At 45.3% G+C, this 70,468-nt stretch overlaps 6 protein-coding genes and 1 pseudogene across 10 annotated transcripts; 6 read left to right on the forward strand and 1 right to left on the reverse strand.

Moving 5' to 3' along the window:
• Nucleotides 1–10,871: 10,871 nt before the first annotated feature.
• LOC125513423 lies at nt 10,872–12,352 on the forward strand. Its single transcript, XM_048678544.1, has one exon. The coding sequence runs from the start codon at nt 10,994–10,996 to the stop codon at nt 12,167–12,169; it is 1,176 nt and encodes a 391-aa protein (XP_048534501.1). The 5' UTR covers nt 10,872–10,993; the 3' UTR covers nt 12,170–12,352.
• An 11,966-nt stretch (nt 12,353–24,318) lies between these two features.
• On the forward strand, nt 24,319–26,486 carry LOC125517331 (transcription termination factor MTEF18, mitochondrial-like). Its single transcript, XM_048682528.1, has one exon. The coding sequence runs from the start codon at nt 24,403–24,405 to the stop codon at nt 25,561–25,563; it is 1,161 nt and encodes a 386-aa protein (XP_048538485.1). The 5' UTR covers nt 24,319–24,402; the 3' UTR covers nt 25,564–26,486.
• A 4,577-nt stretch (nt 26,487–31,063) lies between these two features.
• LOC125514647 (cytosolic sulfotransferase 13-like) lies at nt 31,064–32,403 on the forward strand. The gene has a single exon (XM_048679986.1). The coding sequence runs from the start codon at nt 31,122–31,124 to the stop codon at nt 32,172–32,174; it is 1,053 nt and encodes a 350-aa protein (XP_048535943.1). The 5' UTR covers nt 31,064–31,121; the 3' UTR covers nt 32,175–32,403.
• Nucleotides 32,404–33,839: 1,436 nt separating this feature from the next.
• On the forward strand, nt 33,840–41,146 carry LOC125512614. Of its 5 annotated transcripts, none has more exons than XM_048677717.1 (3): nt 33,840–35,059; nt 36,574–37,255; nt 40,788–41,146. In XM_048677717.1, exons 1-2 carry the CDS (start codon nt 33,919–33,921, stop codon nt 36,576–36,578), a joined length of 1,146 nt encoding a protein of 381 aa, XP_048533674.1. In that variant the 5' UTR covers nt 33,840–33,918; the 3' UTR covers nt 36,579–37,255; nt 40,788–41,146. The 5 variants fall into 5 exon arrangements, with proteins under 5 accessions (XP_048533674.1, XP_048533672.1, XP_048533673.1 ...); XM_048677715.1 differs by having other exon boundaries at nt 33,841–36,701; nt 37,188–37,255; XM_048677716.1 differs by having other exon boundaries at nt 33,841–36,701; nt 37,188–37,255; nt 40,791–41,146.
• Nucleotides 37,262–40,793, reverse strand: LOC125512615 (annotated as a pseudogene).
• Nucleotides 41,147–43,147: 2,001 nt separating the features above from the next.
• Nucleotides 43,148–45,955, forward strand: LOC125516384 (uncharacterized ATP-dependent helicase YprA-like). Its single transcript, XM_048681852.1, has 2 exons — nt 43,148–43,783; nt 43,934–45,955. Exons 1-2 carry the CDS (start codon nt 43,148–43,150, stop codon nt 45,953–45,955), a joined length of 2,658 nt encoding a protein of 885 aa, XP_048537809.1.
• Nucleotides 45,956–69,266: 23,311 nt separating this feature from the next.
• Nucleotides 69,267–70,468, forward strand: LOC125515476 (disease resistance protein RGA5-like; the record flags this gene model as incomplete). The annotated part of the gene is given in 2 exon segments (XM_048680948.1): nt 69,267–70,303; nt 70,430–70,468. Coding segments are annotated over 2 exon segments (827 nt in total), but the record flags the coding sequence as incomplete, so codon positions are not given.

Below are 70,468 nucleotides of genomic sequence, written 5' to 3' on the forward strand. Positions count from 1 at the left end.
CGTGATTCTCCGGTAGAAACTTCGGGGCACTCTTTGAGGTTCTATGTGTTGGTTGAATAGATGAATCTGAGATTGTGTGATGCATATCGTATAATCATACCCACGGATACTTGAGGTGACATTAGGGTTTTGGTTGATTTGTGTCTTAAGGTGTTATTCTAGTAGGAACTCTAGGGCCGTTCGTGATACTTATAGGTGTCGGGTTTCGTAGTAATTTCAAAAAATTTCCTACGCATACGCAAGATCATGTGATGCATAGCAACGAGAGGGGAGAGTGTTGTCTACGTACCCACGCAGACCGACTGCGGAAGCGTTGACGCAACGTAGAGGAAGTAGTCGTACGTCTTCCCGATCCGACCGATGAAGCACCAAAACTACGGCACCTCCGAGTTCGAGCACACGTTCAGCTCGATGACGATCCCCGGACTCCGATCCAGCAAAGTGTCGGGGAAGAGTTCCGTCAGCACGACGGCGTGGTGACGATCTTGATGTACTACAGCAGCAGGGCTTCGCCTAAACTCCGCTACAGTATTATCGAGGATTATGGTGGCTGGGGGCACCGCACACGGCTAAGGAATAGATCACGTGGATCAACTTGTGTGTTCTAGGGTGCCCCCCTACCCCCGTATATAAAGGAGCCAAGGGGGAGGGGGCTGTCGGCCAGGAGGAGGGCGCAGGAGGAGTCCTACTCCTTCCGGGAGTAGGACTCCCCCCCAATCCTAGTTGGACTAGGATTCCCCGAGGGGGAAAGAGAGAGAAGGGGGCTGGCCACCTCTCCTAGTCCTAATAGGACTAGGGGAGGGGGGAGGCGTGCGGCCACCTTGGGCTGCCCCTTTCTCCTTTCCACTAAAGCCCATGAAGGCCCATATGGCTCCCAGGGGGTTCCGGTAACCTCCCGGTACTCCGGTAAAATCCCGATTTCACCCGGAACACTTCCGATGTCCAAATATAGGCTTCCAATATATCAATCTTTATGTCTCGACCATTTCGAGACTCCTCGTCATGTACGTGATCACATCCGGGACTCCGAACAACCTTCGGTACATCAAAATGCATAAACTCATAATATAACTGTCATCGTAACCTTAAGCGTGCGGACCCTACGGGTTCGAGAACAATGTAGACATGACCGAGACACGTCTCCGGTCAATAACCAATAGCGGGACCTGGATGCCCATATTGGCTCCTACATATTCTACGAAGATCTTTATCGGTCAGACCGCATAACAACATACGTCGTTCCCTTTGTCATCGGTATGTTACTTGCCCGAGATTCGATCGTTGGTATCCAATACCTAGTTCAATCTCGTTACCGGCAAGTCTCTTTACTCGTTCCGTAATACATCATCTCGCAACTGACTCATTAGTTGCAATGCTTACAAGGCTTATGTGATGTGCATTACCGAGAGGGCCCAGAGATACCTCTCCGACAATCGGAGTGACAAAACCTAATCTCGAAATACGCCAACCCAACATGTACCTTTGGAGACACCTGTAGTACTCCTTTATAATCACCCAGTTACGTTGTGACGTTTGGTAGTACCCAAAGTGTTCCTCCGGTAAACGGGAGTTGCATTATCTCATAGTTATAGGAACATGTATAAGTCATGAAGAAAGCAATAGCTACATACTAAACGATCGGGTGCTAAGCTAATGGAATGGGTCATGTCAATCAGATCATTCACTTAATGATGTGATCCCGTTAATAAAATAACAACTCATTGTTCATGGTCAGGAAACATAACCATCTTTGATTAACGAGCTAGTCAAGTAGAGGCATACTAGTGACACTTTGTTTGTCTATGTATTCACACATGTATTATGTTTCCGGTTAATACAATTCTAGCATGAATAATAAACATTTATCATGATTATAAGGAAACAAATAATAACTTTATTATTGCCTCTAGGGCATATTTCCTTCAGTCTCCCACTTGCACTAGAGTCAATAATCTAGATTACACCATAATGATTCTAACACCCATGGAGCCTTGGTGCTGATCATGTTTTGCTCGTGGAAGAGGCTTAGTCAATGGGTCTGCAACATTCAGATCCGTATGTATCTTGCAAATCTCTATGTCTCCCACCTGGACTAGATCCCGGATGGAATTGAAGCGTCTCTTGATGTGCTTGGTTCTCTTGTGAAATCTGGATTCCTTTGCCAAGGCAATTGCACCAGTATTGTCACAAAAGATTTTCATTGGACCCGATGCACTAGGTATAACACCTAGATCGGATATGAACTCCTTCATCCAGACTCCTTCGTTCGCTGCTTCCGAAGCAGCTATGTACTCTGCTTCACATGTGGATCCCGCTACGACGCTTTGTTTAGAACTGCACCAACTGACAGCTCCACCGTTTAATGTAAACACGTATCCGGTTTGCAATTTAGAATCGTCCGGATCAGTGTCAAAGCTTGCATCAATGTAACCATTTACGACGAGCTCTTTGTCACCTCCATATACGAGAAGCATATCCTTAGTCCTTTTTAGGTATTTCAGGATGTTCTTGACCGTTGTCCAGTGATCCACTCCTGGATTACTTTGGTACCTCCCTGCTAGACTTATAGCAAGGCACACATCAGGTCTGGTACACAGCATTGCATACATGATAGATCCTATCGCTGATGTATAGGGAACATCTTTCATATTCTCTCTATCTTCTGCAGTGGTCGGGCATTGAGTCTTACTCAATTTCACACCTTGTAACACAGGCAAGAATCCTTTCTTTGCTTGATCCATTTTGAACTTCTTCAAAATTTTGTCAAGGTATGTTGTTTGTGAAAGTCCAATTAAGCATTTTGATCTATCTCTATAGATCTTAATGCCTAATATGTAAGCAGCTTCACCGAGGTCTTTCATTGAAAAACTCTTATTCAAGTATCCCTTTATGCTATCCAGAAATTCTATATCATTTCCCATTAATAATATGTCATCCACATATAATATCAGAAATGCTACAGAGCTCCCACTCACTTTCTTGTAAATACAGGCTTCTCCAAAAGTCTGTATAAAACCAAATGCTTTGATCACACTATCAAAACGTTTATTCCAACTCCGAGAGGCTTGCACCAGTCCATAAATGGATCGCTGGAGCTTGCACACTTTGTTAGCTCCCTTTGGATCGACAAAACCTTCTGGTTGCATCATATACAACTCTTCTTCCAGAAATCCATTCAGGAATGCAGTTTTGACATCCATCTGCCAAATTTCATAATCATAAAATGCGGCAATTGCTAAAGCGATTCGGACAGACTTAAGCATCGCTACGGGTGAGAAGGTCTCATCGTAGTCAATCCCTTGAACTTGTCGGAAACCTTTTGCGACAAGTCGAGCTTTGTAGACAATAATATTACCGTCAGCGTCAGTCTTCTTCTTGAAGATCCATTTATTCTCAGTTGCTTGCCGATCATCGGGCAAGTCAACCAAAGTCCATACTTTGTTCTCATACATGGATCCCATCTCAGATTTCATGGCTTCAAGCCACTTTGCGGAATCTGGGCTCACCATCGCTTCTTCATAGTTCGTAGGTTCATCATGATCTAGTAGCATGACTTCCAGAACGGGATTACCGTACCACTCTGGTGCGGATCTTACTCTGGTTGATCTACGAGGTTCAGTAGTATCTTGTTCTGAAGTTTCATGATCATTATCATTAACTTCCTCACTAACTGGTGTAGGTGTCACAGAAACAGTTTTCTGTGATGTACTACTTTCCAATAAGGGAGCAGGTACAGTTACCTCGTCAAGTTCCACTTTCCTCCCACTCACTTCTTTCGAGAGAAACTCCTTCTCCAGAAAGTTTCCGAATTTAGCAACAAAAGTCTTGCCTTCGGATCTGTGATAGAAGGTGTATCCAATAGTTTCCTTTGGATATCCTATGAAGACACATTTCTCCGATTTGGGTTCGAGCTTATCAGGTTGAAGCTTTTTCACATAAGCATCGCAGCCCCAAACTTTCAGAAACGTCAACTTTGGTTTCTTGCCAAACCACAGTTCATAAGGCGTCGTCTCAATGGATTTTGATGGTGCCCTATTTAACGTGAATGCGGCCGTCTCTAGAGCGTATCCCCAAAACGATAGCGGTAAATCAGTAAGAGACATCATAGATCGCACCATATCTAGTAAAGTACGATTACGACGTTCGGACACACCATTACGCTGTGGTGTTCCGGGTGGCGTGAGTTGCGAAACTATTCCACAATTTTTCAAATGTACACCAAACTCGTAACTCAAATATTCTCCTCCACGATCAGATCGTAGAAACTTTATTTTCTTGCTATGATGATTTTCAACTTCACTCTGAACTTTGAACTTTTCAAATGTTTCAGACTTGTGTTTCATTAAGTAGATATACCCATATCTGCTTAAGTCATATGTGAAGGTGAGAAAATAACGATATCCGCCACGAGCCTCAATACTCATCGGACCACATACATCTGTATGTATGATTTCCAACAAATCTGTTGCTCTCTCCATAGTACCGGAGAACGGTGTTTTAGTCATCTTGCCCATGAGGCACGGTTCGCAAGTACCAAGTGATTCATAATCAAGTGGTTCCAAAAGTCCATCAGTATGGAGTTTCTTCATGCGCTTTACACCGATATGACCTAAACGGCAGTGCCACAAATAAGTTGCACTGTCATTATCAACTCTGCATCTTTTGGCTTCAACATTATGAATATGTGTGTTACTACTATCGATATTCAACAAGAATAGACCACTATTCAAGGGTGCATGACCATAAAAGATATTACTCATATAAATAGAACAACCATTATTCTCTGATTTAAATGAATAACCGTCTCGCATCAAACAAGATCCAGATATAATGTTCATGCTTAACGCTGGCACCAAATAACAATTATTTAGGTCTAATACTAATCCCGAAGGTAGATGTAGAGGTAGCGTGCCGACTGCGATCACATTGACTTTGGAACCTTTCCCACGCGCATCGTCACCTCGTCCTTAACCAATCTTCGCTTGATCCGTAGTCCCTGTTTCGAGTTGCAAATATTAGCAACAGAACCAGTATCAAATACCCAGGTGCTACTGCGAGCATTAGTAAGGTACACATCAATAACATGTATATCACATATACCTTTGTTCACCTTGCCATCCTTCTTATCCGCCAAATACTTGGGGCAGTTCCGCTTCCAATGACCAGTCTGCTTGCAATAGAAGCACTCAGTTTCAGGCTTAGGTCCAGGTTTGGGTTTCTTCTCTTGAGTAGCAACTTGCTTGCCGTTCTTTTTGAAGTTCCCCTTCTTCTTCCCTTTGCCCTTTTTCTTGAAACTAGTGGTCTTGTTGACCATCAACACTTGATGCTCCTTCTTGATTTCTACCTCCGCAGCTTTCAGCATCGCGAAGAGCTCGGGAATAGTCTTGTTCATCCCTTGCATATTATAGTTCATCACGAAGCTATTGTAGCTTGGTGGCAGTGATTGAAGAATTCTGTCAATGACGCAATCATCTGGAAGATTAACTCCCAATTGAATCAAGTGATCATTATACCCAGACATTTTGAGTATATGCTCACTGACAGAACTGTTCTCCTCCATCTTGCAGCTATAGAACTTATTGGAGACTTCATATCTCTCAATCCGGGCATTTGCTTGAAATATTAACTTCAACTCCTGGAACATCTCATATGCTCCATGACGTTCAAAACGTCGTTGAAGTCCCGATTCTAAGCCGTAAAGCATGGCACACTGAACTATCGAGTAGTCATCAGCTTTGCTCTGCCAGACGTTCATAACATCCGGCGTTGCTCCTGCAGCAGGCCTGGCACCCAACGGTGCTTCCAGGACGTAATTCTTCTGTGCAGCAATGAGGATAATCCTCAAGTTACGGACCCAGTCCGTGTAATTGCTACCATCATCTTTCAACTTTGCTTTCTCAAGGAACGCATTAAAATTCAACGGAACAACAGCACGAGCCATCTATCTACAATCAAACATAAACAAGCAAGATACTAATCAGGTACTAAGTTTCATGATAAATTTAAGTTCAGTTTAATCAAATTAATTAAAGAACTCCCACTTAGATAGACATCCCTCTAATCCTCTAAGTGATTACGTGATCCAAATCAACTAAACCATAACCGATCATCACGTGAGATGGAGTAGTTTTCAATGGTGAACATCGTTATGTTGATCATATCTACTATATGATTCACGCTCGACCTTTCGGTCTCCGTGTTCCGAGGCCATATCTGTATATGCTTGGCTCGTCAAGTATAACCTGAGTATTCTGCATGTGCAACTGTTTTGCACCCGTTGTATTTGAACGTAGAACCTATCACACCCGATCATCACGTGGTGTCTCAGCACGAAGAACTTTCGCAACGGTGCATACTCAGGGAGAACACTTCTTGATAATTTAGTGAGAGATCATCTTACAATGCTACCGTCAATCAAAGCAAGATAAGATGCATAAAAGGATAAACATCACATGCAATCAATATAAGTGATATGATATGGCCATCATCATCTTGTGCTTGTGATCTCCATCTCCGAAGCACCATCGTGATCACCATCGTCGCCGGCGCGACACCTTGATCTCCATCGTAGCATCGTTGTCGTCTCGCCAATCTTATGCTTCCACGACTATCACTACCGTTTAGTAATAAAGTAAAGCATTACATCGCGATTGCATTGCATACAATAAAACGACAACCATAAGGCTCCTGCCAGTTGCCGATAACTCGGTTACAAAACATGATCATCTCATACAATAAAATTCATCATCATGCCTTGACCATATCACATCACAACATGCCCTGAAAAAACAAGTTAGACGTCCTCTACTTTGTTGTTGCAAGTTTTACGTGGCTGCTACGGGCTTAAGCAAGAACCAATCTCACCTACGCATCAAAACCACAACGATAGTTTGTCAAATAGACTCTGTTTTAACCTTCGCAAGGACCGAGCGTAGCCATACTCGGTTCAACTAAAGTTGGAGAGACAGTCGCCCGCAAGCCACCTATGTGCAAAGCACGTCGGGGGAACCGGTCTCGCGTAAGCGTACGCGTAATGTTGGTCCGGGTCGTCTCGTCCAACAATGCCGCCGAACCAAAGTATGACATGCTGGTAGGCAGTATGACTTATATTGCCCACAACTCACTTGTGTTCTACTCGTGCATATAACATCAACATAAATAACCTAGGCTCGGATACCACTGTCGGGTTTCGTAGTAATTTCAAAAAATTTCCTACGCACACGCAAGATCATGTGATGCATAGCAACAAGAGGGGAGAGTGTTGTCTACGTACCCACGCAGACCGACTGCGGAAGCGTTGACGCAACGTAGAGGAAGTAGTCGTACGTCTTCCCGATCCGACCGATCAAGCATCGAAACTACGGCACCTCCGAGTTCGAGCAGCACACGTTCAGCTCTGATGACGATCCCGGACTCCGATCCAGCAAAGTTGTCGGGGAAGAGTTCCGTCAGCACGACGGCTGGTGACATCTTGATAGTACTACAGCAAGCAGGGCTCGCCTAAAACTCCGCTTACAGTATTATCGAGGATATGTGGCTGGGGCACGCACACGCTAAGGAATAGATCACGTGGATCAACTTGTGTGTTTCTGGGGTGCCTCTGCCTCAGTATATAAAGGAGCCAAGGGGGAGGGGGGCGCCGGCCAGGAGGAGGGCGCAGGAGGAGTCCTACTCCTTCCGGGAGTAGGACTCCCCCCCAATCCTAGTTGGACTAGGATTCCCCAAGGGGGAAAGAGGGAGAGGGGGGCCGGCCACCTTCTCCTAGTCCTAATAGGACTAGGGGAGGGGGAAGGTGCGCAGCCACCTTGGGCAGCCCCTTTCTCCTTTCCACTAAAGCCCATTAAGGCCCATATGGCTCCCGTGGGGTTCCGGTAACCTCCCGGTACTCCGATAAAATCCCGATTTCACCAGGAACACTTCCGATATCCAAACATAGGCTTCCAATATATTAATCTTTACATCTCGACCATTTTGAGACTCCTCGTCATGTCCGTGATCACATCCGGGACTCCGAACAACCTTCGGTACATCAAAATGCATAAACTCATAATATAACTGTCATCGTAACCTTAAGCGTGCGGACCCTACGGGTTCGAGAACAATGTAGACATGACCGAGACACGTCTCCGGTCAATAACCAATAGCGGGACCTGGATGCCGTATTGGCTCCTACATATTCTACGAAGATCTTTATCGGTCAGACCGCATAACAACATACGTTGTTCCCTTTGTCATCGGTATGTTACTTGCCCGAGATTCGATCGTCGGTATCCAATACCTAGTTCAATCTCGTTACCGGCAAGTCTCTCTTTACTCGTTCCGTAATACATCATCTCGCAACTGACTCATTAGTTGCAATGCTTGCAAGGCTTATGTGATGTGCATTACCGAGAGGGCCCAGAGATACCTCTCCGACAATCGGAGTGACAAAATCTAATCTCGAAATACCCCAACCCAACATGTACCTTTGGAGACACCTGTAGTACTCCTTTATAATCACCCAGTTACGTTGTGACGTTTGGTAGTACCCAAAGTGTTCCTCCGGTAAACGGGAGTTGCATAATCTCATAGTTATAGGAACATGTATAAGTCATGAAGAAAGCAATAGCTACATACTAAACGATCGGGTGCTAAGCTAATGGAATGGGTCATGTCAATCAGATCATTCGCTTAATGATGTGATCCCGTTAATCAAATAACAACTCATTGTTCATGGTCAGGAAACATAACCATCTTTGATTAACGAGCTACTCAAGTAGAGGCATACTAGTGACACTTTGTTTGTCTATGTATTCACACATGTATTATGTTTCCGGTTAATACAATTCTAGCATGAACAATAAATATTTATCATGATTATAAGGAAATAAATAATAACTTTATTATTGCCTCTAGGGCATATTTCCTTCAATAGGAATAGCCCAATGGATTGATTGGAAATAATAACTTTGAGGTGGTTTCGTACCCTACCATAATCTCTTCGTTTGTTCTCCTCTATTAGTGACTTTGGAGTGACTCTTTGTTGCATGTTGAGGGATAGTTATGTGATCCAATTATGTTATTATTGTTGAGAGAACTTGCGCTAGTGAAAGTATGAACCCTAGGCCTTGTTTCCTATCATTGCAATACCGTTTACGCTCACTTTTATCAATAGTTACCATGCTGTTTTTATATTTTCAGATTACAAAAACCTATATCTACCATCCATATTGCACTTGTATCACCATCTCTTCGCCGAACTAGTGCACCTATACAATTTACCATTGTATTGGGTGTGTTGGGGACACAAGAGACTCTTTGTTATTTGGTCGCAGGGTTGCTTGAGAGAGACCATCTTCATCCTACGCATCCCACGGATTGATAAACCTTAGGTCATCCACTTGAGGGAAATTTGCTACTGTCCTACAAACCTCTGCACTTGGAGGCCCAACAACGTCTACAAGAAGAAGGTTGCGTAGTAGACATCACTAATACTTGAGAATATTCTTTGGCTCCCCTTGTGTCGAATCAATAAATTTGGGTTGAATACTCTACCCTCGAAAACTGTTGCGATCCCCTATACTTGTGGGTTATCATTCCCCAACAGTAATGTTGGGGGAAAGCAGCAACGGGGCACCCCGAACACCGCAGCCAGTTGAGCAGCCCGCTCCAAGGAAATGTTGATAGGAACAAAAGTGCATTTCTCAAAGTTCAACTCAAGGCTAGTGTTTGCAGCAAAGCAGTCCAGGACTTCCTTGAGCCTAGCAACCTGACCGGGGTCAGCCTTGAGCAGGATCAATGTATCATCCGCGTATTGAAGAATGGGGCAGGGAAGGTTAGAGTACAGAGGGTGTTGAAGGCCACCCTCATTGGCAACCGCAAGGACCAAACGTTGCAGCACATCCACAACAAGGATGAAGAGATAGGGGGAGATTGGGTCCCCCTGTCGGAGCCCTTTCTTGCAAACGATCCATCTCCCAGGCACACCATTGAGCACGACTGCAGAGCGATTGGAAGAGTTCAGATCCTGCACCCACCGACGCAATCTGCCGGGGAACCCTTTAGCCTTGAGCACACGATCCAGCGCTTCCCACGAGATTGAGTCGAAGGCTTTCCTGAAATCCAACTTAAGTACAACAGTTGGTTGTTTCCGTTTGTGACAGCATTGGACTAGCTCCGCAGCCAAAACAAAATTTTCCGAGATGCATCGCCCCCGCAAGAAACCAGTCTGCTCGGGATGGACAAGGAAGGGGATGAGCGGTTGCAGGCGGGTCATCATCATGCGGGAAAGCATCTTTGGCGGGCAGTTTTGGAAAGAAATGGGGCGGAAGTTGGACGGAGAGGTGGGAGCAGACACCTTGGGAAGGAGAGCAATGTACGCCCTGTTGATCCCTGAGAGATCAGCCTTGTGAGCAAAGAAATCCGCAGCTAGGGCAAACAGATCCTCCGCAAATAGAGCCCAGACATGTTTAAAGAACACGGGGCCAAAACCATCGGGGCCGGGTGCAGTCCCCGCCCGCATCCCGAAGATGGATGCTTTGACCTCCTCCGGCGAAAAAGGGAGCACCAACCTTGCCGCTTGGAAGGAATCCAACCGCGCCTTGCCCATAAATGAGCAAACTATTCCATGAAACATATTTTTTGAAAATGATAAAATAATAATTTTGAAAACAGAGTTTCCATTAGATGCCAAGTTTGTCTCCACTTTTATAAGCAGCATCAGAGGAAAAAAGAGAGTACCGCACATTTGTTTATAGTGAAAATTCCAAAATGGAAATACATAAAAATAAAACAAAATATGCAACAAAATATATGATACGAAATAATTAAAAAAAATGTGTAACCATGAAAAGGGAAGAAAATGGATGATTCTTAGAACCCCGGTCCAGTAGAGCCCACGCACACAGAGAAAAAGAAGCCCATTCTGACCAACCCCCAACACGCAGAGGCGGAGCTGCAATTGCAATCCATCGGAGATCTATCCGCCGCCGCCGTCCCCGCCGCCGGCTGCGCCATGCTCCGACTCCGCCTCCGAGAGTGCGTCGTTTCCCGTCTCCTCTCTCCTTCCTCCACCTCTGGACCGGCCATCTCCTCTCTCCACCGGCTCCTCTCCGCATCGGCAGCCGCCGGCCCCATTTCTCCGAACCCCGGTGGATTCGCCGTCGAGGACTACCTCATCGACACCTGCGGCCTCACCCGGCCCCAAGCCCTCAAGGCCTCCACCAAGCTCTCCCATCTCAAATCCCCTGCCAAGCCCGATGCCGTCCTCGCCTTCCTCGCCGGCGTCGGCCTCTCCGGCGCCGACGTCGCCCCGGTTGTCGCCAAGGACCCGCAGCTCCTATGCGCCAAAGTGGACAAAACCCTGGCTCCGGTGGTCGATGGGCTCACCGGCCTCGGCCTGTCGCGTTCCGACATCGCCAGCCTCGTCTTGCTCGCCCACCACAACTTCCGCTGCAGATCCATCGTCTCCAAGATGCAGTACTATCTGCCCCTCTTCGGCTCCTGCCACAACCTACTCCGGATGCTCCAGCGCTCGTCCTACCTTCTCTCGTCGGACCTCGACAAGGTGGTCAGGCCCAATGTTGTGTTCCTGAGGGAGTGCGGGCTAGGTGATTGTGATATTGCCAAGCTGTGTATCCGGGAGCCGAGGATGCTCATCACCAACCCGGAGCGTGTTCGGGCGATGGTTGCATGTGCTGAAAAATTAGGTGTGCCCTGTGGCTCTGGGATGCTCAGGCAAGCGCTGCAGGCTGTCGCGTTTCTCAGCGAGGAGAAGATTGCCGCCAAAGTGGAGTATCTGAAGAATACATTCAGGTGGTCTGATGCCCAAGTGAGCATTGCTGTGTGTAAGTATCCGATTCTGCTGAGGAAGTCGAAGGAATCTCTGAAGCGTAGGTCCGAGTTCCTCTTCTCTGTGGTGAGGTTGGAACCCATGTACATTGCTGATCGATCGGTAATTCTCGGTCTTAGCCTGGAGGGGCGGATCAGGCCCCGTTACTATGTTGTAAAGTTTCTCAAGCAAAGTGGACTGCTAGACCGTGACTGGAGCTTCTGGAGTGCTGTCACGGTGACCGAGAAGGTATTCGTGGAGAAGTTCATATGCCCTCACAAGGAAGCTGCACCACACCTCGCCGAAGACTATGCAACTGCTTGCAAAGGGGAGGTGCCGACTAGTATCATATTTAGATGAACCAGGAACAGGCTATGAAAATAGGTTACTCCGTATGTCGCAACAAAGTTTCCACTTGGTAGAGTAAGCTGGCAATTCCTGCTTTGGTGTACTTTGGCTATATGGATATTTATGTCTTAAGTATGCCCGTTACATGCTACTTTGGTCATTGCTAACTCCTTCTGAAATTGGTAATTTGATTCCTGAACCCTGGTGTGCTGATGTTGTCTTTTCTTAGTGAAGATCTCTGAAAATGAGAAGTCCATGGATATATTTGTGTTTCTGACATCATTGGAAGATCGTGGAAACCAGAAAACAAAAGAAATGTATCAGTACTATGGTCTGCTTTCATGCCAAAGTTTATTCATGCATGTTCCATTTTCAGTTGATTATCTTTTAGATTCCATCATACTCCTATGATACTTTGTTTAATATTTAGATTATACTTATAAATAAACTTCTAATGGGTGTTTGTTTGTTTTTTGCTTTCTTTCCCATTTTTCCTAAAGATATATTGTCTTTGTTGCTAAATATCATAGTTGACCTTACTTTAGTTGAGAATTTTCAAATCGGTAATGGCAACCCTGGTGTGCTTTTGGAAGGAAACTTGCTTGGAGCTCTGGCAGCACATGCGACCTAAAAAAGTGCATGCCCCACTGCTAATAATAATCCTGGGAGTGACCAAAACTGTTGCTATTCTGCTATTTTGGCATTGCATTTCTGATTCATATGCTACAGTATTACGGAGTAGCAACGTTTCCGATAGCATGCAGCCTTGAAACATCTTTTATGAATTCTGGAATTGGATGCACACGCGTGGACAAGAGGCATAATTAAAGGAGACGTCCTAACTTTCTTTTCCTAAACCTCATGATCAAAATAGACAAGAACTTTCTGTTCTTAGAAACACAAAACTGAATTTATATACTGGGCCCGCATGATTGTTTTCCCTCGGCAAGGTCACCACAGCTGTTGATGTCTTTTGGGGTGATTATCAAAATCCAATGATTTGCTTTAAAACTTAGCATCTTCTTTTGCTGTAAGATAGGAGTACTATCCAATAAGTAGTAGCGACATTAAGAATCGACGCTATCCTGTCTTAACACCATTATGGAGAAAACAAGGGGTGCAGCTTAGTCGGGCTTACTGTTCAGATGCCCATGAGTTCTCATCTTTTGGTTTTTTTTTTCTATGAGGTGAACCATTTTTTTTTCACGAATACGCAAAGCTTGCGTATCATTGCATTGTTAGAAGGAATAGAATGAGTACAGAGGGGGTACATCACATGACACGAACGCAGGCAGGCGTGAACATGGTGCCTAGAGCAGGGAGACAAAGGATGCTCGGCCCGAACAAGGATAGAACACAGCTAGACCTACCAAGCCTGAACCAAAAGCGGCAAAGCCAAACTAGCGAGAATACCAACATCGCGAAAACCAAAAATCGGGGGCACCACGAGCGAGCAAGATAGCGCCTTCAAGTATTGTGTTGAATGAGGTGAACCATTTCAGAAACCGGCATTGTGTTGGTGCACATATATAGTTTCTAACTTGCGGGCAGAACCATTTAACAAGTATCGACAACTTACAAAAGTGAAGGGAGTATCTACATCCACTATCTTGACATATAAACTCAGTTCCTTTTCTATACTGCTGACACAACAGGAGACCTATGATCTGGTGTTATCAGCGTGTTTCTTACAAATAGTTCTGCTTTAGTTTTATTCTGTTGCCGTTAGTAATGCATCTTCAGTCCCTTCCATTTATTTGTTACTTTTGCAAGACTGAATACGAATTCCGACCATTAGTATGTGATATGAAATAACGAAACGGAAAATACGAAAGATTGTGGCAATGCAAATTTATTGAGCGATTGCAGGTCTTAGCAAAGGCGATCAAAACCGAAGGACAAATAAGTTGGGAGGAGAGGAAATGACAGCCAAGGAGGGGAGCCGACAGGCAACCCAAACTCATAGAAATAGAGATAGTGGTGGATCTTGAAGAACTCGAGGACTCTCTCCCTGCTGTCGTCAGCGGCATGGTATGCCTCCATGAACCCCCAGTACTTGGCCGGATTCCTTGCCTCGTCCACCGTCTCCGGTGTCGGGGGCCTATGTGGCACTCCATCTTGGGCATGACCAGGGAGTTGGTGACCACATGGTGCTGTGCTTGACCCTCGCCATCACCTCATTGCTATTGGTGATTATATCTCAATGACTCGGTCTGGTGCCCAAGTTGATGACAAACGCATCGGGTACTGTGGGACAAGGAGCCACCTTCTGTCACCCCTGGGATTGGAAGAGCGCGGTGAGGAGGTGGGGGTCGCAGCGTGGGAAGAAGCCAAACGTGACAGTGACAGTCGGGTCTGGGCATGGCGGGTAGTAGTTCACGTTTATCTGGGCCACCGCTGAGCGGTGGGTGACGATCTTGATGTTCTACCGTCGCAGGGCTTCGCCTAAGCACCGCTACAATATTATTGAGGATTATGGTGGAGGGGGGCACCGCACACGGCTAAGAGATCTCAAGGATCAATTGTTGTGTCTAGAGGTGCCCCCCTGCCCCCGTATATAAAGGAGCAAGGGGGGGCGGCCGGCCAGGAGGAGGCGCGCCAGGGAGGAGTCCTACTCCTACCGGGAGTAGGACTCCCTCCTTTCCTTGTCCAACTAGGAGAGGGGGAAGGAAGGGAGAGAGAAGAGGAAGGAAAGGGGGGCGCCCCCCCTCCTTGTCCAATTTGGACTAGAGGGGGAGGGGGCGTGCGGCCTGCCCTGGCCGCCCCTCCTCTGCTCCACTTTGGGCCCATGAGGCCCATTAACCCCCCCGGGGGGGTCCGGTAACCCTCCGGTACTCCGGTTTTATCCGAAACTTCTCCGAAACACTTCCGGTGTCCGAATATAGCCGTCCAATATATCAATCTTTATGTCTCGACCATTTCGAGACTCCTCGTCATGTTCGTGATCACATCCGGGACTTCGAACAACCTTCGATACATCAAAATATATAAACTCATAATGAAACTGTCATCGTAACGTTAAGCGTGCGGACCCTACGGGTTCGAGAACAATGTAGACATGACCGAGACACGTCTCCGGTCAATAACCAATAGTGGAACCTGGATGTTCATATTGGCTCCTATATATTCTACGAAGATCTTTATCGGTCAAACCGCATAACAACATACATTGTTCCCTTTGTCATCGGTATGTTACTTGCCCGAGATTCGATCGTCGGTATCTCAATACCTAGTTCAATATCGTTACCGGCAAGTCTCTTTACTCGTTCTGTAATACATCATCTCGCAACTAACTCATTAGTTGCAATGCGTGCAAGGCTTAAGTGATGTGCATTACCGAGAGGGCCCAGAGATACCTCTCCGACAATTGGAGTGACAAATCCTAATCTCGAAATATGCCAACCCAACAAGTACCTTCAGAGACACCTGTAGAGCACCTTTATAATCACCCAGTTACGTTGTGACGTTTGGTAGCACACAAAGTGTTCCTCCGGTAAACGGGAGTTGCATAATCTCATAGTCATAGGAACATGTATAAGTCATGAAGAAAGCAATAGCAACATACTAAATGATCAAGTGCTAAGCTAACGGGATGGGTCAAGTCAATCACATCATTCTCCTAATGATGTGATCCCGTTAATCAAATGACAACTCAGGTCTATGGTTAGGAAACTTAACCATCTTTGATCAACGAGCTAGTCAAGTAGAGGCATACTAGTGACATACTGTTTGTCTATGTATTCACACATGTATTATGTTTCCGGTTAATACAATTGTAGCATGAATAATAGACATTTATCATGATATAAGGAAATAAATAATAACTTTATTATTGCCTCTAGGGCATATTTCCTTCAGTCTCCCACTTGCACTAGAGTCAATAATCTAGTTCACATCATCATGTGATTTAACACCAATAGTTCATATCACCATGTGATTAACACCCATAGTTCACGTCGTCATGTGATCAACACCCAAAGGGTTTACTAGAGTCGATAATCTAGTTCACATCGTTATGTGATTAACACCCAAAGAGTACTAAGGTGTGATCATGTTTTGCTTGTGAGAGAAGTTTAGTCAACGGGTCTACCACATTCAGATCCGCATGTATTTTGCAAATTTCTATGTCAACAATGCTCTGCACGGAGCTACTCTAGCTAATTGCTCCCACTTTCAATATGCATCCAGATTGAGACTTAGAATCATCTGGACCAGTGTCAAAGTTTGCATCGACGTAACCCTTTACGATGAACCTTTTGTCACCTCCATAATCGACAAACATATCCTTATTCAACTAAGGATAATTTTGACCGCTGTCTAGTGATCTACTCCTAGATCACTATTGTACTCCCTTGCCAAAATCAGTGTAGGGTATACAATAGATCTGGTACACAGCATGGCATACTTTATAGAACCTATGGCTGAGGCATAGGAAATGACTTTCATTCTCTTTCTATCTTCTGCTGTGGTCGGGTTTTGAGTCTTACTCAATTTCACACCTTGTAACACAGGCAAGAACTCTTTCTTTGACTGTTCCATTTTGAACTATTTCAAAATCTTGTCAAGGTATGTACTCATTGAAAAAAAAAACTTATCAAGCGTTTTGATCTATCTCTATAGATCTTGATGCTCAATATGTAAGCAGCTTCACCGAGGTCCTTCTTCGAAAAACTCCTTTCAAATACTCCTTTATGCTTTGCAGAATAATTCTACATTATTTCCGATCAACAATATGTCATTTACATATACTTATCAGAAATGCTGTAGTGCTCCCACTCACTTTTTTGTAAATACAGGCTTCACCGCAAGCCTGTATAAAACTATATGCTTTGATCAACTTATCAAAGCGTATATTCCAACTCCGAGATGCTTGCACCAGTCCATAGATGGATCGCTGGAGCTTGCATATTTTGTTAACACCTTTAGGATCGACAAAACCTTCTAGTTGCATCGTATACAACTCTTCTTTAATAAATCCATTAAGGAATGCAGTTTTGTTTATCCATTTGCCAGATTTCATAAAATGCGGCAATTGCTAACATGATTCCGACAGACTTAAGCATAGATACGATTGAGAAACTCTCATCGTAGTCAACACCTTGAACTTGTCGAAAACCTTTTGTGACAATTCTAGCTTTGTAGATAGTAACACTACTATCAGCGTCCGTCTTCCTCTTGAAGATCCATTTATTTTCTATGGCTTGCCGATCATCGGGCAAATCCATCAAAGTCCATACTTTGTTCTCATACATGGATCATATCTCAGATTTCATGGCCTCAAACCATTTCGCGGAATCTGGGCTCATCATCACTTCCTCATAGTTCGCAAGTTTGTCATGGTCTAGTAACATGACTTCCAGAACAGGATTACCGTACCACTCTGGCGCGGATCTCACTCTGGTTTACCTACGAGATTCGGTAGTAACTTGATCTGAAGTTACATGATCATCATCATTAGCTTCCTCACTAATTGGTGTAGTAGTCACAAGAACAGATTTCTGTGATGAACTACTTTCCAATAAGGGAGAAGGTACAATTACCTTATCAAGTTTTCTCCTTTCCTTCCACTCACTTCTTTCGAGAGAAACTCCTTCTCTGGAAAGGATTCATTCTCAGCAACGAATATCTTGCCTTCGAATCTGTGATAGAAGGTGTACCCAACATTTTCTTTTGGGTATCCTATGAAGACGCACTTCTCCGATTTGGGTTTGAGCTTATCAGGATGAAACTTTTTCATATAAGCATCACAACCCCAAACTTTAAGAAACGACAACTTTGGTTTCTTGCCAAACCACAGTTCATACGATGTCGTCTCAACGGATTTAGATGGTGCCCTTTTAACGTGAATGCAGCTGTCTCTAATGCATAACCCCAAAACTATAGTGGTAAATCGGTAAGAAATATCATAGATTGCACTATATCCAATAAAGTACGGTTATGACGTTCGGACACACCATTATGCTGTGGTGTTCCAGGTGGCATTAATTTATGAAACTATTCTACATTGTTTTAATTGAAGACCAAACTCGTAACTCAAATATTCGTCGCCGATGCCGATGCCGCCGGTCTCTCCGGCGCCAATGCCGCCGCCGCCGTCGCCAAGGACCCGCAGCTCCTATGCGCCAACGTGGACCAAACACTGGCCCCTAGGTCTCTCGCGTCCTGACATCGCCCGCCTCGTCTCCCTCACCCCGGACCGCTTCCGGCGTAGAGCCATCGTCTCCAGGCTGCACTACTACCTGCCCCTCTTCGGCTCCTCCCACAACTTCCTCCAGCTGCTCAAGCGCTCATCCCACCTTCTGTCGTCGGACCTCGATAAGTTGGTCAAGCCCAATGTTGCCTTCCTGAGGGAGTGCGGGCTAGGTGACTGTGATATTGCCAAGCTGTGTATCGCTGTGCCGAGGATTCTCATCAACAACCCGGAGCGCGTCCGCGCAATGGTGGCATGTGCTGAAAGACTAGGTGTTCCCCGTGGCTCTGGGATGTTCAGGCGGGCACTGCAGGCTGTCGCATTTCTCACTGAGGAGAAGATCGCCGCCAAAGTGGACTACTTGAAGAATACGTTCAGGTGGTCTGATGCCCAAGTGAGAATTGTTGTCTGTAAGGCGCCGATGGTGCTGACCATCTCAAAGGAATCTCTGAAGCGCAGGTCCGAGTTCCTGTTATCTGAGGTGGGGCAGGAACCTGCATATGTTGCTCATCGGCCGATAAGTGTTTGTCTTAGCCTGGAGGGCCGGGTCAGGCCCCGATACTATGTTGTAAAGTTTCTCAAGCAAAATGGACTGCTAGATTGCAACCCGAACTTAAATACTGTAGTCAGGATGACTGAGAAGGTATTTGTGGAGAAGCTCATATCCCCTCATAAGGAAGCTGCACCCCAACTCGCTGAAGACTATGCAACAGCTTGCAAAGGGGAAGTGCCAACTAATTTCAGATTCATATGAACAAAAAAGGGCTATGGAAATTGGTTACAGTGTATGGCGCAACAAAGTTATCACCCTTTGTCTAAGCTGTTACTTGTTTTGGTGTTCTTTGCCTAAGACGATGTTGATTGTTTTCTGTAGTATGCCAGTTAGTCATTGCTAAATGCTAACTCCCTGTGAAACTGATTATTTGATTTCTGAACCTCCATATGTTGATGTTATCATAACTTAAAGAAGATCTCTGTAAATGAGAAGTTTATCAATATATATGTGATTCCGACTTCCATTGAAGATCACGCAAATTGGATGTGTGTATGGACCAATTTTGTCTTGAAACCAGCACCCATGAAACTAGAAAGCAAAAGAGTAATGCTGTGTAATTTTCCACCGAAATGTATCAGTATGATCTGCTTTCATGCCGAAATTTATCTATCATGCATGTTCAGTTTCCATTTCATTGTTTTTCAGGTTCCATCGTATGTCAATTAGTACTAACTTTGTTTAATATTCAGGTTAGACTCAGAAATAAATTTCTCATTTGCCTTTTGATATCTTTACCCTTTTTCAAAGGATTTTTTTTGTCTATTCAGCGAAGAAAAGGAAGTTCAGTTGGCTAAATAGAACCATGGTCCGCCTACCTTGAAATTCATGTACCAGGAGCCTAGGAGGATGCCGGTAGATGTTTGGTTTTGGTGCGCCACCAAAACAAGCTTGCTGATGGGATGCAAAGGCTAAGGTGATGAACTATCAACTGTACACATGACTACATGAGGTAGAAGGCTATGCCTACTGTACTGCCAGCTAAAATATAACGCCTATTCCGTCAAAAAGAGAAATGTAATGCCTACCTGAACCGTCTTAGAACAATGACTGATGTTGATATTTTTAGTTCCAAACTTCAAAATGATAGCTATACTGTTCTGAATTTTTAGGATATAAAAGTTGTTTGTATCTTTGAGTGTCTAATTCCAAGTTGAAGTCAAGATTGTTAACTGCTGATAAGCTGAAGGTAGTACTAATTGCCATCTTTAATTCTGTTTGACAAATAGAGATGAACTCCTTTCAAATTCGTGTTGCAGTTATGCCTGATTATCTCCTGAAACCCGTATTTCAGTTTCTGAGTCCCTGTGTTCCACTGGCGGTGACCATCAGGTCTCACCAACATAATTTTGCGCATGATCAATGGTGTTCTGTTCTGATAGGGGAGTTGTAGTAGGTATCGTGGCAATGGAGCTTTTGGCTGGAAATCTGTTTGGTGCTCTGGCATAATGACCTAGAGGTGCTCCACTTGTAACGATCCTGAATTTGACTGAAATTATTGGTATTTGGATGCTGTGTGCTCCATGCATTGGTGTTCTGATCTCTATCTATGATTTCCCATGTGGAAGAAGCTACAGTATGTAGATTTCAGAACTTGCAACCAGAAATACCATGTGTTTGAATACTGTATGTTTAATGTTCGATGATAGATGTGATGTTGTGCTGAGACGTATCCAGTAATAGCATTTTTACAGATTAACATGCCGATGCGTTTTGTATCAAGTCACAGCAAGTTACGTATTCTGTTTGGCGTCCCTATTCTTCAGTGGCATAGCTTAAAAGTTACTATCTGCCTTAACTCAAATGTAAGCCGTTCGATATCATGAAATAAGCAAACATGTCTTGTGTTAAACCATATTTTAAATTTGCAAGCTCGATTTTTCTTCTGTTGTTTTCTCATGCTTTGGCTTGTAAAACTAAATTGGGGCTTAGGGCCAGAGTAGATAGAAGGTGCAATCTCGGCCATTTTTCATACGCGTCAGTTTAGACTCTTTAGAGCTAGAGCTATTTTATCAATATTTTCCTTTACCACACCAGCATATGTATGACATGAGTTCTTATGTTTTCAGAACATTGAGAGTTTGAGACTGGGTTTAACTAATTCTGTTGACAAATCACTTTGTTATATTAAAGTTAATCAGTGATTAGTGGATTTTGACAAAGAAGTTATCTTGTTGTTTTCCTTAGATCAAGATATTGCAAAGCCCTTCATGGGACTATTGGGAAACGTGCAACATATGTAGTGCCTTTTGTAAGCTAAGCTGGGATATTGAAGTAATTGTGCTTCATGTATTCCTCTATATTTTATTTATATGATGTTGATCTAACCGTGATGGCTCCTTTGTTCCGCAAACATTACTTGCCCGGGAGCATCTCATCAGCGGTTTAGCTGTATTTGCGCATATATGTTCGCAAGATGCAACAAGCATCATGCCCCGTAAATTTGTGCAATGCTAATATTCTTTTTGTTGCTCATTTTGGGAGTACTCGTCCGGTGACATTTTTGTGCGTCAACTTGAGTCTCTGTTGTGAGAACTAGAGTTTTAGTTGTGGATATTGTAGACATTATCAGGGGTGGTTGTTTTCGGCGATTGGAGGTGGGCAGTGGAGACGTGGGTGAACCTTTAGTCCGCTCGCTACGTGGTCCGCCGGATGTAATGGTTAAATGTCATTTTATTACCGCATTAGATTAAATTGAATGATTAGATGTTTTAAGTGGGTCTGATGGTGAGGTGTTTAGTGTTCTGTGTACATTATGTGTGTGTGTGTGTGGGTGTGGGAAGGGGGGGGGTACTTAAGAAAGAAAATGTTTACTCTTTTATAAGTAGTAGAGAAAACAATGTGAAAAAACATTTAGCGCATGCAGATTTTATTTTTCTTGTACTTCTTACTTTATAGAAAAATAATATATTGGTTAGACCATGGTATATAAAATAAATAAAATTTATAGAAAATGAAACCAAAATTTGAAGCTATGCCCAATAAATATTTTAAAAATATATTTTGATATCTCTGAATTTTTTCGTCTACGAAGTAAAATGAACATATATGTCCAATAAAATGTTTACTCTACTTGTTTTGACTAATAGAAATGTTCAACCTGTAAAAAAAGTGTTTTTCTATATTTCTATTTTTTTCACGGAAATATTGGTTTATTCTGTAAAATTTTCCTCATGACATTCTTTGAAGTCTAAGATTTTTTTGCATATGTAAAAAAGTTAAAATAGTTATTATTTTTGATAAAAAATGATCATATGAAATCATAATTGACAAAACATACTTTTTCTCGAAAATAATAAAATACTAGTGTTGATATAATAATATAGTATTAATTAGTGAATAAAAATGACCATTTTATAAGTAAGGTTAAATATAAAATTTTATTGTGTATTTTAGGTAATAATATAAATTTAATGAACATAAAGCAAAAAAATAATCTAGAAATGGAGGAGAACATTTTTTTGTGTGAAAAGTGATCAAAAATGGAAAAAAGGTAAAAATTAGGAAAAGCTGGAAAAGGGATAACCAAGAAAATAATTAAATAAATTGAGAAAGTAAAAACAAAGTTGAATGAAAACAAAAACGATAGGAAGAATACCCAAGCGGGTATGTTCCTTATGCCCCGAAGTGAGGAGGGGGGAGGGTGGATTCTCGGTCTATCCAACCCAAAGGAGAACAAGCAATGATGATGTGACAACTCAAGCTCATCGTAGTCATCAGAACAACATTTTATGGCATTGTCAATTATTTTATTTATGTAAATCAAATAATTTTTTCACTACATTCTAATAATTATATCATCAAACAGAGAAAATAATACAAACCTATTATTTTTTCGCATTAATAAAAGCTAATGCCGAGAAGAAAGTATCTGTTAGTGAAAAATATTCTCCATCTTTATGTTAATGCAAAAGAAAAAAGATGATAGTCTTTCTTAAGATATATTCGTTGTCTATGGTATTTGTTTATGTATATCATTGGTATGGTTGTAAGAATCATTTCATCAGAACAAGAATATTTTGTTAAAATGAGCAAACTATTCCATAAAACATTTTTTTTGAAATTAACTAAAATTAATTGTAGAACAAATTTTCTATTAGATGTAAGGTTTTTCTCCATTTTTATAAGCAGCGTCAAAGGAAAAAGAAAGTACTGCACATTTGTTTGTAGTGAAAAATAAAAATGGAAATGGATAAATAAACAAAATATATGACACAAAATAATTAAATAAAAATGTGGAGGAGACATAGGTCAATTAAAGAAAAATAAAACAATGGAAAGTGAAGAAAATCAACTTTGTTTAGAACAAGGGAAGAAAATGGAATCAACGGCTGGAGCTTCAAACCCATCTTATACATGGGACTCGGTATGGAATTTAGTCTGCCCAGCAAAGATAAAAATATTTATGTGGCGCGCGCTCCAGAGTGCTATTCCCTGTCGATCTATCCTGGCTAATAAGCACTTGAAAATAAATCCAAGTTACCCAGCCTGTAACCAGGGGCCTGATGACATAAGACATATGTTGTTCGCATGCAAATTGGCAATTGACGTGTGGAAGATGCTCGGTCTTGAGCTTGTTATCAAACAGGCTCTGAAAGTTGACAAGGCAGGTGAGCTTGTGTTGGCACATCTTCTGTGCCTTCCAGAACAACAAATCCAAGTGTTGGGCTTGCCGAAGTTTAGAGAAACGACGGCAACGACGGCTTCGTATTTGTGGTATGAAAGGCGAAAATTGACACATGACGAAGAAACTCAAAGTGCATATCAAATCAATATGTCAGTGAGAGGCTTAATAGCAAATTATACCATCTCTTACAGCCCAAAGGCTCACGTCTATTCAGATGCTTGGTTGAAACCAAAGTATGGTTACGTGAAATTAAATGTTGATGCGGGATTTGATAGTGACACACTCGCAGCAACATTTGGAGCAGTTATCCGGGACCATAGGGGGAAATTTATAACGGCTGCTAATGAAAAGATGGACCTTTGCTTCGACTCGTTCGCAGCAGAAGCAATTGCAGTGAGGTTTGGTTTGAATTTTGCTAATACCGTCGGATGTAGTAAGATTGAAGTGAATTCGGATAGCATGAAGGTGGTGAATGCCTTGAGCCAAGGCTACTCTTTTTCAGTCGCTTCATCCATTATAGACTACTGTTATTTCATGTCATTAGGTTTTTTCCATGTCATTTATGATCATTGTAATAGGGAATGTAATCAAGTAGCTCATGAACTAGCAAGGTTAGTTAGATTTTCTTCTCCCAGTGTTTGGATGGATAATGCCCCTAACGAGGTTATCCCTTTACTTGTAAACGATCCTACTTTACTTATGAATGAATAAAGGAGAAGAAGTTTATAAAAAAAGGGAAGAAAATGGATGATGAAAATGGAGCCCACGCACACAGAGAAATAGAAGTTGAGCCCATTCTGACTAACCACGACACGGAGAGGCCATTGCAATCCATCGCCGCCGCCGCCGCCGCCGTCCCCGCCGCCGGGTACGCCATGCTCCGCCTCCGTGAGTGCGTCGTTTCCCGTCTCCTATTTTCGCCCTCCACCTCTCCCATCTGCTCTCTTCGCCGCCTGCTCTCCGCCACCGCGTCGCCCCACATTTCCCCGAACCCTAGCAGCTTCGCCATCGAGGAGTACCTCGTCGGCACCTGCGGGCTCACCCGGCCCCAAGCCCTCAAGGCCTCCACCAAGCTCTCCCACCTCAAATCCCCCACCAAGCCCGACGCCGTCCTCACCTTCCTCGCCGGCCTCGGCCTCTCCGGCGCCGACGTCGCCGCCGTCGTCGGCAAAGACCCGCGGCTCCTATGCGCCAAAGTGGACCAAACACTGGCCCTTAAGGTCGTCGGGCTTACTGGCCTAGGTCTCTCGCGTCCTGACATCGCCCGCCTCGTCTCCCTCGCCCCCGAATGCTTACGCTCCAGAAACATCGTCTCCAAGCTGCGCTACTACCAGCCCCTCTTCGGCTCCTTCCACAGCTTCCTCCGGCTGCTCAAGCGCTCATCCCACCTTGTGTCGTCGGACCTCGATAAGTTGGTCAAGCCCAATGTTGCCTTCCTGAGGGACTGCGGGCTAGGTGCTTGTGATATTGCCAATCTGTGTATCGCTGTGCCGAGGATGCTGACCACCAACCCGGAGCGCATCGGCGCAATGGTGGCATGTGCTGAAAGATTAGGTGTACCTCGTGGTGCTGGGATGCTCAGGCAAGCGCTGCAGGCCGTCGCGTTTCTCAGCGAGGAGAAGATCGCCAGCAAAGTGGAGTATCTGAAGAATACATTCAGGTGGTCTGATGCCCAAGTGCGCGTTGCTGTGTGTGGCGCTCCGTTTGTGCTGAGGAAGTCCAAGGAATCTCTGAAGCGTAGGTCTGAGTTCCTATTCTCTGAGGTGGGACTGGAACCCGTTTACGTTGCTCATCGACCGATAATTCTCTGTCTTAGCCTGGATGGACGGGTCAGGCCCAGGTACTATGTTCTGAAGTTCCTCAAGGAAAATGGATTAGTAGATCGCGAGCTGAGCTTCCATACTGCAGTCATGATGACTGAGAAGGTATTTGTGGAGAAGCTCATATGCCCTCACAAGGAAGCCGCACCACACCTTGCTGAAGATTATGCAGCAGCTTGCAAAGGGGAAGTGCCTACTAATTTCAGATTTACATGAACAAAAAAGGGCTATGGAAATTGGTTACAGCCTATGGCACAGCAAAGTTATCACCCTGTCTGTAAGCTGGTACTTCCTGTTTCGGTGTTCTTTGCCTAACATGATGTTGGCTGTTTTCTGTAGTATGTTTATTGCTAAATGCTAACTCCCTATGAAACTGATAATTTGTTTCCTGAACCCCTATTTGTTGATGTTGTCATTCCTTAGATTACAACTCTGTAAATGAGAAGTTCATGGATATATTTGTGTTTTCGACTTCCATTGAAGATCATGGAAATCGGATGTGTGGTTGGACCAATTTTATGATGACCCCAGCATTCACGAAACCAGAAACCAAAAGAGTAATGCGGTGTCGTTTTCCACCAAAATGTATCAGTACGATCTGCTTCCATGCCAAAATTTATTTATGTTCATTTACATTTCCTTGTCTTTTAGGTTCTACTGTATGTCAATTAGTACTAACATTGTTTTATATTTAGGTTAGACTTAAGATACACCGAGACCTTCTACTGGTTGCCCATTCTATAACCTAAAGAGTGGCAAATTGTTGTGATTTTGTGATGTATATGTGTTCTGGCTGTGTTTAACCCCGCAGCTGTTACCATACCATTATATACAAACATTTTTCCTGTTTGAACACATGAAAGATCACAGCCATTTCGATCTGAAAAAGAAGAGAAAATTGCAGCAACTACTTGTATTGTCTAAAAACTGCAAACTGCAGCTGATGACCGACAAGATGAGAAATAGTATATATTCAGCGAACACAGAATATATACCTAGGTGATGAATAGTACATATTCAGATAAGATGGGTATCGGTACGAAAAAATCACCCTGCTGTTAAGATTCATAAACTTTTCTTAAAAGAGTTTTACTTGAGCAAAATTAATAGTTAAGATAGCTTGATACTCCCTCCGTCCCAAAATAAGTGTCTCAACTTTAGAGACACTTATTTGGGACGGAGGGAGTATTTTTAACGGGGATCAGAATCATGTTTATGCAGAAGTTACAACTAACTATCTCTCAGTAAAAGAAAAACAAGTTAGTCTGATTTAAATTTTCTGTTGCACTGAAGCATAATATGGTGATTCTGAATTACCACATTAAGCATGAGTATATTTTTATGACTTTGAAATGATGGATGCTGCAAGTGGTTTGAGGTTTCTAATGATCAGTTCAGACTATTAAACATTAGTTTCTGTTTGAAGAAGTGGGTGTTTCGATTGATGCGTCAGGTCAAAATTGCATATGTGATTTTGGTTAACATTGCAATGACCACTTTTCTTGGAACACAAAATTAAGTTATTATTATATACTAGCCCCCCCATGATTCTGTTGTATATAAATTCAGTTTTGTGTTCTGGCTACACATTTGTTTAGGTGCAGACATGTCCCTCTGCCTGGTGCTATTAGGCGTGCCCTTGCAGAAACCAGCATTGTGTTGTGGCACAGCTGTTTATGTTTATATAGTTTATACATTCCAGCTACCAAGATTTAAGTATCTACATGTTGCAAAAGAAAAGAGTATCCACATCCAGTAGTATCTAACATTTAAATTCAGTTCTTTCTCCACACTGATTCACATCCAATATTCAGCTTGTTTCTTGCAGCTAGTTCTGCTTTAGTTATCAACCCCATCCCTTGGAAAAAAGAAGGTAGCACCGAAGATTGCAGTTAATAACTTAAAATTGTATCTTCAGTTCATTCTATTTACTTAATATTTCTGTCAAGACTAACTACAGATTTCGACCATGGTATGTTATACTTCCTCCGTCCCAAAATAAGTGTCTCAACTTCAGTACAACTTTGTACTAAAGTTAGTACAAAACTAAGACACTTATTTTGGGACGGAGGGAATATGAAATAAAAAAAAGGAAAATATGATAGAATGTTGCAAAAAAAAAGAGCGATTGCATGCTCCCTCAGCAGAAGCAGCAAAGCTCGGGGCATTCTAGGCATCATCATCTGGCATATTGGCACTGATATTTTCCGTGCCAGAAGCAGTTGATCCAAGGTGGATGATGCAGCCCAGGAGCAAGTGGTGAAGAACATTCCTTGAGTGGCCCTATGCTACCTGGCCAAATGATATCGCCTGCTAAAAATTTATTAACCAGAAAACTGAGGAGGCCATCCACCAAACCGAGAGGGGATTAACACGTCTTAGCAAACAATCCTCCTCGACCGGATCTCGCGAGAAGAAAAAAGGCCTGGCCCCTGCTCCCGTGCGGCCACGCCGGGTCGCACCGGGGCAGCCCCCGCCGGCCGGCTCAAGGCGTCCTCCACACCAAGCTCCTCCCTCCCGCCGCCGCTGCCGGAGGCGTCGCCGGGCAAAGCCCGTGTGGCGTGGCAGCGGCGGTGGATCTCCTCGGCCATAGATCGGATCGAGGCGGCGGCATTCCGCACCGTCCGTTCAACGGCAGCGTCGCGGGGACGCGGCGGCCAGGATCTGCAACTGCGATGGCGGACGGTCAAAGGCAGCGGGTGGCGGCGGCGGTGGACGCGCCCGATCTAGGTCTCCAACGTCAGTTTGCGGCTTCCTGGGCTAGTCCCGCAGCACGAGGAAGCCGGGGTCTCCGGCCCCGAGTGTGGCTGTGGTGGCCTCCTCCTCCGCCGGAGGTGGTCGGCTGGCTGGTTGTGCGTGGCGGCGGCCCTTGGCAAGCGGTGGCGGGCGCTGGGCTCTCGGCGACGCTCCGGCGTGTGCAGGCGGCAGTGGTCCCTGTGCGTAGTCGGCGACTCCGTCTCTTACCCGGACGGCGCGGGGGATGGCGGCGGCCCGGCGTGGCCAGCGATCTGGATGCGGTGGTGCTGGCGGCTCGCTGATCTGCCGGTGCTCTAGGATTCTCCCTGGTGGTGCTGGTGGTGACGGCGGCCCGTGCACGAGAGTTGGATCCCTTCGAACGGATCTGGGTGAAAACTTGCCTTCGGCGTCTGCTAAGGCCGGCGGTGGCGGCGCTATCTGCGTAGTTCCCTTCTTGAAGGCATCACCGTGAAGAAGTTCAAGGCCACTCTCTGCTACTTCCGGGGGAAACCCTAGATCGGATGATCGGATGACGGCGGCGCTCTGGTGTCGTTCCTCCCTTGGGGGCGTCATTCTTGGAGGTACACACGTGATCGAGGGACCAGAGGACGGATTCTTTGGTGGAGCTTTGATTCATCCTACACACTGATGGCGATGGATCTTGACGGCGTGGCGCAGTGCAGATTCGGAGTTCGCTGTGGGAGGATGGACTCGCGCAGGAGGACGACACTGTCGGGCGTCGTGGTGGCGTCGATGGCAGAGAGACCTGGCACGGTACATGCAACAGTACAACTCTGAAGATGGATTGGTGGCAGATGGCTGCGGCGGCCTCCTACCCGGCAGGCGTCCTGGTTGAGGAGTGCGCCGGACTGGGAGGTGCCCCATACTCAGCAGGCGTCCTGGTTGGGACCTCATGTCTTAGATGTTTAGGTTTGGCTGCGATGTCTGTTTGGTATTAGGCCCAGACTATCTGCGCCCCTTCATCAATTGAATAGGTGTAGCGACAGTTGTTGTTTAGACGGTGGCTTTAGTCTTGCTGTTGTATGACTTTGTAAGGTCTTATGAGAATAATTAATAAAGTGGCTGTATGCATCGCCCAGATGCAGAGGCCGGTGGTCATCCTCCTTTTCTAAAAATAAAAAAAAAACCCTACTGTACCGCCTACTGAAATGAGGTGATGCCTAGTTAAGATGCGGTGTCCTGAATTTGTTTTAGGACAGCGGCTGCTGTCGTTACCTAACCCCAAAAGGACAGATGCACTGTTCTTAACTTTTAGGATACCAACTGTTGTTTGTATCTTTGAGTGGCTCATAATCAGTTAACCATGTCTCCGGCCGGCCAGGACTCTGTTCGATCAATGTATTTGTTTGGCCTGGAGTGCTCCTGATGTTGATCGCCCTTAATGGATGCTCGTCGAATTTGGTACTTGCTCCAGTTGATTAGCATTTTTTACCACACATAAGATTCGATGGATGCATCAGGTGTTGCTGTTACGTGTTTGGTTTTAGTGCTTCGCCAAGACACTTGCTGAACTTGCTGATGAGATGCAAGGGTTGCGGCCATGTCAGGTAGTCTTGTACCGCCTACTGAAATGTAATTCCTAAGATGCACTGTGTTGAATTTTTTAGCAGGACAATGGTTGCTGCTGATATTTGCCGGTGCCGAACTGCAAACTGATAGACAAACTGTTCAGAGTTATGATATCAGCTGTTGTTTATATATCTTTTGAGTGGCTAACTTGAAACTGAAATCGAGATTGTTATCTCCTCATAAGCTGCAGGTACTAATTGCCATCTTTATCTCCGTTTGAGATGACGAACTCTTTCCAACTTCGGATTACTTGAGTTGGGAGCTATGTACCAGGTATGTCTACAATGCGTTTATGATTGACGTTTTGAATGAGACAATGGTTAATCTTAAGCTTGGGAAAAAACACTGAGAAAGACTATTGATCAACCACAAATGCATTTATCATGAGTTCTAGTTTTTCTACCAAGTTCAGAAATTTCAAATATTTCAGGATACTAATTTCTAGTAAGTTTAGATAAATATCCAATGATTGTTATGGCATTTAATTATTTGTAAATTAAATTTTAAGTCGAAAACTAAGAAATTGCATGATAGTAATCCCAAGAAATCTCATTATGCAAACTCTATGAAATTATGGCTCTTCTAACAAATTTAAGAATTTCATTATACTAATTCTGGGATTTTGTAGTGAAAGCATTCAGTGATTTTCACGATATTGCACGTATTCAGATTTTCAGTGGAAAGCTAATAATCCACTATACCATTTCCGAGAAATTTAATTATACTAATTCCTACAAATTATGAATCTTCTCGGAAAAAGAATTTGATGATACTAAATTGGGAAATTTTAATCTGCATACAAACGAGAATGTTTTAGGATATACAAATTCACATTACTCCCACCGTTTTGAATACAAGGCCACTTCATATTCTTAGGCCTTACTTTGATCATTAATTTTACCAATAAAATGGGAGTTATATGCCGCAAAAAGTATGCATTGGATGCACATTTCAAAGAATCTCTTTTTGAGGATCTGCTAGCTGTATCTCTGTGCCACCACATCATTTCTAGTCAATTTAAAAGTTCATCCATACAGTAGCTGCGGGCTCGGATCGGACATTTGGCCCTTCGGTCCACACCCACCCCCTTGAAATCTGCATTTTCAATATTATCTTGTCTCCGGTGTACAAGATAAAAAGCAGCAAATCACATTTATTTTGGCCCCATGAATCTGCTGAATCACATGCGAGCAAGTTTGAGATGTTTTAAAGTAATTCACATCATATATAATTGGATAGTGGGACAAACTATTTAGTAATAGAAAATTCTGACGCCCAACATGAGAAGGAGAGATGCCTTCACTTTGTAGTTTGTACTAACAAAGATGAAAGAGACCCCGCAACCAACTGCACGGCTAGATGTATTTATGCCTAGCTTGCTCCTTGATATCTGCTCATCAGACATCCACTTGCACTTACTCCTACGACCGGTTTGTAATAGGCACAAGATGGCCCATGTAGCAGAGAAAAAACACGAGCGTAGCTGCCTCGCTGATGCGCTGCCGGCGACGAACGGTGCTGACAACCTCACTGAGCTCATCCAGTCACTGCCCGTCGAGAAGCGGTTACTGCTGCCGCCCGCCGGCTCGCAGAGGCGACAGTACCGTGGGTACTGGTTCCCGGAGTGGCACCTGTCGGCCCTGGCGGCTGTCCGTGACCACTTCGAGCCCAAGCCAACGGACATGTTCCTGGTGAGCTGCCCCAAGTCCGGCACCACCTGGCTTAAATCACTGGCCTTCGCCACCGTGCATCGTGATGTCCACCCGCCGTCCAGCCGCGAGCACCCTCTCTTGCACAAAAACCCACATGGCTGCGTCGAATTCATCCACGCAATCTATCGGCAACCGGTCGACGTTGCGCGGGGCATCGTCGAGGCGTACCCTTCGCCGCGCATCTTCGGCACCCACTTCCCCTTGTCCTTGCTGCCGGAGCACATCAGCGGCGATGGCAGCGGGTGCCGGATCGTCTACATCTGCCGGGACCCCAAGGACGTGGTCATCTCGTGGTGGTGGTTCATGCGCACCTACGTCCCAAACCCCGAGCAGCTCCAGTTCGAGGAGGTGTTCGATTTGTTCTGCGAGGGCCGCACAGGCGCGGGCCCTTATTGGCTCCACGCCCTCGAGCATTGGGAGGAGAGCCGGAGAAGGCCTGACAAGGTGCTGTTCCTCAAGTATGAGGAGCTGCTGCGAGACCCGCATGGTAATCTTAGGAGGCTGGCGGAGTTTTTGGGGTGCCCCTTCTCTGAGGCGGAGGAGAAAGCCGGTGTCATGGATGCCATCTTGGAGCTCTGTAGCCTGGACAAGCTAAAGAAGCTGGAGGTGAACCAGAGCGGCAACAAGTTGAAGGACGGACCCGTGATGAACCATTCCTTCTTCAGGAAGGGGGTGTCCGGTGACTGGATCAACACCATGACGCCGGAGATGGCGGCACGGCTCGATGCAATCGTCCAACAAGCACTGCAAGGCACTGGATTTGGCTTTGGCATCTCCACGCAACAGTAATATAATCAATCATGTATTCCTACACCGTATCTCCTGCAGCTGGTAGCCCTGGAGGAACTGTGAAGGCATTCTATACCGTCATGATGCATATATCCAATGTGCCTCAGCTCGGGTGTTTTGTTTTTCCTTTTTGTATATAAGCCGATTCATCGGTATCAATGCTTGGCTTGTTTGGCATTGTTGTTAAATAATCAATAATATATGTATCAGTGTGTGCATGTTGGCGTTAGAAAAGAGCATCCACATCCAGTAGTATCTGACATATAAATTCAGTTCTTTCTCCACACTGATCCACATTCAGTAATCAGCTTGTTTCTTATATTCTTTACTTGTATCTTCTTTACTTGTATTCTATTGCAGTTAATAAACTGAACATGTATCTTCGGTTCATTCTATTTACTTCGTTTTTTCATGAAGACCATAACAAAAAAATTCGACCATGCTCCCTCAGCAGGAGCAGCAAAACTCGTGGCGTCACACTGGCACTGACGTCTTCCTTGCCAGAAGCAGTCGAACCAAGGCGAATGATGCAGCCCAGCCCAGGAAGCATCGCTGAAATTAATTGTTGCTATCCTGATACTGTCTGCTCCGTGGGCTTCTGTTCTGATCTCTATGATTTCGAAGTGCTGAAGCTACAATATGTGCACGTCAAAACAGAAATTCAGAGTGTTTGAATGATGTCAGTCTAGCATTATATAGATGATAAATGCGATGATGTTGTTTCTGTTAATGTGAAACTTCGATCAATCGATGGGGTGTAAGTTTGAATTAATGCAACTATCTAGTCTGTCTTAAAACCATTGACAATGCTCAAGATTTGACGAGGGCTCTGATGGACAACGCAAGGGAAATATTAATAACCATCAGGCAATACCGGCAAATGTTGAGTTAAATTTGTTTTTTGACACGAGCGTAATCTGTTTTCTGAACAAAGTGAAATTGTTTTTGTAAACGAGTGAAATATGTGTTCTGGAATAAGTGAGATCAATGTTTCAAAACGAGTGAATTTAGTTATTTGAAATTAGCGAAATCACCTTTTCGAAATGAGCGAAACCAGTTCTTTGAAATGGCTTAAATATGTGTTTTGATACGAGTGAAACCAATGTTTTAAAAGTGAAAAAAAATTAGTTTTCCAAAATGGGTTAAATCTATTTTAGAATGAGTTAAATTTGCATTTTCGAAATACTCAAATTTGTTTTCTTAATTGTGAAATCAGTTTTTTAAACAAAGTGGAATGAGTTTTTTCAAATGAGTTAATTCCATTTTTTTTGAAATGCCAAAGCGAATGAAACGGAAAAATTCAAACCACGCTTAGAAATATTGAACATTGGTCTTGTTCTAAAGATCTTGTTTTTAGGAATTCAAATATAGAAAATGATTTTAAAAATAAAACATTTGCGTAAAAGAAACCAATCATTTAATAGGTAACAAGAAAGTAAAAATGTTAGTGCTATGCCGGTTCCGATAATGCTTGTTCGGCCCCAGGACCCTCGAGAGAGATCGGCAGAGCCAAAGCCGGGCAGCGACACGAGAGATCAAAATTGAGAGAGAGGGGACGCAAAAAAAAAATAAACTCCCGAAGTTGTAAGGCCCACGAGAGACCACAATTGCATCGTAGGAAACATCGGCCCAGCCCACACACACTCACTATTGACCTACGCCATAGACGCGCACTTTCCGTCGCAACCTTGCAATTCCCATCGGAAATATCTTCCTCGCCGCCGCCGCCGCCGCCGCCTGCGCCATGCTCCATCTCCGGCACCGCATCGTGTCCCATATCCTCTCCTCCTCCTCCACCTCTGCCATCTCCCCACTCCACCGGCTCCTCTCTGCGGCGGCAGCCGCTGCCCCCATTTCCCCGACCCAAGGATTCGCCGTTGAGGACTACCTCGTCGACGCCTGCGGCCTCACCCGGCCCCAAGCCCTCAAGGCCTCCAAGAAGCTCTCCCACCTCAACTCCCCCGCCAAGCCCGACGCTGTCCTCGCCTTCCTCGCCGGCCTCGGCCTCTCCGGCGCCGATGCCGCCGCCGTCGTCGCCAAAGACCCGCTCTTCCTCTGCGCCGGCGTGGAGAGAACATTGGCCCCCGTCGTCGACGGCCTCGCCGGCCTCGGCCTGTCGCGCCCTGAGATCGCCCGCCTCGTCTCGCTTGTCCACAGCCGCTTCCGCCGCAGATCCATAGTCCCCAAGCTGGAGTACTACCTGCCCCTCTTCGGCTCCTTCCACAGCTTCCTCCGGGCGTCCCAGCGCGCATGCTACCTTCTCTCATCGGACCTCGACAAGGTGGTCAAGCCCAATGTCATGTTCCTGCGGGAATGCGGGCTAGCTGATTGCGACATTACCAAGCTGTGTATCTCTGAGCCGAGGTTGCTCGGCAACAAACTGGAACGCGTCCAGGCAATGGTGGCGCGCGCCGAAGGTCTGGGCGTGCCCCGTGGCTCGGGGATGTTCAAGGTTGCGATACAGGCTGTCGCATTCCTCAGCGAGGAGAAGATCGCCAACAAAGTGGACTACCTGAAGAAGACGTTCGGTTGGTCGGATGCTGAGGTGGTCGTTGCTTTGTCTATGGCTCCAATGTTGCTGAATAGGTCAAAGGACATCCTGCAGCGCAGGTTCGAGTTCCTTGTCTCTGAGGTGGGCTTGCAACCGGGGTACATTGCTCATCGGCCGGTATTCCTCTATTATAGCCTGGAGGGCCGGATCAAGCCCCGGTGCTATGTTCTAAAGTTTCTCAAGGAAAACAGATTGCTCGATCGCGACTGGAGCTTCTATACTGCAGTCACTAGGCCTGAGAAGTATTTCATCAAGAAGTGCATATGCCCTTACAAGGAATCTGCACCACACCTCGCTGAAGACTATGTGGCAGCTTGCAGAGGGGAAATGCCAAGTAATTTCAGATTTACTTGAACCAAAAAAGGGCTAAGGAAATTGGTTGCTTGTGTATGGCGCAACAAATTTGCACTCTCCGTAGTGAGCTGGTAGTTCCTGTTTTGGTGTTCTTTGCCAAACTAGATGTTGGTTATTTTCTGTAGTATGCCTGTTACATGCCAGTTTGGTCATTGCTGAATGCTAACTCCTGTCAAACTGATAATTTTATTCTTGAACCTGGATATGTTGATGTTGTCATTCCTTATAGAAGATCCCTGAAAATGATAAGTCCATGGATATATTTACGTCTCTGACTTCTGTGTAAGATCATGATAACCAGAAAAACCAAGAATACTACTGTGTTGTTTTCCACCTAAATAAATGTATCACTATGATCTGCTTTCATGCCAAAATTTCTCTATCATGCATGTTCCATTTCATTTGATTGGCTTTTAGGTTCCATCATAGTCCTGTGTTACTTGAACCAAAAAGGGGCTAAGAAAATTGGTTACTTGTGTATGGTGCAACAGAGTTTTCACTCTGTACTAAGCTGGTACTTCCTGTTTTGGTGTTCTTTGCCAAACTAGATGTTGGTTATTTTCTGTAGTATGCCTGTAAGCCTGTTACATGCCAGTTTGGTCGTTGGTAAATGCTAACTTCTATGAAACTGATAATTATATTCCTGAACCCTGATATGTTGATGTTGCCATTCCTTAGATCATATGATGTGTTTAGTGATGGCATTGACACCTTACACCTGCTGTTCATTATAAAATAAAAGTGGCAAATTGATGTGGTATATTAGCCGGCCCTCCAGGCTATAACATAAATTTAGCAAATTGATGTGTCATATGAGCCGGCCCTCCAGGATATAATAGAACAGTTTTGGCATTGACACCTTACTGAAGACTATGCGGCCGCTTGCTGTGGGGAAATTGATGTGGCATATGCCCTCACAAAAACAGTTTTGGCATTGACACCTTAGACCTGCTGTTCATTATAGCATAAAAGTGGCAAATCGATGTGTTTAGTGATGTAATTATGTGTTTCGATCGTGTCTAATGATGCAAGAAGGGTAACTACCCCCTCCACTGTTCATTGCCAATATATATCATTTTCTGGAGATCAATGGATCAAACATTTCCTTGTTAAATCGCATGAAGTCATTGCTACTTTGATCTGAAAATGAAGAGACAACTGCAGCAATTACTTCTTTTGTGTATAAACTGCAAATGGTAACAGCAGGGCTAGTTTGATCTAAAATCACGATTCTTATTATGGAACGGAGGGATAGTTTGCAAACTACGAAACCATGTCATGTGGAGATTGATATTGTCATGGTTATATTTTGCCTCTGTTTTATGTGGTTCTGTTTTCTGCTCACCATCTTGTTTACAGATTCGTTGTTAGTGCTCATTTTTACTGCGATCTTGTGCTTTGGTTGTCAGATTGCCGCTGTTTGTGATTTGGTAACGAAGTTCTCTGGTGTTGCTTAATTTGCCCCTCATTTTTTTCTTTTGGTTTTCCATACAGGTTAATTGGGGTACAGCTAGGCACATAACTGTCAGAAGTAAAGTACTGTTTTACTTGCTGCCATAGTAACGTCGCTGCGTAGGTGATGGTGACAGTACAAAAGACGGAGATGGGATACATGACGATAGGTTTGTGAACCATGTAACATCCTAACAGCTGAACTGGCTAATCCATGCACTTCAGAAAAACCTTCATGAAGTTTTCTCTTTTATAATTATTATTGTGTCGATGCTGTGTGCATCATTCTATTTTAATCTTCATTTAGAAGCATGGAAGATTTAGAAGGCATATGTATGATATGATGACTGCTTTACCAATGTACTGAAAGGTTGGAGTCCAGTATCTTTGAAGAGCAGAGTTTTGCTATTTGCATGATCTTACTTATCTAAACGTGGAGATAGATAACCCTGGACACAAGCTTGGAGTTTCCTCCACTTAAATATGCATAATTTGTTGAGTTCTAGGACCTTACTTTTTATCTGAATTTTAATTGGTGATGTCAGTATTTGAAGCCAAGGTTCAGCTTACTCAAATGGTAGGGAGGTTCATAGTGATCCTGTACAACCATAGTAGAGCATAATATTTGTCTCTAATGTTCAACTCTGAGTAAACAGGTTCTACAAACGGTCTTTTACTGCACTTGACTGAAGAAGTAGGTGTCCTGATGTATGCTGCACTTGAGGTGAGTTGTGTTTCCAGGTTTACATTGCAATGGATACTCTTCTTCGAAACACAAAATCAAATTTATATACTATGCACGCATAACTGTTTTTGTTGTAGCTGATGTATTTTCGGTTGATTATAAAAATCTAAAATGTGGTTTACTTTGGCACCTGGATGGAATTACTGGTAATATCAGTTGATTACTTTGTACTGTGGGATGGTAAATTAAATTAGTATCAACATTCACTGCTTTACAGGATGTAGTCTCTTTTGAATTTATTAAGGAGACGGTGCATTTAGGGGTACAAAGTTCCAAACTCAGGAGGTTCTAGGATCCATAAACCGATGACCCAAACAACAGAAAGAAACTCAGGAGGTTCTAAGATCCATAAACTGATCCGAACACAAATAAACAGAACCTACACACAACAATAACCAAAATTTTATTCCCCTTCTCTGTTTATTTCGTGCTCTCTGCATGGCAGCAGCAGATATCGTGCAGTTTGTCACTCATCATCAAGCTAGTCATGGTTGATCATGAAGGACTGGAGCACTTCCTCCCTGCTGGCGTCGGCCGCGTCATATGCCTCCATGAATTCTCTGAAAGCAAATTCCCTGTACCTGGCCGGATTCATCGCCTCGTCCACCATCTCTGACGCCGGTCTGATGCGGCACCCGTCTGTGGGGTGCACGTGCGTGGCCACCGACATCCTCACTGCAGCGGAGTTGGTGACGGCGCGGTGCTCCACGCTGGCCAGCACCCTGTTGGTGACGATCTGCATCTGGTGCCCGAAGTTGATGACGAATGCGCCGGGGATGGGGTGGACGAGGAGCCACCTCTCACCGTGCCTTGCCTGGAGCCCAGCGACGTCAGCCTGGGAAAGCACGGTGAGGAGGTGGCGGTCGCAGTGCGCGAGCAGGCCCATCGTGAGGGTTGGGTCTGGGCAGGGTGGGTAGTAGTTGATGCTCATGTGCGTGTCGCCGCGGCTGAGGTTGCCGGTGAAGAAGGTGCCGTCGAGGCCCAGCCCCTCGGCGATCAGACAGAGGATGGTCTGGGCCAGCTCGTGCACCGCCGCAGAGTACTCGACGAGGCTTGGCGTGAAGTTCACCAGCTTGGACGGCCAATGGCGCGCGTTCTGGTTGGAGGCCGGGTAGCCGCGGAACTTGATGTAGTCGTGCCAGTACCGGGTCTCGCCACTGTCGTAGAAGGTGCTGGTGGCGAGCCGGAAGCGCTTGCTCATGTCGTAGGAGCAGTAGGGGAGCTTGTCCTCCGCCGGCATTGCGAAGAACCCCGCCGCCGCCTCCCGGAACCCCCGCACCACACCCTCCTCCACGCCGTGGTTCACCACCTGGAAGAAGCCAAACTCCTTGCCGGCCCGGATGATCTCGGCGGCGACCTGGTGACGGCGACCGTCGGAGACGGAGATGTCGCCGCCGTGTAGTGTAGGTCGATGACCGGGAAGGCGACATCTGGGCTGTGGTCGTGGGCGAGCAGGACGGGGCCCTTGTCAGGCGGGAAGACGTACCTGTCCGGCACGGAGCGGTGCGCCAGGGCATTGGACAGCAGCTCCATGGCTGATCGATCAAAGGAGCGTCAGTAACCAGTGGAGTGGAGAGGCCAGCTAATTAAGATGCGTGCTGATTAGCAAAGGACATGTGAGTATATGTCGCAAGTGTAGTTAATTGACAAGATGCTCTGTGCCTCCGAGTGGTGGGGATCACTGTTGGGGCATTCGTGTTCTGACCCTTTTCTGAAACCTATTTGAGATTTGACCCTAGTTTGAATTTTTTTTCGAGATCTGACCCTTTTGCTACCGCCAGAGTCTATGTCGACTTTGGCGGTAGGAAACATCGCTACCGCCAACCGGGCTGACGGTAGCCTGCACAACCCTACCGCCAATGTGCTTGGCGGTAGGCACGAGCACGCACTGTGATCAATACTTAGGAGGTTTTTGGCGGTAGGGCATGCATGTCGGTAGGCTGTTATACCCTACCTTCAAAGTCCCTGGCGGTAGCAAAAGGGTCAGATCTTGATTTTTTTTCAAACTAGGGTCAAATCTCGAATAGGTTTCAGAAAAGGGTCAAAACACGAAATTTAGCCCACTGTCGGTTGTTGGATCATAGCTAGCGTGAATGTGCAACCACTACCTGGACATCCGTGCAATCGTCTAGAAGTTGATAAAAATTCTGAAAAAAAATCTGTAAAATTTAACTCAGAACTTTAAACATTGCTGTAAAGAGAAAAACGGCAAATCACTGGACAAATAGTGGCTAACCTACATTAGGCTGTAAATTCAGTACATTGGATTTCTTATTTTTGTTTCGCAAACTGTGGTTTGAATTTTAGTTTTTAAACTTTTTCCAGTATTGTGCACACGATATTTCTAGGAGACTTAAGAGCTCTATACGAGACCTCACGTTAATACTTGAGAAAATACCAATGAAGCCCGTTCGACTATGTAAACTCTGCATGATTATATAGTTTTATTTTTCCAACCTCCAAGCATGTCTCCATACTTATTAGCAAGCCTTTGCTGGAAACATCAAGTGTTGTTCAGGTTTGGTGTCCCAGGAAGCCAATTCATGTATTCGCTTGATGCATAGGGCCGGGCCACATGTCGTATACTTGTATTAGGAGCTGGTGCCTACCGATTTGTTTATGTCTTGATGATTGATTCTTGAAAGCCCACCCCTAATTGTATTTTGTAGCGCCTAATTGCATTTGTTGGTATTTGTAGCGCGCTGTATTCTTGAAGGGCCTCGCTATTTATTTGTACATATGTTCTCGTTGGTATTTGTAGCGCGCCTAATTTCGTTGGTATTCGGTTGATTGATTCTTAAAAGCCCACACCGATTCTTGAAAGCCCGCGCCTAATTGCATTTCAAATATATCTAGAAATAAAGTATTTAAGCAACTAAATTTTTCCTAGGAGCAAACAATATATGCATAAGGGCCAAATCTAGGACATAAAAATTGTAAGTCTCAAACAGTTTCAAGATAAAAAGAGTGAGAAAGGTAGTGGTCGTGGGTTGGTTTTGGCCTGCTGGGCCTGCTGGGTTGTACTCCCTCCGTTTCGAATTACTCGTCACAGAAATGGATGTATCTAGAACTAAAATACATCTAGATACATTCATACTTGCGACAAGTAATTCGGAACGGAGGGAGTAGTTGTTTAAGTTTTGCATGGTCTGCATGTTAAAACGTGTAACGCTACAACGTTATAGCGTGTGTAGCGGCTAATTACGCGATTAGCGCCGTAGCGGCTGATTTTGTTAAAACGTAACGTCTCCCTTCCGAATATGCTATAACCGTGCTATAACGGCGAAATAGCGTGCTATTTTTTTCGTTGTAAGGTACACATACTTCTACGAAGATGTCCTCATGGCTAGCAAAATTTGCATGTTCATGACACTTCTACTGGATGTGCCTTACTTTAATGACTAGATTTGAATTCATTAATACAGTAATTTGTACTTGCATGGGAAATTACTTCTGGTACTAATCCCTTTGACGCCTTTTCTGTTTATTCTTTTTGACCATTTCATTATAGAAGGGGGAAAAACTGTACAAAGGAAGGTGCCTTAAGGAAATGAAGAAAGAAGAAGCAGAAAAAGGGGCCTGAGACTGAAACGTGTCAGCTCAGCAGTACATGGCAAGAGTGCTACTCCCACGCCTCCTTGACGAGGCAAAGTTCATCTCTCTCGATTATACGTGAAATAGGGAGTTCAAGGTCTTATTCGTCTTTCTTGGCCTACGTGAATATGAGCCAATTCCGGAAAGTGAATAATTCTCTATTGAAAGTGCAAGTCTGACGTTCCTGATACGAAAGTGAAAGTGGAGTGAAATCTGGATATGAAGGTTCAAGTCCAGTTTCAATCTGGATATAAAAGTGATGTTCAATCGTCGAAAGTGATCTCTCTTTTGTTGTTCTCTTTTAGTCCGCCGTTCTTTTTTCTCTTTCTTTGGAGTCGGGTTCTTAAGACAGGACTGGAAATCGGGTTCTTTTTGAATATCTCTCTTCCGGAGAAGTAAGTTTGTCCGAGATCGAAAGAGTGAGAGGCTTTCATGGAATACATGCCTGTTTCTCTCATTTCACAAGTCCCAGGCAATGTAGGCCGAAGGGGTGCGGACCTGAATGGCATCATCCTTTCGAAGGTGTGAAAGACTTTCTCCGCGTGACTTGCCACAAGTTGATTTGTAGAGATGGAGTGCCAGACCTCTTTTGCATAAGGGTAGCGAAGAATGCGGAAATCATCCACATCATCAACATTTCCCATCCGATTTAAACCTCTCATCCATTTTGACAACTGAGCTGACTGCACATTTTTCTGTTTATTCCAGTATAGAATAAAAACTTGACAATGATATCTTGGAGAATAAATTATAGAACACCCTTCGTGCACATTTAGAATTTGCATGCAAACTCGCAGCAATTTTAGCAGGTACATTTATAATTTTGTGTCTCCTGACCCCTTTTCAAAAACAGACGCCATGTCTACATAGGTTTTAGCAGAGCATCTCCAACCGGACTTAGCAAATCTGGGACTCTAAATGTCTAACCGGTCAATCCTCAAATCTCCTCTGCCACAACCGGATGCCTCATTATTGAACCATCAAATCCACACAATTACATACAATGTAAACCTAGTATAAATCTTGGCTGGTGCTCATTCGCCTTGAAGTCATTGTTCCGTCCGCGTCTGTCCGGTGGCCATTAGGCTGGTCGTAATGGTAGTATCATAGCTAGTATCATACATGCCAACTAGATAATTTTGATGAGGTGTCATAACATTAAATGAAGAAAAAGTGGATGGAGTATCATATCATGATACCGTATCATAATAAATGTTATGCTACTTTGTGTCATGCATGGCAATAAATAGAGCACTACATGATATTAATATATGATACTATGCATTAGAGATGTAGTATCATACACTAGTATCATATGCATGAGTGAAGGTCCATTACAACCAGCCTTAGACCCGCAAAGTGAAGGTCCATTTGCCAGTGAGGTAAAGTAGGACATGGGACATGGATTGTCCCACACATGACACACCAGGCACCACCATCTCCCATACCCTACTCTTCCTCGTCGGGGCATGTGGCCTCAGTGTAGCCGATCAAGGTGAGGTCCACGATAGACCCCTCGTTGTCGGAGCTCGACACCCCTACGAGTGCCCTATCTTTGCATGTAGGATTTTTTTTCACGATTTTTGAAAAAAATGACCCAATTCTTTTTACTAAAATTTGGAGTAGATATCACGTGAGTGCCCTCTAACATGGGTGCCACTTCAATCGTTAGGTGACCTGTTTTTCAGTGCGGTTTTGTGTTTTTTTTTGGCATTGTGACCAAGGCACATAATACTTATAAAAATTTAGGATGAAATTACCCTAGGCTAATTCGTTGATTAAGTAAAAGTAAATCATTTAGCTAGGAAAGCAAGAGACACACACAATCGGGATAGAGATACTTTATTTTTCACAAAGAGAGATATATGCAATCAGGGGAGAGATATTTTTCTTTTATCAAAAAACTTAATTATCCACCTTATATAAAGTAATGGAGTGTATTTCAAAAGATTTTTGTTTGGAGAAAAAGTTTTTTTATAACACGACATATATTTCAAAAGAGGATTTCCCCCACAGAGTCCTTCTTTGGATATAGTAAAACACCTTTTTTTTAGGGGACTATAGTAAAACACCTTTTTTTAGGGGAACTATAGTAAAAACACCTGATTGAGCCCAGCCAGCGGGTGGTTTTGTCGGTGCAAAACTGGGCCTACGCTGGCCCGTTGCTGTCAAGTCGGCCCGCAAAATCTCGCGCCGAATCCCGGTCGACTCGGAAACTTCCTCGGCACAAATACAGTACCGCGATCTGCCGATCATCACACCTCGTCGGCGGCGGCAATGGCGCAGCGGCAGCAGCAGGATACTAAGGCGATCCCCGTGCGTTCCATTGACGGCCTCACCACGACCGTACGCCTGGCCGCCGCCTGCTCCGTCGACGACCTCAAGGCCGCCCTCCGGGCCTCCAACTTCCCTCCCCCGGCCGGCGCCCCCACGTTCCACCTCTTCCTCAAGGGCGCCAAGCTCCTCCCGCAGGCCAAGGTCGGCAACCTCCCCATCTACGCCGGAGATTTCGTCTCCCTCATCCCCTTCACCGCCAAGCTCACCACGCCCGCTCCGTTCGGCCGCCACGCTTTCTCTCCCTCGCCGTCGCCGTGGGCGGCGGCCGGCACAAGGAGGAAGCTTCCAGGTTCATGGAGTGGCGGCGGCGACGATGACGTGTACGCGCCGATTAAGGTGGCGAGGCCGTCCTCTTCCTCGTGCAGCAACCATTGCGGCGGCACGGAGCCGCTGGACCCGGCGCAGATGGTGGAGCACCTCCGGCGAGGGCTCGGGAAGCACGGCCAGATCGCGCACGTCGAGCGCATGCCCGGCAGCGAGGCCTCCTTCGCCGACGACGGCCTACTGCACCACCTCACCGACGCAATGAGGAGCTGCCTCCGGAGCACCGGCGTGACGAGGCTGTACGCGCACCAGGCGCAGGCCGTGCGCGCCGCCGTCGCCGGCAAGCACGTCGTGGTGTCCACCTCCACGTCCAGCGGCAAGTCGCTCTGCTACAACGTCCCCGTGCTGGAGTCCGTCGTGTCCTCGCCGGTGGCCTGCGCGCTCTACGTGTTCCCGACCAAGGCCCTGGCGCAGGACCAGCTCAAGGCGCTGCTGCAGATGAAGGCCGCGCTCCTCCTCGCCGGCGCCGGCGACTTCGGCGTGGAGATATACGACGGCGACACGCCGGTGCAGGACCGCGCGAGGATCAGGCAGCAAGCGAGGGTGCTCATCACCAATCCGGACATGCTGCACGCATCCATCCTCCCCTGCCACGGCCAGTTCCGGCGCATCCTCTCCGGCCTCGCCCACGTCGTCGTCGACGAGGCGCACACGTACCGCGGCGCGTTCGGCTGCCACGCCGCGCTCGTGCTGCGGCGCCTCCGGCGCCTCTGCGCCGACGTCTACGGCCGCCGCACCGCCTTCGTGTTCTGCACCGCCACGCTGGCCAACCCGGGCGAGCACGTCATGGAGCTCGCCGGGGTGGACGAGGTGGAGCTGGTGGACCAGGACGCCAGCCCGCGCGGCGTCAAGCACTTCGTCCTCTGGAACTCCTCGTCGGCGTCGAAGTCGCCGGTGACGGAGGTGTCCCGGCTGCTGGCTGAGATGGTGCAGCACGGGCTGCGGTGCATCGCCTTCTGCAAGACGAGGAAGCTGTGCGAGCAGGTGCTGGCGGCGGCGCGCGAGATACTCGAAGAGGCTGTACCGGCGGCGCCGGAGCTGGCGAGCTCCGTGTGCGTGTACCGTGGCGGCTACATGGCGAGCGACCGGCGGGAGATCGAGGCGGACCTGTTCAGCGGGCGGCTCCGCGGCGTGGCGGCGACGAACGCGCTGGAGCTGGGCATCGACGTCGGCCACGTCGACGCCACGCTCCACCTCGGCTTCCCAGGCAGCATTGCCAGCCTCTGGCAGCAGGCCGGCAGGTCGGGCCGGCGATCCAAGGACTCCATCGCCGTCTACGTCGCCTTTGACGGCGCCGTGGACCAGTACTTCATGAACTACCCCGACAAGTTCTTCGGCAAGCCGATCGAGCGGTGCCACGTAGACGCGCAGAACCAGAAGGTCCTTCGGCAGCACCTCGCGTGCGCCGCCGTCGAGAACCAGCTCCGGCCCGACCGCGATGAGCCCTACTTCGGCGCCACCATGAACGACGCCATCACATTCTTGAAAGACAAAGGAATTCTCACCAGCAACCCAACCAGTAGTGGTGACACGTGGAAGTACGCCGGCCCCGTCAGGCGGCCGTCGCAGTCGGTGAGCATCCGCGCGATCGAGCACGAAAAGTTCACGGTGACGGAGACGGCGAGCAAGCGGGTGCTGGAGGAGATCGAGCAGAGCAAGGCCTTCTTCCAGGTGCACGAGGGCGCGGTGTACATGCACCAGGGCGTGAGCTACCTGGTGGACCGGCTCGACCTCTCGTCCAGGACGGCCTACTGCAGCATCAGCATGTCGGAGCTCTGCTACCACACCAAGACCGAGGACTACACCGACATCGACGTCGCCGCCCCGGCCGATGCTAGCGGCGGCGTCCGTGCCGACGAGTGCACGGTGACCACGCGGTGGGTCGGGTACCGCCGGATATTCAAAACGACGGACCAGGTGTCCGACGTCATCCCTCTCCACCTTCCCTCCTACTCCTTCGACACCCAGGCCGTCTGGGCGACGATCCCCCAGACGGTCCGGGCGTCGATGGAGCAGAGCAAGCTGTGGTTCCGGGGCGGGCTACATGGTGCCGCGCACGCCATCCTCAGCATACTGCCGCTGCACATGATGTGCGGCTCCGGCGATCTCGGCACGGAGTGCGTGGATCCCCATGAGACGCGCAAGCGCGATGACGACCGCGTCGTCGTCCCCGACAGGATCTTGCTGTATGACAAGCACCCCGGCGGCATCGGGCTGGCGGCGCAGGCGAGGACGCTCTTCGGGGACCTCCTTGCGGCCGCCCTGGAGCTCGTGTTGGCGTGCGGCGGCGGTAACTCTGACGGGTGCCCGAACTGCGTGCAGTCATTCGCGTGCCGTCACACTAACAAGAATCTGGACAAGGAGGCTGCCGTGGCGCTGCTCAAGGGTCTCATTGAGTGGCATTCTGAACTGAAGCCTAATTGAGGTGGATGGAGGCCATCAAAGTCACAACTAAAGATGAACGGAAAGAAAAAAGATGAGTAGTAGTACTTGGGGCTTTACATCACATGATGTTTTGTAGGTTGTATGCTATATACATATTTCTTGATCGGGCTTGCTAAAACTCAGTCGACTACATAGCTGTTAGATCTTTGCATGGAGATTTGCGTTGGATTTAGCATCATCCAATGGTCCTCGCAACATTTTGTCCCAGCGTTTGCACTGTATCTTTCTACCGGTTGCAGCATCCGTCTTGCAGGTTATAGCATGTCATCTGACCGGACTCAACATCTGCCGTTGTTGATTGTAGCACGCCGTCGCCCCACGCCCCCACCTTAATTTTTTTCTGTCCTCCGCCACTGCGTGCAGGATAGTAGAGACAATGACGACGTGTTTGGTTCGCACTCAGGTAACGTATTCGTTCTGGTATCGGGAAGCCCTAGTTTCCAATGGTTTTTTACCGAATACACGTTTAGTTTGGTTCGAGCATCCGACCCCGTTTTCCGAATCACCTTCGCTCCGGCCATTTTCGGTTTTGTGAATCGATGTATCGGAAGATACGGGTACCTAATACGTAGTATGCGTACCAAACGCTGGATGCCGTTTCAGAAAGCGCTGGTTTGGGAAGCCGCGACTTTTCCGCCCAACCAAACGCGTCGTGAATTGCAGTAGCAGGTTTTTATGTAGTGAACAACTGCACCAGAGTGTGAACTTCTTTTTTTCTGTGTTCATCAAGTGTACTACCGCAGAATATAGTTTTACTTTTGGAAATTTTGAATTGTTGTAGTTTTTTAGAGTGATTTTTTGTTATTATTTGTTTTATGCGTGGGAGCCATGAACTATCAAAATTTACAAATAGTGGACTTCAGTTTTCAGGTAGTGAAACGCTGCCGCGAATAGTGAACTTCTTCTTTATATGATAAATTGTTCTAGTTTGCACATTGAGACTTTCGTTGTTCAAGTGGCAGACTGTTAGGTTTCACGGAATGTTAATACATAGTGAACTTCCCATGTGTTCCTACAAAGCGGACGGATGTGGTGTTTTGCAGAGGGAACCGCTGCATTTTTTTGTTAGCGACTTCTTAAAAAAAAAATACCAAACTACTATATTACAAGATAACAACCTGCTGTTTTTCATTTCTCACATTTTGAATTATTGGTTTGTACGTTTCACATATGGGCTAACGAATGACATCTATTATAGTGAACTTCTATCCGTGTGGTTTATATAGTGGATCACAGGTTCACTAGTAATGGCGACCTATGACATTGGAGGAGTGTGATGACGAGGAAGGGGTCCCAAGGCATGTATAGGGTCCACGATAGCGAGGGAGGGGGCATTTGTCGATGCAGAAGGAGGTGCGGCAATAGGGAAGGATCCATGTGGTACTAACAGAGCATGGAGGCGGCCGGCGAGGGGAGACGGTAGCGTGGTCGAGGTGAATGTCTCATGCAGCCAACCGAGAGGTACTCCATGGACAGGGTGTGTCACAATGGCGTGGGAGGGGAGCAAGACAGCTGTGACCCTGGGGAGGTGCCCAACTGCAGGGGAGGAAGGGTCACAACGACAGTAGGGGTGAGGTACCGTGGCAGGGAGGGACACAATAGTGAGGAGGATTTTTATGTCGTGGGTGGTGCGGGGGGGGGGGGGGGGGGGGGGGGGGGGGGGGGCAGGTGAGGAGGTATTTGTTTTTTTTTGTACATGCAAGGTCCACAATAATAATTCTTGAAACTCATATAAGATATTATTTAGATATGTACACTCTACAACTCTCTACAAGGGTATGTAAAAACACTACATAGACAAACACAATGTTATATTATAATCATGTCTGCATTACTGTATAATTTGTTTCCCTAGGTTCCCTAGGGTCAAGCGGGTTCAATTGAGCTAATGGTTTTGTAAGGAGTAATGTATGAAACTAAATTTAAAAATAACATAACTTTTGGCCAAATATACTTTTACTTTCTAATTGGCGGAAGCAAGTTTGTAAGTGTTGAAGATTTAATTATAATACAAAAAGGCATAATTTAATATTTTGCAGCACTCTGCCAGTGTAAATTTCCCAATTATCAAGGGAAAGAACTTGTTAAATATTGTGCTTATATAATAGGCATAAACTAAAAAAGTTTAGTATAAATAAGTTATATCAGCGCCACATAGAGCCCCCGCATGTATTGGTCATCCACACACCCCTAACTCTTGTAGGGGAACGCGACAGAAAACAAAAAATTTCCGACCTATGCACCAGCCCAGGACCACTATGGAGACTGCATACATGGTTTGATCTTTTTCGTTACCGACTCGTAGCGCAGAGGGAAGTAGAGTCGATGACGATCGGTGGTGCAGATCCCCGCAGCTAGGATTTACAACCTCCCAACCGCGAGGATGTATACCCTCATCTGCTCCTCTGACAGCCCTCCGGGAGGCGGTCGAACAGCCCCCCGGACGGTGTCACGGACAGCCCTTCGGGAGGACCTTCGAAACTCGAACGGTCACTCGGACAGCCCTTCGGGAGGACCTTCGAAACTCGGACGGTCACACGGACAGCCCTTCGGGAGGCACTCACGAACTAAGACCGAAACTACGATCTCTCTACAGAGTTGCACACATACGGTGTCATCTATCCGGCAGGGCTTCGCCGTCCAGAACTAGTTCCTGCCGGAACCCAGACAGCCTTACGGCTCTACGAAACTCTTTTCGTGGGAGGGAGAGAAGAAGCCAGATAATGCATGGCATATGTATGAGAGCAAGGGATGAGAGTGGAGGGCTGCCAAGTGATCTTGCTGCGAGGTCTGACCTCACCCACCTCATTCCTCTCGATTCGTTCGTGCTCATGTGTACATGGCGCACCCCGAAAAGATACGAATTTCAGACAGTGCTACACTTGGGTGAACACTAACTACTTTGATATTTTAAGTGAGAGATCACCCTAATAAAAAGCGACTACCGCGCAATCAAGAAGGGTGCATCATAAGGGATAAACATCTCAGGCAATTCACAATAGCATGATATGGTATAGCCCTTTCTGACGGAGAAGTATTTCATTTCTTCGTCTTCGGCATTCGCATCGGTGTTCACCTTCACGAAGATTGCCACCACCCTGTTGATGCACCAGATAATATTGCTATCTCTATAGCTAACAAAATAAGTGCATTACTTAAGTTTGACACGCAGGTCATTAAAGTGACAATCATATGGCTCCAGCCATCATGCTGAATCATGACACGCAGGTCATGTTAATTACATCATATAGTCATCTCATACATAATCAAATTGAATATGAGCATTGCTATACCACATCACATGCATATCCTGCAAAACCAAGTCAGATGCCTCTAATCGGTTTATGCAAAATTTTATTTTTCGTGGCTTCTAAGGTTTTAACTTAAACCGCAGCTACCAACGTTTTATCATCAAGTATGATTATTCAAATTGCTAGAGTAACATCTCGGGGTGTATGAAACATGAGATAATAAAATCTCGAGCCCCATACTAAAGTTCGTCATACGCATGACCCCCGTGCAGATCATATCTGCAATGCCCTTTCATCTGCGAATTTCATCTTTCTTTTGACTACGACAGAACCCAAAGAACTGATAGCACTTCCATGATCAATTAGGAACACGGATTGCCAGAACTTTGTCAAATTCCACCATGCTGTCTCAAGATTGAGCAAACGCAAATTCTAGGGAAGCAACAAGAACGTTGGGTAACAGATTTCATCTGTCACCCGCATAAATAATTTTCAGCAATAGATCTCATCTACTACCTAATTATATTATGCAATACCCATACATCTCTATGTATTGTAGATCGCAACCTGCATCTACGCATAGCACGGCTCATGATGCCACTGTAGGGTAATGCAGCAAAACAAAAAAAAATCCGACCTACGCACCAGCCCAGGACCACTATAGAGACTGCATACATGGTTTGATCTTTTTCGTTACTGACTCGTAGCACAGCGGGAAGTAGAGTCGATGACGATCGGCGGTGCAGATCCCCGCAGCTAGGATTTACAACCTCCCAACCGCGAGGATGTATACCCTCATCTGCTCCTCAGACAGCCCTCCGGGAGGCGGTTGAACAGCCCCCCGGATGGTGTCGCGGACAGCCCTTCGGGAGGACCTTCGAAACTCGAACGGTCACTCAGACAGCCCTTCGGGAGGACCTTCGTAACTCGGACGGTCACACGGACAGCCCTTCGGGAGGCACTCACGAACTAAGGCCGAAACTACGATCTCTCTACAGAGTTGCACACATACGGTGTCATCTATCCGGCAGGGCTTCGCCGTCCAGAACTAGTTCCTGCCGGAACCCAGACAGCCTTACGGCTCTACGAAACTCTTTTCGTGGAAGGGAGAGAAGAAGCCAGATAATGCATGGCATGTGTATGAGAGCAAGGGATGAGAGTGGAGGGCTGCCCCTCCACCTCTATTTATAGGAAATTCCAAGGGGTAGGGTGGTTTTACAAGAAAACCCAAAACCCATATGAAATGGAGTCCTTCCCAAGGACCTAAAGAGTGAAAACAAGGGACAAGTGGGGCCCCATGGATGAGCTGCACCCATGAACGTCCCACCCCTTGTGGGGCCCCCAAAAAGGAGGTTCCACCCTTCCATGTCATCCCTAGATCTTTTGGGCAAAGCCCCAAAAGGTGGCTTTCCATAAAATATCCCAAAAAGCACTTTCACTATTCACGACGACATTTTTCAGCGTCCGTTCGAACTGGAAATTTTTATGTGGGCTTAGAACATTTCCAGTACCCACCATAATAATTTTCAACACGTTCTGGAACAATTCCAGTTTAGTGATTTTCATCTGTGAAAAGCATCTGAACCGGTTCCTGCAGCTCCGGAACATTTCCGGTTTTTATTTCTGAAAATTCCAAAAAGTTTCTAGAATGATTTTGGCACCCTCCAAGAATTATCAGGCATGTGCCGAAACCATTTTGACATAATGGCATACCCCGAAACAACTATTTCGGTTTCACCGAAACTCATCCGGTGACCTCTCTGCGGAACTTTTCCACTGTCCGAAACTTTCCGGTGTCCGAAACTTTTTCGATGATTTTCTCTCAGACTCCCTGTATAGTATTCAGCAGATAGATGACCCTTAAGCGTGTGACCCTATAGGTTCGTTGAAGTATATAAATGACCCGGAACCCCTTCCGATCAATGATCAACATCGGAGCCGTGGACACCCATATTGACCCCTATACCCACACGAATAAATATTCGAGTGAACCTCCAGTTGTAGTGAGCTATTCCTGTTGCTTCGCGATATGTCACATGTTGGGGAACGTAGTAATTACAAAAAAATTCCTACGCACACGCAAGATCATGGTGATGCATAGCAATGAGAGGGGAGAGTGTTGTCCACGTACCCTCGTAGACCGAAAGCGGAAGCGTTATGACAACGCGGTTGATGTAGTCGTACGTCTTCACGACCCGATCGATCAAGCACCAAAACTACGGCACCTCCGAGTTCTAGCACACGTTCAGCTCGATGACGATCCCCGGACTCCGATCCAGCAAAGTGTCGGGGAAGAGTTCCGTCAGCACGACGGCGTGGTGACGATCTTGATGTTCTACCGTCGCAGGGCTTCGCCTAAGCACCGTACAATATTATCGAGGAGTATGGTGGAGGGGGGCACCGCACACGGTTAAGAGAACGATCACGAAGATCAACTTGTGTGTCTAGAGGTGCCCCCCTGCCCCCGTATATAAAGGAGCAAGGGGGAGGGGCGGCCGGCCAGGAGGAGGCGCGCCAGGGAGGAGTCCTACTCCTACCGGGAGTAGGACTCCCTCCTTTTCCTTGTCCAACTAGGAGAGGGGGAAGGAAGGGAGAGAGGAGAGGAAGGAAAGGGGGGGGGCGCCGCCCCCCTCCTTGTCCAATTCGGACTAGAGGGGGAGGGGCGCGCAGCCTGCCCTGGCCGCCCCTCCTCTTCTCCACTTTGGGCCCATGAGGCCCATTAACCCCCGGGAGGGTTCCGGTAACCCCCCGGTACTTTGGTTTTATTCGAAACTTCTCCGGAACACTTCCGGTGTCCGAATATAGCCGTCCAATATATCAATCTTTATGTCTCGACCATTTCGAGCTCCTCATCGTGTCCGTGATCACATCCGGGACTCCGAACAAACTTCGGTACATCAAAATATATAAACTCATAATGAAACTGTCATCGTAACATTAAGCGTGCGAACCCTACGGGTTCGAGAACAATGTAGACATGACCGAGACACGTCTCCGGTCAATAAGCAATAGCCGAACCTGGATGCTCATATTGGCTCCTACATATTCTACGAAGATCTTTATCGGTCAGACCGCATAACAACATACGTTGTTCCCTTTGTCATCGGTATGTTAGTTGCCCGAGATTTGATCGTCGCTACCTCAATACCTAGTTCAATCTCGTTACCGGTAAGTCTCTTTACTCGTTCCGTAATACATCATCTCGCAACTAACTCATTAGTCGCAATGCTTGCAAGGCTTGTGTGATGTGCATTACCGAGAGGGCCCAGAGATACCTCTCCGACAATCAGAGTGACAAATCCTAATCTCGAAATACGCCAACCCAACATGTACCTTTGGAGACACCTGTAGAGCTCCTTTATAATCACCCAGTTACGTTGTGATGTTTGGTAGCACACAAAGTGTTCCTCCGGCAAACGGGAGTTGCATAATCTCATAGTCATAGGAACATGTATAAGTCATGAAGAAAGCAATAGCAACATACTAAACGATCGGGTGCTAAGCTAATGGAATGGGTCATGTCAATCACATCATTCTCCTAATGATGTGATCCCGTTAATCAAATGACAACACATGTCTATGGTTAGGAAACATAACCATCTTTGATTAACGAGATAGTCAAGTAGAGGCATACTAGCGACGTTTAGTTTGTCTATGTATTCACACAAGTATTATGTTTCCGGTTAATACAATTCTAGCATGAATAATAAACATTTATCATGATATAAGGAAATAAAATAATAACTTTATTATTGCCTCTAGGGCATATTTCCTTCAGGATACTTGCTATTTAGGGTTTCCTCTACCGCTCGGTGACCCTCGACGACCCTCGTTCCCGATAAAAAAAGAAGAGGAAGAAGAAAAAAAGAGGAGAAGAAAGAATAGAGGAGATCTTCTCCTCTATTCTTTCTTCTCCTCTTATTTTTCTTCTTCTTCCTCTTTTTTTTATCGGGAACGAGGGTCGTCGAGGGACATAGATGTAGTATCGTCGTTGTCGATATATACCCCCTCCCGATAGCTTACTATGATTAGGTAGCTAGTTCTACGTTTGGCACTAATATATCCATCTGTCATGTTTGAATAATAATTGCCATGTTGTAAATATTTGTAGAAACTATGGACACCGCCCTAGACGAAGCAACAAAAGAAGCGTTGTTGAGGGACATAATCGCAGAAGGAAGTGATGCCATCTCGTTGTTTCTCAACGAAACCGATGGTCTGGAAGGAGAGGGTGAACAAGCTGGCTACGGTGACCTAATGCCGGTGCAAGAAGAAGAACATGAGGACGGCTCCGGTGACCGAACCGAGTCCGGCCAGGTATATATATTAGTTAAGCCTATGCTGACTAGCTGATTGATGCATTCATTGTTTTGGTATGTACACATATTAATTAAGTCTTTGTTCTTTTTTCTAGCCCTCCGAATCGAGCACAACTTCGGTAAAGAGACGAGGCCCGAAGAAAAAGTTGAGCTCGGATGAAAAGTTTGAGATCATAGCAATCGCGCCCGACGGCCAACCTATTGAACCCCTCCGGACAAAGAGCGCATTTGTTGCTCAGTGCGGGGTACTGGTTAGGGACAAGATCCCGATAAGCATCCAGCAATGGTTTAAGCCAGCTACAGAAGACCCTGAGGTGTCTTATGTCAATGATATGCAGAAAAATGATCTTTGGACTGAGCTGAAGTCAAATTTCACCCTACCGCCTGAGGATAATCCAGAGAACCCAGTTAAAGAGAAATTAATCAAGTCTTTTGCTCTGAAGAGGATGGCAGAACTATTCAGGAGGTGGAAGAAAGAGCTGATAAGTTTGTCGAAAAAAATGAGACACCAGAATTCAAGGGCAGATATGAGAAGATCAGAGATCACTGGCCCGCATTTGTGGCCCACAAGACATCAGAAAAGAGTAAGAAGATGTCGGCGACAAACAAGCAAAATGCTGCGAAGAAGAAGCTTCACCATCGCACGGGGTCAGGTGGCTACCTCGTAGCCCGGCCTAAGTGGTCCAAGAGTGAGAATGATCTGGTTCATAAAGGGATCGAACCAGAGACAAATAACTGGCCAGACCGTTGCCGGACTTGGTTCTTCGGGGCTGGCGGAACCCTGGACCCTGAAACAGGGAAGTGCATTTGGACGAACGATCAAATGGACATACCAGTCAGTAAGCTTAAGCGGTATATCGAAGCAGCGCAGGAAGGGACGTTCTTTCCAGACAGAGAGAACGACGAGGAATCCTGAGCACCCTGGACGGACACGAGGCACGCCAGGCTCCGTTCCGTGGAAGGTTGGGTTTCCGGACGCAGGCGGTTACAAATCCCATGAGAGGAGGAAAAAAGTGCAGCAGACCCAAATGCAGGCGCTGCAAGCAAGGGTGGACGCGATAGAGGAACGAGAAGCAAATCGCAGCAAACATACTGCCGAAGCCTCCCCCGAAGCTACCCCGCCATCTCAGCGCAGAAGCAGCGTGGCTTCCACCGAGCTGCTTCAGCTAGAGCATGCCTTGACGGCTCCTGCCAGCTATCCTGTGGATGCTATCACGGAGTCTCAAAATTGCCACCTTATGACGCAATGGATGAATTTGAAGGTCAAGGCGGCTGTTGGCTCTGTTTATCCTACTGAACCCGGCGCAAATTTTCACTGCCGGCCGATTCCAGAAGGATATGCTAGGGTGATGGTGGATGAGATAACGGAGGGATTTGAGGACCTCTAGCTTGACCACCCTACCGGTGAAGGGGAGACTCGGCTGGGGTCTGCTCTGAAGACTCCATGCCTATGGCGGAAGGAGCTCATCAACCTTCCGAACTGGACGCCACCGCCTCCTCCTCCTCCTCCGGCGAGTCAGGGCACTCCGCCTCCACCGCCTCCTCCTCCTCCGGCGAGTGACGATCAGGGCCCTCGGCCGGCTCCTTCTCCGGCGCGCGGCGGCACTCCGCCTCCTTCTCCGCCTGCGCCGACGCGCCCGAGCAGCCAGCCTCCTCCTTCTCCGCCTCGTCAGCAAGGGCGGAAGAGACCTGCCGCCGCTCCAGCTGCTCCGGCGCGTCGTAGTCCTTCTCCTCCGCCGCTTAAGCAAGTAAATAAGACAACCGCTACGTCTGCTCGGTCGGCGTCTAGCAGTACAACCAGAGGCGGGAGGACATACAGATTCGGTCCTTCTCTGAAGACTCCAGAGAAGTTACCATACGAGAGGACCCAGGAGGAGAACGCCGAGATCGCGCGAGAAGAAGTGAAGAAATTCTTTGAAGGGGTGAAAGCAAAGAAACATCCACCTCCGGAGGAGAAGGTAGATCGGGTGAAAGTGAAGCGCACTCTGGCTGCCCTGACAAAACCACCGAAGTCTGATTCGCCGAAAGGAAACTATGACCGCATTATTGGAAAGGAATTTGCCGAAGCGGAGCGGTCGGGAAGTACTGTCAGTGATCAAAGGCTGAAACAACGACGAGCTGGGAAACAAATTGCCCAGCTCGGCGAACAAGCGAAGCAATCGTGCCCCCCGCTCAAGGTGCCTAGCCACAACATCGATAATGATCCGAGGATGGTGCCCGGTTATAGAAATCTTGCAGATTACCTGCCCGACGAAGTACATTATGAACCCATGGACGTGCAGATACAAAGATACGAGTACGGGAAGCCTCTCGTCAAAGATGAAAGATCTCTATCAACGATGATGCGAAGATTGCATGATTGGTACTTGAAAATCTGCAGAGACTCTGGGGGAGGAGTACTTTGTATGCGAGGGTTAAACCGGAGCATGACCTCGTTGGAATTGATCTTTTGCCTGTTCCATTTGAGGAGTTCTATCAGTTCTTCAATCAATTGGCCCTCGATAAAGCAACTGTCACCTGCTACTGTCTGTAAGTAGTACTACTTCTGTCATTAAGTTTCTCTATATAGCTTAGCTCTTTCATTGCATGTATTTATAATCATCCTCACTATATTATGCAGATTGAAGATCATCGAATTGAAGAAAAAACAAGTCGGTGATATTGGGTTCATTAACACAAATCTCATAGATGCAACTCAGGTTAAATTTCATGCCGCAGAAACCGAGGCCAGCATGCTAGAATCATTGATAATAAATCAAAACAAAGATATAATACTCTTTCCTTACAACTTCAAGTGAGTGTTACTGTCTTGTGCGTATTCGGTTTCCGTTATATATTAGTCAATGTTATAGTAATGTAATTGATGAGTTATGCATGCGTGTGCAGTTTCCACTATATTCTCCTACATATTAAGCTTGAGCAGGGACTAGTAACCGTCTTAGACTCAAGACGAAAAGATCCCAAGGACTATGCAGACATGACTCAAATACTCGAGAAGTAAATTAAATCGATCATTATCCACCATATCAGCAACTTTGTTCATTTCCTGATATATCAAGTAATTGTTTTCTTTGTCCGGCAGGGTTTGGAGAAAATTCACCAGAAAAGCTCCGGGACTGCCGAAGGAGCTGCAATTTAGACACCCGAAAGTAAGTACTAGCTATAGTAGCATTTTAAGCGCATCTACTAGTCATTCAAGCGCTAGTTTCATCAATACCATTTGGCATTCTTGCTTATCAGTTTGATTAACCTCTATTTCTTGTAAAGTGGTTTTGGCAGGAATAAGGGAATGATTTCTGTGGATACTATGTTTGCGAGTCCATCCGCCACACGACCTGTGAGCGGGGCTACACTGACGAACAATATGAAGTACGTAAATAACAACATTCATAATTCTATTTTATTACCATCATTTGTGTTGAGTTTCATTCATTCATATATATGTATTGACCCCCTTCTTTAAATTAGATGTTTCGGAAGCGGGATGAACTCCTAGCACCAGCTCGCATGCGAGGAATTCAAGAGGAATTGGCGGCATTCTTTCTTGACCACGTGATCCCTGAAGACGGAGAATTCTATGTTAACCCTGAGTCCGTATGATTATATTTGTAAGAGATAATTACTGTATATATGTAGCCGGTAGTGTCAGATAGATATACGAGAACTTGTTGTTCGACCAATCTCTCGGAGAAGGAGAGGTGGTCGATATCACTTCTCTCTGTATATATGCATATATGTTCATGACGATCTTCTGTTTCCTTCGTTTGCTTACTAGCTAGCTAGCGTGTCTAGTCCTCTCTATATACGTATGTATAGTACGTAGCGTCGACCAAGCACAGACATAACAGAGGACACTTCTCTCTATTAATTATAACTAGCTAACACAATATATGAAACACCTAAATTAACCCCCCAAAACCCCCAACCCCCCCCTTTAAAAAAAAACAAAAACCCCAGCCACAGAAGTGCTGACGCGTGGATGCCTATTGGTCCCGGTTGGTGCCACCAACCGGGATCAAAGGGTCTCCACGTGGGCAGTGCGCAGAGCCCAGTCAGGAGACCCTTTGGTCCCGGTGGCACCAACCGGGACCAAAGGGTCTCCTGACTGGGCTCTGCGCACTGCCCACGTGGAGGGCCTTTAGTCCCGGTTCTGGATTGAACCGGGACTAAAGGGTGGAGGTATTAGTACCGACACTTTAGTCCCGGTTCCAGAACCGGGACTATAGGCCCTTTTTCTACCAGTGTATCGCCACCAAACCATGTATTTATGATTAAATAGGTACTTATGTAACTATAAATGATTTTTGGAAAAAATAAATAGCAAACTATGAGGCAGATGCAGTTCAAATTTGACCCGCTTCCAGCTGAATCGGCGTAAATTTGTCTTTTTCACGAGAGGTGGATCAAAACTTTTTACACCCAAACATTTTTTCAATTGTGCATTAAATATGTCCTATTATTTTAGAAAATTGATTTGGTCCAATTTTACAACAATTATTTGGGAGGTCCTTCACAAAAAAACCTCCTTTTGGGCACTCGAAAAATGGAAAATGGTTTTTTCGTCCAAAGAAAATGAAAACTTCCTTAGGCAATATTTTTTGCCATTCCAATATGCACCCTTGTGCACAATATGAGATCATTTGAATAAACTATGCCATGAATGTCGCCATAAGATTGATCATTTGGCTTGAAAGCCATTGATCTCCACACGTGACAGCTCGTTTCTGAGAACACTTTTTTAAAATAATTGCTGTATTACAAGTTTGTTATTTTTCCTGGGAACTTGGCCAAATATAATGACACAATGCAAAGGTTTCCCAATTATTTAATTTTTTTGAATTTTTTATGCCCGTTTCAAAATGCGGTTAAAACGGCGGGAATGACCGTTCCTAGCTAGTGGTCGAATCTTGCTTTTTTTGGTGTTTCTCTGATTAAATAGATACTTATGTACCTAGAAATGATTTTTGTAAAAAATAAAGAGCAAACTACAAGGCAGCTACAGTTCAATTTTGACCCGCTTTCAGCTAAATCCGTGGAAATTTGTCTTTTTCACGAGAGGTGGATCAAAATTTTTTACACCCAACCATTTGGTCAATTGTGCATTAAATATGTCCTAGTGTTTTGGAAAATTGGTTTGGTCCAATTTTGCAACAATTATTTGGGAGGTCCTTCACAAAAAAACCTCCTTTGGGGCACTCAAAAAATGGAAAATGGTTTTTTTTGTCCAAAGAAAATGAAAACTTCCTTAGGCAATATTGTTTGCCATTCCAATATGCACCCTTGTGCACAATATGAGATCATTTGAACGAACTATGCCATGAATGTGGCCATAAGATTGATTATTTGGCTTGAAAGCCATCGATCTCCACACGTGATAGCTCGCTTCTGAGAACACTTTTTTAAAATAATTACCGTACTACAAGTTTATTATTTTTCCTGGGAACTTGGCTACATATAATGACACAATGCGAAGGTTTCCCAATTTTTTGATTTTTTTTTGAAATTTTTATGCCCGTTTCAAAATGCGGTCAAAACGGTGGGAATGACCGTTCCTAACTAGTGGTTGAATCTTGGAATTTTATTGGTTTTTCTCTGATTAAGTAGATACTTATGTACCTAGAAATGATTTTTGGAAAAAATAAAGAGCAAACCATAAGGCAACTACAGTTTAAATTTGACCCGCTTCAAGCTGAATCGGCGAAAATTTGTCTTTTTTACGAGAGGTGGATCAAAACTTTTTACACCCAACAATTTGGTCAATTGTGCATTAAATATGGCCTAGTATTTTAGAAAAATGATTTGGTCCAATTTTGCAACAATTATTTGGTATGTTCTTCACAAAAAAAACCTCCTTTTAGGCACTCAAAAAATGGAAAACGGGTATTTTGTGGAATGAAAATGAAAACTCCCAAGATCAACATTGTTTGTCATCACAAGATACACACATGTGCACAATATTATTTCTTTTTAACAAACTATAAGTGGTTAATATGTTGAATGTTTGCCCTAAATAAGAGGATAAAAACTAAACATAGGCTGAATTCTGATTGGTGGAATCCGTTGTGGCATGGATCGATGACGTGGCAAACATCCGTCCATCCATCCATACATCAATCCATACGTCGATCCAACCCAGTGCAGCCTCTCTCTCACACGCGCGTGAACCCTAGCCGATCCAGATCCCTCCCCGCCCCCACTCCTCTCCCTGATCCAGATCCCTCCGCCGCTGCCCCGTCCTCCCCTTCCTTCCGCCGCCCACCTCTCCCCTCACCACCGGTCTGCACCCTCCCCTCCCCTCCCCTCCACTCATCCCTCGCCTCCGGCCAGAATCGCCGCTCCCGCCTTCCACCCCCTAGTGCCATTCACAGCACCGCCGCCACCAACCACCCCCGTCTCCCTCACCTCGCCGTCGGCCCCCACCTTCTCTTCCCCTCCCTTCCACTCCCTCGCGTCGCAGCGACAGTTCCACTCCCTTGCCATGGGTAAATTGATCGTTGAATTACTGCTACTTCGTCTCCTGATCTGAGTGATGATTGTCTTTTGCTGATTGATTTTGCTCCTTTGCTCTTTCTGCGTGGTCTGGGATCGATTTTGCTGTTTCGCAGGCAAGATTAAGATCGGAATCAATGGTGAGTTTCTCTGTCACTTTAACGCGCAACTCTCGATTCACCGATCGGTGCTGGTGTGCCTCTGTTTTGACTCGAGTGGCTGCTTTTGCTCAGGTTTCGGAAGGATCGGGAGGCTCGTCGCCAGGGTCGCCCTCTAGAGCGACGATGTCGAGCTCGTCGCCGTCAACGACCCCTTCATACCACCGAGTACATGGTATGCCCCTCAATCTGCGGTTTTCACCCGCTCCAATAGCCAGATCTGGTGGTCTGAAAGGTTTTAGAGTGGTTTTACCCTTGATTTCTTCTGTCAGCATACCTGATGCTTGTGTTGTTCTGTCAGCGTTCTATGAGGTATAAGAGTTCGCCTGATTTTGGAGTGGTCTCTAACTTGTTAAGAGTCCAGGCCTGATTTTGCTAGTAGTATTAGCCGGCTTGGAATTGATGGTGTTAGATAGCACTCCAGTGTTATCTGACTTTGAAATAGGTAGATGGCGGCTTGGATTGATTTCGTCCATGCCTGCTTGACGAACTGAGATGTTCTGCAGCCAGCTGCATTTGGTGGTGCAGTGCACACACTGAAGATACTGAATTCAATGCTTGTTAAATGAATATAGCCTCTTGTTCTGCAACCTGCCCCTTGCTGGCGGCAAACAAACAAGATTTTGTGCCATTCTTTTTTGGTAGTATACTAGTAGAGGCCGAACTTGCTCACTGATAGGAGGATTGGTTTGACAACGCCATCTCCAATGGCCACTTGAAGAGCAGAGTAGATGTATCATCATTAGTTTTTTGTTGTTGATTTACTAGTAAGTTACAATCCCGTGACAATTGTTTTGGTTGCAGACAGGTTGTGCAATATGTTCTGAAGGGTGTTCTTCCAATATGTTAGCGTTCTGCAGCCTGTGCTCGTTTTTATGCTTCTTAAAATTGAAAACTGTGCTACTTAACTTTTTACCTGATGTGACTAGCTTCCTACTTATCAGTTTTTGCCTTGTTAATAACTAGAAAACCTTTTCTTGTTATTTTTCATTACAGCATGTAGGTTTTAATACAAGGGTCTTTTACATCTGTGTCCCTAACTCGAACTCACTACTCACATTTGCCCCTAATTCGAAAGCCTGCTCAAAAATGCCCCTCCGCCATTATGTGCCCTTACAGAAATGCCCTTTTGCGCCGTTACCGTCCGGTCAAAGCCGGTCAAAGGGCATTGACCGGCCCCAAAAAAATAGCAAAAAAAATCTAAAAAATCTGAAAATTTGTGAGATCAAAGATACTCAGGTTCGCAAGGTGCGTGCAATTTTTCGTGCTGTTTGGGCATTCCAGGAGCTCGTGTCAAAGGAAAAACAGTAAATATGTAAGCCTGTGAACAGTAAATTCAAAAAAATAGCAAGAAAATTCAAAAAAATATGAAATTTTTTGGCATCAAAGAGGCTATGGTATAAAAGCTGCGTGCCAATTTTTGTTGTGTTTGGACATTGGAGGGGCTTGTGGAGAAAAAAACAAAATCTGGCCCGGGAAAAAACTTGGGAAAAAATGACTATTTTGTTTTTTCTTGCGAGAGCTCCTCGCAAGTCATTTGATCACAAAAACTTGCAAGCACCTTGTGCACCCAAGCCTCTTTGATGCCAAAAAATTTCATATTTTTTTGAATTTTCTTGCTATTTTATTTCAAATTTACCGTTCACAAGCGTGCATATTAACTGTTTTTCCTCGCCACGAGCTCCTAGAATGTCCAAATAGCACAAAAATTTGCACGCACCTTGCACACATGAGTATCTTCGATCTCACAAAATTTTAGATTTTTTTAAATTTTTTTGCTATTTTTTTCAGGACGGTCAAAGTTGTTTGACCGGACGGTAACGACGTAGAAGGGCTTTTCTGTAAGGGCACCTAACGGCGGAGGGGCAAATTTGAGCAGGCTTTCGAATTAGGGGTATATATGATTAGGTGGTTCGAGTTAGGGACAGAAATGCAAATGGCCCTTAATACAATGGTGAACTGAATGTAACTTCTATTTCCAAGGGCCTGTATATGTTTGGTCCTCATCATTAAGTAGACCAGCTTGACACAAGTACTACTTTATTGTCTGTATTGTGTTGAGGCATGTTGCATAGTAGGTTTCTCGTGTCGATTTATTCATATCTGTGTTTAAGAGCTGAATTTAGATGTTGGGTTTGGCAGGAGAGCGAGGGGGTGGTCACCAAGAAGGAAGGCATTGACTTTATGTCTACCTGGAATGCATCATGAAGACCAAAGTGAATGTGGAGTAGTGCTTTGAGGAGATTGTACTGAAGGTATATGTATATGTTGCCACTTTCAGCTCCGTACTTTTATATCTGGCTTCTTAGCAACATCAATATTGGGCTGTAAAACTGTCCCTGCTTAAACAGCTACTTGTCCACACTTGATTGAAGTGGAAGTACTTGTTCGATTTTTATGCTAGTATATAGTAGGATTATTAATTAGCTCTTGTTAGTTGGTATTGTTGTTGTACAAGCGGGGCCCTCTCTCCTAGAGATATAATTCTGGGTGCAGGTTCATCATAGTTTTAGTGCAAATATTTGCATCAGATGGATGGATGGAGTGTTCCTTGATTCCTTATAAAGCTAGCCTACTATATTGAAACTGACACACTTGTGCATGCATGATGATGCAGATTGTAGGCACGCCAAGCCTGCTGGCGGATGCTTCTTCAGGGGCAAAGAAGAAATCTTCAAGAAGAAGGTGCCCGAAGCTGATGTCGCGGCGAGTGACTGATGTTTACATGTTGGGTCACGATGAAAATCATTTGTTGTTGCAAAAAGTTATATGTGAGCAGCCAACTTGTTTGTGCCATCCACTTTATAGCTGGACTGTCCGTTTAATTTATAAATGGTTACCTGTTGCTCCTGTAGGAGAAACATTGCTGATGGCGACGGGTACGTGATGGTTGCTAGTGTGGTGGACGACCCAGAATATGTGGCCCCACAAGTGCACATCTATGTAGCTTTCCTGCTCAAATGCTTCTGCTTCTGCCCCAACTATTAAGCTAATCAACAACAAATCTTGTTTCAAGTTGACCTCTACATATGAGTTGTAAAGCATGCTCTAAGGTTTCCGTAGAGTACTTATTTGCTTCATTTGGATGTATGGTTTGAGAGCAGCCGTCTATTTTAGTTTGCTGTCCAGAAATATAGTACAGTTTTTCTGTGTAAACATAGTTAGCACCTCTGTTTTTGAAGTAGTTCCTTACTTACCTCAGTTTTTGAAGTAGTTCCTTACCTCTGTGTAAACTGAATTTGGTTCAGTTAAAAAACTGCACTACCTGACAGTTTTGGACCGCGAGCTTCTAACTGAAAAACAAGTTTGTTATGCTCATAATTTCAAGTTGGCCTCTACATATGAGTTGTAAAGCATGTTCTAAGGTTTCCGTAGAGTACTTATTTGCTTTGTTTGGATGTACGGTTTGAGAGCAGCCGTCTATTTAGTTTGCTGTCCAGAAATATAGTATAGTTTTTAAAAGCAACCAATTCATGATAAGACTTGGTGAGGCTGATGGACATAGCTACTTTCAGTACCTTGTTAACAGTGTTGAGGACAAGCTAAATCCTGTATCAGGGTCCTGTTCTTGTAAACATTATGTAAAGCTAAAATTCTTCCGTGTCTTGCTCTTTTGCTGGTGCCACTATACATGTTAGATTGCTAGATGTACTTGTTTCCATCTCAAATTACTTGGGTGTCATTCATATGTACATAAGATAATTGTATTGTAAAAAGATAGTTTATATAAATTCTGTTGGCTAACTTTTCATCTCAAATTACTTGTTTCCATCTCATGTGCCTTTAGTTTTTATTTTAAAAGTATTCGTGTAATATTTCTTTTATCAGTGACATACTTTTTGTTCTCTTTTGAATGCCCAGATGTTTTGCATCAGCCTGTCATTGCTAAGGAAGAAGCAGTACTTGAAGAAGCAGACTACATGTTTTCTTGTTGTGAAGCATTAGATAGTTCTATTTATTCTTTCCTGTTCTAGAGTATTTCAGCAGCTGAATGCTTGAATACATAATGTTGTAGGTTGCTTGGATCTGTATAAAATACGGATGTGATGGAAATTTGTAGAATGTGAGTTTTGAGATATTTCTGTAATATTCAGCTAATTGGTGGTGATTCATATTGTTATTCAAACTGGTTTGAAAATGTTCGTTAAATGGGCTGGAGTTGGACCTTAAAGAGGCCAAGGATCAAATTATATTGGACAAATATTTTGGGTAAAAAATGAAACGAAAATAAATGAATGTGGAAAGGCCAAGGCCCAGGAAAGAAAAAGCCTGAAAAACATTGGGCTGGACTTATTTGGTTAAACATAATTTGGCAGAAAAAAAGATAAAAAGGCCGAAATGTTGGGCCTGGCCCATGTGGCTAACTAAAATTAATAGGAAAAAATATAAAAAGGCTGAATTGTTGGGCTCGGCCCATGTAAAACACCGAATTGGACCGGCTTGATTCTTATCCACGTCAGCTTGCCACACTGGATCCTACGTGGTCTGGGGAGGCTGCTAGTGACCAAAATTTTGGTCGAAGAACCAACGACCTTTTACAGAAGGTCGTTAATTTCAGTTTACGATTGCCAGCTTTTAACCTTCTGTTTTTGGTCAAAAAAAGGTCGCAAATGAAAAACTATGACCTTTCAGTGGCCAATAGTGAGGGTCACAAGTTGACATATTTCTTATAGTGGTGGTGGTGAACTAGAGGGAGGAGATTAGAACGACAGTGAGCTTCTAATTATGAGGATTAGAGATAGCTAGGGCTAGCTCTAATTAGTCAACTAGGACCAACTAGAGGAGGCCCAAAAACTTGTGTTCTAGAGGCTAGCCCTGCTCCTCTATTTACATGTTGAGGCCTGGGGTCGTTACTTGGGGAGAGGGCCTCTCCAAAATCGGTTTGGAACGCAAAGAAGAGTCCTTCCCGGACTCCAGGGCCAAACGCCATGGTTCCTGGCGTTTACGTAAATGCCACGTACTATGGCGTCTGGCCCAGGGGGTAGACGACAGGAACCTTGGTGTCTAGCCCCTGCCCTCCGAGAAAACCCCTTTGTGCACTATCTTAAGGACTCGTGGGCCTTACCCCTTGGCCCAATCATATCATCCTATATATCAATCTTTACCTCCGGACCATTTCGGAGCTCCTCGTCATGTCCGTGATCTCATCCAAGACTCTAAACAACATTCGGTCACCAACATACATAACTCATATAATACTATATCGTCAACGGACGTTAAGCGTGCGGACCCTACGGGTTCGAGAATGATGTAGACATGACCGAGATGCTTCTCTGATCAATAACCAATAGCGGGACCTGGATGCCCATATTGGTTCCTACATATTCTACGAAGACCTTTATCAGTCGAACCTTTATGACAACATATGTAGTTCCCATTATCCGTCGGTATGTTACTTGCCCAAGATTCGATCGTCGGTATCTCCATACCTAGTTCAATCTCGTAACTGTCAAGTCTCTTTACTGGTTCCATAATACATCATCATATAACTAGCTCCCTAGTCACTTTGTTTGCAAGCTTATTGTGATGTTGTATTACCGAGAGGGCCCAGAGATACCTCTCCGTCATACGGAGTGACAAATCCCAATCTCGATTCACGCCAACTCAACAGATACCTTCGAAGATACCTGTAGAGCACATTTATGATCATCCAGTTATGAAGTGACGTTTGATAGCACACAAGGTATTCCTCCGGTATTCGGGAGTTGCATGATCTCATGGTCGAAGGAATATATATTTGACATTAAGAAAGTAGTAGCAAAAACTGAACGATCATATGCTATGCCAATAGATGGGTCTTGTCCATCACATCATTCTCCTAATGATGTGATCCCGTTATCAAATGACAACTCATGTCTATGGTTAGTAAACCTTAACCATCTTTTGATCAATGAGCTAGTTCAGTAGAGGCTCACTAGGGACTTGATATTTGTTTATGTATTTACACATGTATTTAAGTTTCCGATCAATACAATTCTAGCATGAATAATAAACCTTTATCATGAACAAGGAAATATGATAATAATCAATTTATTATTGCCTCTAAAGCATATTTCCAACAATTGAAGGTGCCAAAGCAAAGAAACGGTTCATCAGGAAGATGGCTCAGCGGCTCAGATCGCCAATCACATCGAGGAGCTCAAGGTTCTTGTAGTGGAGGTGAATGCTCGGCGTGAGAGGTACAAAATCGATGCTTGAATCAATTCGAGTCATGACGTTGTGGTTGTGGATCCCCGAATGACACGATCAACAAGGAGGCAGCATGCCTTGTTGGTATTGATGGCCCGAGCGAAGAGTTGGTCAATTTGTTGACGGATTTCCACAACAAACTCAAATTAGTTTCCATCGTGGGGTTTGGAGGCTTAGGAAAAACTACACTTGCCAAACAAGTGTATGATGAGATTGGAGGGCAATTTGATTATAAGGCATCTATCACCCATGTCCTTGTCATCTTGCCTTTATCAACCATGTTTTCGCCATCCTTGCATTTATCATCCATGTCATTATGCTACCAACGAAAACACATAGACAATGTCACAGATGGATAATATACAAAATAATTTTGCACTACTCTACTCAAATAATTGAAATAAATGTTCAGTTCGGATTCATGTACCTAACTCAGTCCTTCAAAAGCTCTAAGTAAGTATGAAATATTCCCTAACTAAATCCAAAAATATTTGATTGGTTGTACTTGTTGTAACTAAACATTTGATTGCTTCTGTCTATGATGTAAGGATATCACATAATTCTTCATGTATGCATGTTTGTTTAAATTCATTACTCTAATCATCCACAAATCCTTTAGATGTCGTGACTAATCACGCCCTGATAAATCTACCCTCATAGATCTCCTATCTAAATCCAAAATAGCTCCAAATTCAATTCAAAAATATCCCCTCACTAAATCCAAAATAACTCCAAACTCAATCCAAAATATCTCCTAACTAAATCCAAACTACACTTTCTTTGAATCCACATCTGCTGACAACTTTCTCATGGCACATAACCCTAACTAAGTCCAAAATATGTCCTAACTAAATCCGAATTACATTTTCTTTCAATCGAAATCTAGTCACAACTTTCCCATATCACATATCCGAAACCCTAATCAAATCTAACCCTATCTATACTATGCATAAGGGACTAGCCAAAATTAGAGATGGCTAGCCACTTACTCTCAGAGGTCGATGCGAAGATCCGATGCGATAAAGTTGATGCACGACGATGAGGATGATCTGGCCCCGCGTCAGGGAAGGGGGTGTCGAATCGGGGAGGAGGGGATTAGGTGGCTCCTTAGAAGATCTGGCGCCACATAACCCAAGCGGGATCACGTGCGAGGGAGGCGGGGGGGGGGGGGGGGGGGGGGGGGGGGGGGGGGGGGGGGGGAGGAAGAGGGAGTGCCACGGCATCGATGCATGTGTTCACCGGAGACTAGGGCTCAAGAGGAGACGAGGAACCGCTCTACCCAAATTTAAATGACCACGTACGATGGCGTTTAGTTACAATTAAGTGCTATATGATGCAATTAAGTTAATTTGAAATTTTAGGAGCATAATACCCCTGGACTTAATTGGGCTAGTTAAACTTAAATATATTTTTAGGTCAAAAATACCCTTGGGCTTTAATAAGGTTCAATTAGTCTCAACCGTTGGATCACTCATATAATACACGTGCTCTAGTGTATTGCAATGCACCGTAAAATGCATGTCTCCAGTAAAAATCACGAATGCCACCCATCATGACCCGTCCATCCATGTGCTCTCCGAATCACTTTTAGCAAAGGGGTAGGCGACGTACCATTTTCCGTGGCTAATCTTTCTTACTCTACTTTTCTTGACGCTTGACCAGCTCGGGTCAATGTCTCGTCTCGTGCGCTGCACCGTACAGATGACTGGGCCCTTCCCTTGTTCAGTCCACACAAGCACTGTGGCCACTCTCAAAAACAGAATCGGGGTTGGCAGTGAGTGCGATGAGCGACAGGGGTGATGGACCCGCTCGTCGGCAAGCTTTGTACATGTCATTTCACAAAATGGTGAACGATCATACGCTGAACATTAAACATCAAGGCCACTTCGTTTTTTTGTCAAACTTTGACTTCAAATTTTTGGTCAACAAGTTATGAGTTATATGTCATAAAAATATATACTTTTTATGCCATATAACTCACATTTTATTGATAAAATTAATGGTCAAAGGGTTAACCTAAGAATATGAGGTGGCTTTATATTCAACGACGGAGGGAGTAATATGAATTTTGTATGTCCTAAAAAATTCATGTTTGTATGCAGATTAAAATTTCCCAAATTATATCATGAAATTCTTTGTTTCTGATAAGATACATAATTCGTATTCCCTCCATTCCATAATATAAGAGCATTTTTTACACTACAGTAGGAATTAGTATAATGAAATTTCTTGTAGTGGATTATTAGCTTTCCATTGAAATTTTGAATACATACATTATCGTGAAAATTCTTTCACTACAAAATCCCGGAACTAGTATAATGAAATTCTTAAATTTGTTAGAAGAGCCATAATTTCGTAGAGTTTGCAAAATGAGATTTCTTGGATTACTATCATTCAATTTCTTAGTTTTCCACTTAAATTTTATTTTACAAATAATTAAATGCCATGGCAAATGTTTTCCTTAACTTTCTAGAAATCAGTATACTGAAATATTCTAATATCTAAATTTGGTAGAAAACCTAAAATTCCTGAAAATGCATTTATGGTTGATAAATAGTCTTTCTCACTGTTGTTTCTTGAGGCTTAATATTAACCATTGTCTCATTCAAAATGCCAACCAGAAAAGTCATGCGCGCGTGGACGGGGCGGGCTCCCTGGTCGGTTGTTAGGGTAACACTTGCACATGCTAGCATGGAATGTTAGGGTAAGCTCAGAAACAGCTCTAAGATGCAACAGTAAAAAGCTAGCGCATCTAACTGTATACTTTTACAAACAGCGAATAAGAGCACAGATCTTTGAAATTATTGGCTGAGATATGATGGAGCGAAGCTACACTAAACTGCTATGCATGCTGCTGCTTTCTTATCTTAGGTGATGAAAAGGCCACACGTACGCACGCGGTTGTGGCCGAACCTCTTCTCCCGTTCCAAATCCCCCATTCCCTCATCACCATCTCCACCGAGCCTCCTCCTCACCTTTCCCATCCACATCCGGAGTCGGCAACGGCAGCGCGCGCCTCCTGCGTCGATTTCCCAACTCCCACCCACGCCTCGAGCCGCTGCCCACCTCCTCTCTCTGGATCCTAGGCGACACAGGAGGGAAGGGTAGAGGAGCAGTTCAACTCCAACTCGGCATGGCAGTGAGTGCGACGTCGGGGGTGTTGAATCCGCTCCTCGGCAAACTCTCCAGGCTGCTCGGCGAAGAGTACAAGAAGCTCACAGGTGTGAGGAAGCAGGCATCTTTCCTCAAGGATGAGCTCAGCGCCATGAAAGCTCTCCTTGACAAGATGGAGCTCATGGACAAGCTTGATCCATCGGCCAAGGACTGGAGGGACCACATCAGGGAGATGTCCTATGATATGGAGAACTGCATCGACGACTTCATTCATGACATCGAAGGTGCCCGTGCAAAGAAAGGCTTCGTCAGAAAGATGGCTCAGCGCCTCAGGAGGCTTGGGAGGCGCCATCAGATCGCCAACCGCATCGAGGAGCTCAAGGTTCTTGCTGTGGAGGCCAATGCTCGGTGCAAGAGGTACAATATTGATGCTTGCATCAATTTGAGTCCTGGCCCTGTGGTTATGGATCCCCGGATCCCAGCGCTCTACAAGGAGGCAGCAGGCCTTGTTGGTATTGACGGCCCGAGAGAAGAGCTTGTCACTTTGCTGATGGATTCCCAGAAGAAACTCAAAGTGGTTTCCATCGTCGGGTTTGGAGGTTTGGGTAAAACCACGCTTGCCAAACAAGTGTATGATGAAATTGGAGGGCAGTTTGATCGCAAGGCATTTTCCTCGGTCTCCCAAAGGCCAGATGTGAAAAGCCTTCTTATTGGCCTACAATTAAAGCTTGAGACGGGGAATTCTTCTCATGCTTACGAGCTGCAAGATATTATTGACAGCCTTAGAGAAGGCCTCAAAGATAAAAGGTATTTTTTTTTCTTCTAGTACCGACATTTACGTCATTCTTAACATACTTTGTTTCCTTCATTTCAGTTTTGATGTTTCTTTGTGCCATACAACCATATACTGATATAATGTATGAATTGCAATAGGTACTTAATTATAGTTGATGACCTGTGGGATCAGTCAAC

The sequence above is a fragment of the Triticum urartu genome, chromosome 6 (assembly GCF_003073215.2).
Source record: "Triticum urartu cultivar G1812 chromosome 6, Tu2.1, whole genome shotgun sequence".
Taxonomy (NCBI): Eukaryota; Viridiplantae; Streptophyta; class Magnoliopsida; order Poales; family Poaceae; genus Triticum; species Triticum urartu.

What these genes read in the sequence shown, in the direction of transcription:
- LOC125513423 (XM_048678544.1), top strand. Translation starts at nt 10,994, where the DNA reads ATGCTCCGACTCCGCCTCCGAGAGTGCGTCGTTTCCCGTCTCCTCTCT.
- LOC125517331 (XM_048682528.1), top strand. Translation starts at nt 24,403, where the DNA reads ATGCTCCGCCTCCGTGAGTGCGTCGTTTCCCGTCTCCTATTTTCGCCC.
- LOC125514647 (XM_048679986.1), top strand. Translation starts at nt 31,122, where the DNA reads ATGGCCCATGTAGCAGAGAAAAAACACGAGCGTAGCTGCCTCGCTGAT.
- LOC125512614 (XM_048677714.1), top strand. Translation starts at nt 33,919, where the DNA reads ATGCTCCATCTCCGGCACCGCATCGTGTCCCATATCCTCTCCTCCTCC.
- LOC125516384 (XM_048681852.1), top strand. Translation starts at nt 43,148, where the DNA reads ATGGCGCAGCGGCAGCAGCAGGATACTAAGGCGATCCCCGTGCGTTCC. An exon ending in CGAGGCTGTACGCGCACCAG is followed by an intron (nt 43,784 to 43,933) that starts GCGCAGGCCGTG and finishes TTCCCGACCAAG; the next exon opens with GCCCTGGCGCAGGACCAGCT.